Below are 60,948 nucleotides of genomic sequence, written 5' to 3' on the forward strand. Positions count from 1 at the left end.
CCAGCTTCCTCCCACACACTGGTGTTCTCTAACCACTGAGCTTTCCAGCTTTGCTCCAGATCCCCAGCATCCTGTCCCGTAGGCTGGTTAGCAGTCCCAGCTAAGAGTTGGGGAAATAAAATGGCAAGGCAAACCCCTGGAGGGCCTGCTGGGGAGCTCACTTCTTCAACAAAGATTCACCCCTGAGCATCCCAAGCCCTGAGGTCCCAGGAAAGCTTGAGGTCCAAGTGCACAGACGTGGCCTTACCCTTCACCAGGGTCCAGAGAAGGTGGAGCCTCCTTCCCTTTGGCATTGAAAGAGAGGGGTAGAGGCAAGAGGGTTGAGGAGGGGCAGGCAGCCCCCACACAGCAGCTACCAGGCTTCTCCCCTACCCATCATGCCACTCCGGGTCCCTGTGACTGTCCCCATGCACAGGACCCTGCCTTCAACCCTCAGAGTCCTCCTAACATCGTGGGGGCAAGCAGAGGGGGGAGACCAGATTCTCCCCAGCAGTTTGAAGAGTTTTGGCATTTCCAGGAGGGTACATGTAATATTTAAATGCCTTCCTCCCGTACGCCCGCACGCCTGCCTCGGCTTCCCAGGTGAATTTATAGGCACTGAAATGGTCTAATTTCCCACACAAGCCATGTCAAATATAATTTGGGTGCAAAGTTGGTAATTATACGTAACATCAGTCTGATGTTAAAAACACTGAAAAATTTAGCAAGAAGAGACGGCTGAAGAGACGTGAGTCTGAGGCCCAGCCAGAAAGAGGCAGGCCCAGGCCCCACCGAAGCCAGAGTCTTTAATTAATAATAGCATGTTTTCAGGGACTCAAGGACGCAGGTCCCCAACTGTCTGAAACTCCTTTGTCTACCAATTACCAGCCTCTGGGGGCGAGGGGGAGCCAGGGAGGAAGGGGGTGCTAATCTTGTTTAAGAAGTGAGCTTTAAGCCAAAGCTGAAGCCCACCTGTGGGGCAGATTCTTGCTGGCCAAGTGACCCCACTCTGTTCTTGTGTCCCCAAATACATGACCTAGGCCAGGGAGGAAAGTCTCCTATCTTCTCTACTTAGGACGAATGGTGAGAGGGGGATGAGTTTGGCCAAGCAGTTCAAAAGGTTTGCTGAGTCCAGAAACTGCTTAGGTGGGTCACAGTCTTATGACAGTGTCATTCTTGTCTCCAACTTCCTTAGTCCTCATGGAAGTCCTGTCCCTCCTCACACCATCCCTGGAAACTTCTAAGGGTTGTCTGTAAAGCCACAAGTCCCCGGGTCCCTGAGAGCCACCTGTCAGAACTGCTGAAAGCCATGGCCTAGCCACTCAGTGGCTGGGAATTCAGGCGCCACCACCCTGCAGGGCTATAGAAGCCACCTCCGCCGATGCCCTAAGGAATCTTCAGTATGGACTGAGGACAGAGTTTAGTTGGCAGAGTGCCTGTCTGGCATGCACACCGCCCATGGTTCAGTTACTAGGACGATATAAACTGGACACGGTGGCAAAAGCCTGTAGGCCCAGCACCGGGGTGGGTGATGGGAGCACCAGGTGAAGGGAGCACCGGGATGAAGGGAGTGGGAGAATCAGAAGTTCAAGACCACATTGACAATATAAAAATTTCAAGATGAGCCTGGGCTACCTGAGATCTTGTCTATTAAAAAAGAGGAGAGAAGGAGGGATAGTGAAAGGGGGAGGGAGGGAGGAAAGGAGAGAGGGAGAAGAGGAAGAGAAGGCAGAAAGGAAGAAAAGAGGGAACTCATTTCTATTTCCCAGACCAGGAAGCTACACTCAGAGGAGCACGCCCACAGCAAAGGAAGCTGGAGAGGGGGAAGGAAATGCAGGCCGAGCCCACATCTTCACGTACTTAACTGAGAAGAGATCAATTCCCTGGGTATAAGGGAGAATTTTATACTTCCAGGTGGCCCTAATGTTGGGTGCTGGGATCAATAAACTTACCCTACTAAAACTCTACCTCTTATGTGTCTCCACTGGTGATCCATATCCATGTTACCCAAGGTATACATTAGAGTCACCTGAGGTATACATCCTAGTCACCTGAGACATACACCCTAGTTGCCTGAGGTACACATCCTTTTAAGGTTACTTTAATTTTTAACTTGATATATATATATACATATATATATATATATATGCCTATGTGAGTTTATGCGTGCAGGTATCCATGGAGGTGAGAGGGCATCAGATCCCCAGAACCAAAAGTCATGGGCTGTTGTGGGCCACCTGATGAGGTTGCTGGGAACTTAACCGGGTCTTCTATAAGAATGCTAAGCCCTCCTAACCATGGAGCCATCTCTCTAGCCCTCTCTAAGGACCTAGATTGTGGGTATGAAGTCCTAAGTTCCACCCCCAATACCTCATGGCAGTGTGATAATGCATGCCCTTAGCCTCAGCCTTGGGAGACGAAGCTGGGAGGATCAGAAGTTTAGGTTTTGAGTTTGAGGCCATTCTGAAACACAGAGACTGCCCTTCAAAAACAGAAAGAAAAGGGGGAAAGGAAGGAAGCAAGCAAGGAAGGATGGAAGGTGGACATCGTGGCACATACCTTTAATCCTGGCACTCTGGAGGAAGAGGCAGACAGGTCTCTATGAGTTCAAGACCAGTCTGGTTTATGGATGGAGTTCCAGACCGGTCAAGGCTGCATAGCAAGATCTTGTCTCAAAAAGGCAGGGGGTGGGGTGGGAGAAAGCTGGAGAGATGGGGGGGAGCACTTTAGAGCACTGGCTGTTCTTTCAGAGGACCCAGGTTCAATTCCCAGAACCCACATGGTGGCTCACAACCATCTGTAACTGCAGTTTCAGGGTTTCTAACACCCTCTGTGGCCTGCTCAGAAACAAGGCTCACATGTGCTACACACGTACACGCAGGCAAATCAGACACATAAAAATAAATGAATATTATGAAGAATGTTTAAAGACAAGAGAAGAAAGTGTAGGTCCTGCCACTGTGGGTCTGCAGGGAATCTGTAATTCTAGCAAGTTCCATGTCAATTCTGATGCTGTGATCACAAGATGCCAGGTTTGTCTGAGTGTTTTAGGAATCAGAGGCAAGTGGCCAGGCCGCAGCCCAGACGTGCTGATGGACTTCCAGTGGGAGACCAGTGGTTTTCAGATATGGGTACTGGTACACTAAAGGTCATGGCAAAAGGGCTCAGTGGGTAAAGATGCTTTCCTCCCAAGCCTGGGAATATGAGCTCAATCCCTGGAACTCACATGAAGGTGAAAGGATGGATCCCACTCAAAAGACGTTCTCTGATCTCCACGTGTGTGCCTTAGTATGCGTGTACACACATACACACACACACACGATGATGATGATGATGGTGGTGGTGGTGGTGAGTCTGCAGAGTGCTTTGAAAGAATATCAACACTACCAAAACTAAGATGCATACATCCCTGGTCAGGTTCTTTTGGTGAGGTCTATATTTTAAGTACTCAACTGATCCTAAGGGAAAGAACTGGGAAACAGCTTTGAACTGTGTGTCCTAGACCCCATAGAACCCAGATTTCAATCCCTTCACCAGGGGGTTCAGAGACAGCAGATTCGGGGTAGAACCCGACAACTGGCATCCTTCTGTTTAAACATATATAATATTTATATATATATGAATGTTAAGCTGGGGGTGGGTGCAGGATCCTTTAATCCCAGCAAGTGAGAGGCATAGAAAGGCTGATCTTTGTGAATTCAAAGCAGCCTGGTCTGCAGCTCTACTAGTTCCAGGGCAGGTAGAACTACACAGAGAAACCCCATTTTGAGAAACCAAAAAAAAAAAAATGCATAAATAGTTAGATGGATAAATAAGTGAAAAATTAATATGCGTGTGCGTGTTTACCTGCGTGTATTGATTGATGTGCACCACATGTGTACCTGGTGCCCATGGAGACTCCACCCTCCAGGCAGCAGGGAGTGTCACTGGCTTTGGGGAGTTCCACAAGGGAAATTCATACACCAGAGGCAAAGCCGATGTGGCCCAGACCGCAGCCTCCAGCCACCTCCTCCATGCACAGTCTCTGTGTGCAGGTGAGGGCAGCCCTGCTAGGGGGACAAGCAAGAAAAGAGGAGCTCTGGCTTCTGAATAGGGCAGGGCGGAGCAAAGCCTGGGAAACCAGACAGGAGACTTCCACACAGCCCGTTCCTCTCCATGGCATCCTGGGCTACCCACCTGGGCAAGTCAAGACAGCCCTGGCCCTCTGTGGCTCCATATCCTGATCTCTAAAGTAAAGAAAGCCAGCTCACCACACCTCACCTTGTGTATGTGTGTGTGTGTGTGTGTGTGTGTGTGAGATTGTGTGTGGTTTTTATTTTTAGATTAAAGTCACTGCTCAAGGCAAAGAACTGCAGCAGATCAGAAGCACTCGGGGTAGAAAAGTCTCTTTTGGAAAAACCTCTATTCATCGTTCTGCGTGTGTGGCTCCAGACATTCGCTTTGCATGTGCAAACAAATGTCTGTGTACATTTTTATAAATGGGCTTGCGTGTCTTGTTGCAAGTTGCTTTTAGCATATCGCCATGTATCCTGTGCTCGCTGGGCTTGCCATAAATATCTGTCTCGTTCTTTTTGAAGTCTGCATAGTATTTCACAGTGTGGACGCACCACCGTTCACCCCATCCTTCTCCAGTTGATGGGCATTCAGGAGAGTTCCACTCCCCACCCCTCCACCATCGAAAATATAGCATTGAACACCCTTATATGGGAGCCTTTGAATACATCTTTGCATGTGTGTGTGTGTGTGTGTGTGTGTGTTCCTGTGGACGTATGCCCATGCATCTGGTTGCTTGGGCCCTTGTATGCATGTGAAGGCCAGAGGTCAGAGGTCAGAGGTTGACAAGAAGTATCTTCATCAATTGATCTCCCCCTAACTTCCCCCCACCCCCCCTCATCTGCCTGAAAGTCTATTAATTTTCTTTTTCTGGGTATTGAACTCAGAGCCTCACGCATGCTAAACACATGTTTCACTGGGCTACCCCTCTCCTGCCAGGCCACTGGAATTTTGATAGGCGTTAGATTGAATCAATGGATTTGGGGGTGGGGCAGTAGAGCGTTTATATGTTTTTGTGTGTGCACATGTGGAGGCCAGAGGTTGATATCAGGTATCATTGATCTCCCCCCATCTTTATTTTTTAACTTCATTCATTCATTCATTCATTCATTCAATGTGCACATGACCATGTCAAGGCACACACGTGGAGGTCAGAGGATAACTTCCAGGATCGGTTTTCTCCTTCCACCATGTGGGTCCTGGGATTTAACTGGGGTCCTCGGGCTTGGTAGCATGTCACCTTACCCACTGAGCCATTTCCATAGTCCTCCTTCGTAATCTTTCTTTTAAAGAAGGGTCTGTCATTTACCTGGAATGTATGGATTTGGCTAGGCTCACTGGCCAATGAACTCAGTGGATTCTCCTGACTCTCCCCACCCCCTGCTGCCCCTCCCAGCTCTGGGATTAAAGAGAGATATTGAGACCAGCATAGTGTGGTGCCCACCTTGAATCCCAGCACCCCAGAGACAGAAGCAGGGGGATCTCTGTGACACATGCACAAAGCTCTGGGGTCAATCCTTAATAACGAGTGGGGGGAGGCCTAGGTTTCTCTCTCCACCCATACCTCTCTCTCCACTGCTCCACTGCTCTGTTTTGCTGTGACCCTTAGTCCAATCCTAGTCAAACTTCAGTATTCGGGGAAGACTGTTCTCTTTTCTTCTTCTTATTCGTCCTTCTCGCCATGGTTGGCCCAAGCCCAGTTTTGTCTGCTGGGTGGTGGCATGGGAGCCACTTAAGGAGGGAGCCATTGCTTGACATGAGAGGAAGAAAACAATGAAGACATCTGTCAGAGCTTCATCCAGTCACCATGGATGTGAGTGACACTTTGCTGAGTCAGATGATGGCTCTTAGAGCCAGAAAGAGCAGTTCCTCGGGGTGTGTGTGTGTGTGTGTGTGTGTGTGTGTGTGTGTGTGCCATGCACGCTCGCACAAACAGTGAACGGCTGCAGGGAAGCACACTTTAAATCCCATCAGCACCGTCCATTGGGCTCTCCTGTCCAGCAACCAGGAGAGCAATCCATCAAACCCAGATTTGTGGCACTGCCAGTTTCTTTGGTATAAATACTTCTACCATGGCCAACATCAGCCTGGCAATGTGCAGTCTGAGCCACACTGGAGAACAGCTGCCCTCCAACACATCATTCCATGGGGTTCCTGTAGTTACACATCGAAGGCCAACATCCAGAGCGTGCGTGTGAATGATATAAATAGGGAAGTGTCTCAGTAGAACTCAGAAATGAGGGACCTGTTGGCTTAACATCCTGCTCACAGAGTTCTGTGAGCTTATCATTGATTCTCGAGTCCTGACATTAACGGCTTCAGATAACTTGGGGTGACTGAAAAGTCCTGCAGACTTTGCAGTGTGATAGAATGTTTTATATGGTGATTATCAGAGACGTTACATGATTGGGTAAGTCTGTCAAGATATATAGAACATATATAAATCTGGTGGTGGTGGTTTCTCTGTGTAGCTCCGACTGTTATGAAACTCTTTTTGTAGATTAGTCTGCCCTTGAGCCCACAGTGATAAGTGGGCCTCTAGCTTCCTAGTGCTGGGATTAAAGCCATGAGCAACAGCAGGGCGGGGGGGGGGAGGTATAAAGGGTAGGGGGTGAGAATAAGTTTCTTGTTTTGTTTTTGTTTTGTTTTTTTGTTTTTTTTTTTTGGCTTGGTTTGTTTTTTTCGAGACAGGGTTTCTCTATGTAGCCCTGGCTGTCCTGGAACTCACTCTGTAGACCAGGCTGGCCTCGAACTCAGAAATCTGCCTGCCTCTGTCTCTGCCTCCCAAGTGCTGGGATTAAAGGCGTGCACCACCACTGCCCGGCGAGAATAAATTCTTAACACTCATGTTGGGACTGCAGGACTGCCTGCTCATTACTGCCTATAATTCCAGCTCTAGAAGACCTGGAGCCCTCTATAGGCTTCAAAAACACTCATATACATGCAGCATACACAGAAAGAAGCATACATGAATAAAAATAAAATATATTTTTTTAAAGTTTGTATTTAAGTTGGGATGTGGGGGGTGAAGGGTAAGTGATTCTCTTTATCACTTTTCTGTTGCTGTGACAAAACACCACGAGCAAGGACATTTATAAAAAGAAAAAAAACATTTAATGGGGCTTACAGTTTTAGAGAGTTAGAGTCCATGGTGATGGAGCTAAGGCCTGGTAAGAGGAGGACCTGAGAACTCATATCTGGATCGTCAAGCAAGAGGTAGAGACGGCACACTGAGTGTTGAGGTTTGGTCTGCTGCTAAATCCTGGTGCTGGTTGCCCCAAGGACAAGAGAATCCTCATATACCGTAAGTAATGATGTGTGACCTTGCTCCTCAATTTAAAACTATTGGCTGAATAAAGATGCTGATATCCTATAGCTGGGCAGGAAAGAGGTAGGTGGGGTTTCAGTTTCTGGGCTTGGGGATGAGGAGAGACCACAAGGAAGAGAAAAGATAAGGCAGAGAGAGGAGAAGACACCATAGGGTTGGTGAGTCATGAAAACATGGCCATGAGGGCTGGCCAATTGGAGTTAAGATCTGCCCAGATGGAGCACGGCAAGTTATATCTCGGGGTTACTGACAGGGAAGTAGACACAATAGCATAGAAGGTAGATATCTGCCCAGCTCTACTGCATAAGGCTTACTATAAATATAAAAGTTTTGTGTCTTTTAACTGGGAACTGAATGGTCAAAGGTTAGATAAAAACCTCTAACTGTAGCCAGGTGTTGGTGGCGCACACCTTTAAACCCAGCACTCGGGAGGCAGAGGCAGGTGGATGTCTGAGTTCAAGGCCAGTTTCAGGGTAGCCAGGGCTACACAGAGAAACCCTGTCTCGAAAAAAACAAACAAAAAACAAAACAAACAAAACACAAAACCCTCTAATTGAGATTAAATATTTTCCATAACATGAGGAATGGTGGAAGTCTTGAGATCTCAAAGCCCACCCCTGGTGACAGATCTCTCTAATCCCTCCCAAACAGTTCTGCTAACTGGGGACCAAGTAATCTCATCCAAACCATCACACTGTCCTGACTCATATGTGGAAAATGGTCAAGCACTCAGGGACCATCTTCTGCTCTTATCTCTGAGCACAGAAAAAGACAATTCAGTCTACAGCAGATGTCAGGGATGCCCCTGACACGTGCCCTTCACCACTGCCTCTGATGTCTGGTTGTGTCTCTACCAAGTTCCTACAGGAGCTCATCAGCACCGAGCCAGGCCAGTGACTCATGCTGCAAGTAAAAACCCTAGAGTGTATCAGATTAACAGAGGCCAGGTCCCGTGGATCTATCCTAGCTGCAAGGGAAGCTGGAAAGCGAACTTCTGATTCCTACTTGGGGGAGAAGAATGTAAGTGAAACGTGCCTCAAATCTAAAAGTATCAGGTGCCACATGATTACGGAACTATGATGGCCACCAGTCTCTATCACTAGCATGTCACTACTAACACCAGGACCCGAGTTATCTCAACCGTACTCCGAAAGCCTGACCTTTGCCCTCCTGTAAGCGAGAGCACCATTACTATACTCTCTCACTCACGTGGAACAGGTTTCAGGGTGGGGTGGAATGGCTCTCAGAGATGCTTACTGCAAGATCAGGAGGATTGGTCACCCTCCCTGAGGAGTGTGGAAACTCAGTCACTATCAGAGAGAATCTAGGGTATAAAATGCTGAAGAAGTCAAGGAGAGAGAGGTCCCTGGGGTCTGCAGAACAAAGGGGCCTCGCAGAGCATTTGAACAGAGCTGAGGGGAGGGGGGAGAGAGAGAGAGAGAGAGAGATGGATACACGTATGCATGCCCATGTGTAGAGGTGAGGACAGAACAGAACCGTTTTATTGCTCCCCACTTTATTGCCTAGGAGTCAAGCTCTCTCACTGAAGCAGAATTGATGGTTTCAGCTGGGCCAGCTAATCAGCCAGCTCTCAGGACCCACCTGTCTCCAGCACTCAGTACTGGGTTAAAGACAATAGGGAGCCATGCTCAGCTTTTTATCTGGAAGCTGGGGGTTTGAACTCAGGTCTTTATACTTGCAGAACAAGTGCTCTTACCCATTGAGCCATCTCTAGAGCCCCTGCCCCCTCCAGAGATTTGAAACTTGGAGAAAGATTTAGACAAAGACAGCAGGTGTACTTTGACAGGTGGACCCATGTGGGTCAGGGCTTAGAGACAGAGAGTGTCCTTGCCATGGTAGGGAACTGGGCTAATGCAAAAATGAAGATGGTGTGTTCTTCAGAAGTCTTGGGAAAGGCTTGGAGCCCACGAAGTGCTTGCCTTGTAAGCCTGAGGACCAGAGGTCAAGCCATGAAAAAGTGGTAGTCCTGGTGCTAAGAAGGCAGAGACAGGAGGGTCCTTGGGCCTCGATGGCTGGCCAGGCTAGCGCAGTCAGGGAGCTCCAAGAAGGACCTTATCAAAGGAGGTAGACCACATTCCTGAGCACGTCGCCTGATCTGTCCTCTGTCCTCCACATGCTTGTGAACACACATGTACACTCAGACCCAGCACACACATGAGCACACACATGCATGTGTACACGAACACATATGTGTACATATGCACATAATAAAAAAGGGAAAATATGCTTTGTTTGAACAACATACATTCTGCACATAGCTACATCAACATGCCAGGATACCTATTTGAGACAGTACTGTGGGCATGTGCGACCACACCCAGTCTGCCCAGCGCCAGAGTGGAATCCAGGGCTTTGTGCGAGCTTGCCAAACGCTCGAATGACGAACTGAGTTGCATTTCCAGGGACTTTTTTTTTTTTTTTTTTTTTTTTAAGATTTAGACATCCTGACACCTGCTACAACACAGGGAGTCTTGGGGACAGTTTCCTAGGTGACATGTTTCAAACACAGAAGGTAGAGAGTGATTCTGTTGTCTTGAAGTGCCCAGAGCACTCGGGTTTCACAGAGACAGGAAGTAAAGCAGGGGCTGGAAGGGGCAAGGGGGAGCAAGCTGTGCCCTGGGCAGGGCTTCAGCGGGAGAAAAGTAAAAGGGTCTGGAGAAGCGCCTCGGGGACGAGCATCCTTGGTGCCACTGAGCTGTGTTCTTAGCAGCAGCAAGGAGGCAAGCTCACTGTTGTGTTTTTGCACATGAGCACTCAGGACTTGAAAAGCCTGCACCAAGCCAAACAGTGGCCGTCATGGTTGGGAGAGCCTGGGGGACCAGAGCAGGCAAGGGGACCTTTCACATTTGTGTTCCATGACTCTGCGTTGTTTTCGTTTTTTTGAGACAGGGGTTCTCTGTGTAGCCCTGGGTGCCACCACAGCCTGGCTGGATTGCCTTTTTTTTGGGGGGGCGGGGTTGTAAGCATTAACTGGTGAAGGGCTCTGTCTCTGTCTTCTTCTTCTTCCTCTTCCTCTTCCCTCTTCCCTCTTCCCTCTTCCCTCTTCCCTCTTCCCTCTTCCCTCTTCCCTCTTCCCTCTTCCCTCTCCCTCTCCCTCTCCCTCTCCCTCTCTGTGTGTTTCAAAGTGACCCCCAGAATTAGAGTAGGAAAGCGGGTATGAGGGAAGTCTGGGGGTGTGGCTATGGGCTCTGTCCTTCTGCCCCAGTGCTGAGAGTGGTGGATGAGAACGAGGATGAGTTAAAATCCTATACCACAAACTCCACTGAGGGCTGATGGGGCAGCTTGGGTTCAATCCCTAGCTGCATATAATTCTGTTGTGCTGGCGCATGCCTTAGATCCAAGCATTTAGAGTGTGAGTCTCTACCTTCCTACACTGTGACCCTTTAACACACTTCCTCATGCTGTGGTGGAAAGTTACTTCTGTTGTTACTTCATAACTGCAACTTTGCTACTGTTATGCATTGTAATGTATACATCTGATATTCAAGATATCTGATATGTGACCTCTAAAGGAGTTGCAACTCACAGGTTGAGAACCACTGACTTATAAGAAGTAGGAGGTTCGGGGGTCCAAGGTCATCCTCAACGACATAGCAAACAGGTCAATCTGGGCTACAGATCTGTCTCAATCAATCAACCAATAAACAAAATATAGAAGGAAGCTGGGGGTGGCCGTACACATCTATAATCCAAGCAGTTAGAAAGTAGAGGCAGAAAGATTGCTTCAAGTTCAAGGCCAACCGATCTACAGTGAGTTACAGGCTAGTCACAAGACCCTGTCTCAAAACAAAACAAAGCAAACAAACAAACAAAAAGCACTAAGGGCCCTGGGAATACAGATTGGATACTTGGTCCAACCTAAGGATCCAAGAGGAAAGCTGTGTCTAGAACCAGGCACTGAGCCTAGATTCTAAGGCCAACCAGCAAGGAACCTGCAATACCAGCAGGCAAGCAACTAGGGTGAGGCAGTCTGTACCCCAAGAGAGAGCCTGGATCCCCAAGAACCTCCTTAGCTACAGGCAGAGGCTAGGGCGGGAGGGTCCTGCCCTGCCCCGCCTCCTGGAGACGGTCTGTGGGGCACCTGTGCAATTGCACAAACTCCTTCCCAGCCATGGCTTTCCTTACCTGTTGGGGACTGGTGGTTTATCTTAAGCTCCTGATGCTACGCTGAGCCAGAGGTGGAAACTGGGTGGGGGTGGGGTGGGGGAAAGAACACCATGCTGTACCCTCTCCCCTTCCCCCAGCCACAACTTGGAAGGAAAGAGAAAACATCTCTCCCTGCACCAGCCCCCGACCCTAATCACATCTGGTTCCCATTGGCCCTGTTTGGTTCCAATTGACTCACTTCCTGCTACCACCTCTGGGAACCCCTATTCTCCAGCTGTGGGAGCAGCCCCCCTCCTTCAGCCTTTAGCAAGTTTTCTGCCCACTGGGGTCCCCAGTGACCTGACCTTGCTTCTTGGCCTCCACCACGAGCATATTTCATCTCATTGCCCTCAGACCTTTATGGTGGCTGCCCTCCCTGTTCTTGGGGTGCCCTGGGATTTCACGGCACCCACTACAACCTTCCAAGTCCCATCCAGACGTTCAGGAGCCCTGGTCTCTCTACTCCTTCGCTGGAGCTTCCACGTCCCCTCCCCGATTGATGTGTTGAACCCCTTCTGTCCTCTCCCTGATCCTGTATTAGAGCAGCCCTGAGGCCTGTCTACCTGGGGACATTCCAATTTGAAGTCCCAAAGCCGGGCTGGCAAGATGGCTCAGTGGGTAAGAGCACCCGACTGCTCTTCCGAAGGTCCAGAGTTCAAATTCCAGCAACCACATGGTGGCTCACAACCATCCGTAACGAGATCTGGCGCCCTCTTCTGGAGTGTCTGAAGACAGCTACAGTGTACTTACATATAATAAATAAATCTTTAAAAAAAAAAAAAAAAAAAAAGAAGTCCCAAAGCCACACTCACGGGCCTCAGGACCTCAGAAACAGAGCTGGGAAGGTGTGTGGATGGGGTCAGAGAGGGTCCAGGAAGAAATGGCAGTCTCAGAAGGCAGGAGGGAATCAGTCTTGGGAGAAGGAACCCAGTGCCCAGGCTGACCGAGAGAATCGATGGAGAGGAAGTCAGAGTTCTTCCTCTGTTCCTATCACTGGATATGGTGACAGTCCCCTGGAAGTTCTCTGCAGTGCAAGTTGATGCCCTCAGCCCTAGTCCCATGGTGTATGGGTGTGGTTACAGTGATAGATAGATTCAGACTGAGGCTCTCTGGGACACCTCAGATTTCTGAGCAACAGGGATAAGGGTGCCAAGGGGCTTCTGAACCCAGACCCTGGCTTTGCTACTTATCAGTTGTGTGATACATGTCCCACAGGGCAGTCAAACTGTGTCACCTCGTGCCGATCATGCTATACTCACCGTTGAAGCTCTGTTCCGAGTGACTGGAGTGGAGGTGCCCTCCATTCTTCGCAGCACTGTTCCTTGCTTCTCGGGGAAAGAGTTGAGGTGAAAAGCACTGTTTATTATTATTATTAATTATTATTAATACCATCACCCCCATCAAACAGAGTCAACGGTTAGGTCTCAACTCGGACTGTGGCTTGCTTAGGTAGAGAATTTGCCTAGCCAGCACTAAGCCCTGTGTTTTCTCCCCAGCTCCGGGTCAAGTGGGTGGAAGGACATATAATCCCATACCCTCTTAATAATCTCAGCACTCACGAGGCAGAGGCAGGGGATCAAAGTTCGGGGTCACTTTCATCTATGTAGGGAGCTTAAGGCCAGCCTGGGCTACACAAGACTCTATCTCAAAAACTAACAGACAAACAAATAAATAAATGAATCCTGATCCAAGACCACACATCAGGTGAAGCAGCAAAACCCAGCACAGGTCTGAACCGCACACCCCTCATGAGGCACATCTATCTCTCCCTGTTGTTCGGAGGCCAGAAGTGTCCTCGGGAACTGGGAGCTGACTCTACAGTCACACCCACCAAGCTCTGGACCAGAGTCTGCTCATGACCAGGGCTCATCTGTGTCTGTGTCTCCCACAAAGTCAGCATCACACACCTTGCCCCAGCTGCCAACCTGTCTATCCATCCCTGGCTGAGTGTCACCTCGGAACCACACGACAAAACCCCTTGAGCTTCAGACCCTTCATCTGTAGAATGGGAATGCAACCCGGAGCTGAATGCTCTCAGAGGAGTAAAGTGAACCCCGGGCCGTTTTCAACGTCCTTGGCACACATTCCAAGGGGTCGGGGGGACCTGGTGGTTCATCTTAGTAACATTTTTAACCCCAGTAGCATCCATTGTCTTCATTTCAGTGGGAACTGGTGTAAAAGTGACACATGAGCTGTGCCACACCCTTCTGTACTCTCAGGGGTCGCACCCCAGGTGCTCAGGAGCCACACATGACCCCCCACCCTGAGCAGTGCACCTCCTGACTGGAAGGTTCTATTCAGAGTGTGTGGGTCCCAGATCCCAGGCTGGCCCACAGTGAGAAAGTGTGAGATGAAGGGTTTCAGTCGCCCTGGCCTCGCGCCACCCCCCCCCCACCCCCGCCTGTCAGACCCGCCTTTTGCTGCACCATGGCCCCTACACCGCATTGCCTGACTGCCCTGCGAGCAATCCCGGCCCTCTGGGTGTCCAGCGACCAGGATTTAGGCTCTGTCTTCCTTCTGGGAAGGAAGAGCGGATGGGGAAGGACAGGCTGGGGCTGTAAGCAGCGGTGAGGCGAGCTGCTGCAGCGCCTGGCATGGGGACAGGGTTTGTTTGCACCTCTTTGAAGCTGAGAGATGAAAGCAGGGGCCCACATGGCCTGCCTTTGATTCTCTCCTCCCTGGGCCCCAAGCAGCTGTAGCAGGGCCAGCGCCCAGCCCTTCACTGCCCTGGGGGGACAGAAGGGGCCCGTGGCCCAGGATAGTTCTCCCCTGGGTGGCTGGGGGGTAAGTGGACAGACTCACCCAAAACGAAGGGAGAAGGTGTGGCGTCTAGACCTGTGCCATAATACCATTGGTGGCACATACTTCAGGTGGTGACCGAACACCCACCGTTACCAACCATTCCTGGAGAAGAAACACAGGAGGAGGGCGGCGATCGGCCACCGACCCCCACCCCACACACACACCCATGCCCACGCCCACACCCTCCCCCCACGCCTCTGTCCCTCAGCAAATTGTGTGCGCACTGCGCATGCCTGCAGTCGCCATAACTCTCCAACTCACTTTCTGAGACCCGGTCGCTCATTGAACCTGAACTTCCTGATTTGGCTAGACTGGCAAGCCCCAGGTGTCCTGCTCTCTCCACCTCCCCACTTCTGGGATTCCAGGCACTCTGCCATACCCGACTTTTTCCAAGACCACATGGGTCTTGGGGTGGGGGTGGGGTGTTGAACTCAGGTCCCCATGCTTGTTCGACTTCCGGAAGCATTACTCCAGTCCTAGCAAATCTTCATGAGGGCTTACCCTGCGCCAGGCACTGCCCTCGATTCCCCACCCCCACCCCCGTGTGAGTGACACAAGGCAGACAAGGAAATGTGTCAAGGGCTCGGCTCTGTCTGTCACACTGGAAGTGTTTAGCCATATCATCCACCACTGCCATTATTCCTTCTGAACCCACTGTCCACGGCCTCTCAGGAGAGGGAACCAGTTCCGGGAACAGCACCCCCAAGACCCCATCAGGGAGGTGAGGAGCAGTGGGCAGCCATGGCTACTGAGGGTGGTAACTGAGAGCAGACACTGTGCCCACGGCTCTTGGGTATAAGCAGCTGGAGACCATGGAATGCCCATAGAGCTCTGGGGCCAGCAAGGGTGAAAGGGTGTGCCTTGTTAGGAGCACAGCATCTGCAGACCAGAGCTCTACTCACCAGCCCAGGCTGGAACATAGTTCTGTCCGCACACTGGACGTGGGGAAGCAGGGCCCGTGCTGCCCAGCAGCTCCATGCCAGCTCTTCCTGCCTCTGGTGGAGAAGGCAGGACCCATAGCAAAGCAAAGGCTGGGGTCAGAAACAAAGTGGCTCAGAACAAGGCTCTCAGGCTTCCAAACAACCAGAAGGTGATACTGGCTCACTCTCTCTCCTCGCTGTCTCTGTACCCGTGTTGCTGTTCCCATGCCACAGGTGGGAAGACAAAGGCTCGAAGCCCCGAGGCACACTGACACTCACCCACGGCAGCACTCTGAGGAGAAAGCACAACAGGGATGTAAGCCAGGACTTGGTGACCCCGAAGTCTGTTCTCTCCACCCAACTCACCGCCAGGAAGCCCGGTCCTTCTCCTCCCTGTACTCAGGGTTAGCCCAGGAAGAAGAGCGGTAGCCTTGCAGATAGACCCTGCAGGTAGGGAACACACCCACTCCTTGACATCCCCCCAAGACAGATGCTTCTACCAGATGTGGCAAACGCACAGGGCTTCATACACCCCAGGATTTCTTCAGATGGAGCCCCAACACAAAATCATATTGCACAGCCCTCGACGACGACGCAGTGTCAAAGGCTAGACTGTCTCCTTTAGGCTGGAGGGATGGCTCAGAGGGTACGGGTACTTGCCTCCAAGGCTGATATCATGGCTCCTTGGGTCCCACCTGATGGAAAGAGAGACCTGACTCCTGCAAGATGGCCTCTGCTTCTGTGCCATGGCACACACATGTTCCCCTCCCTGCAACAGATAAATAAATAAATGTAATTTTTTAAAGATCGAATTTAAGCCGGGCAGTGGTTATGCATGCCTAAAATCCCAGCACTAAGGAAGCAGAGGCAGGCAGATTTCTGAGTTCAAGGCCAGCCTGGTCTACAGAGTGGGTTCCAGGAAAGCCAGGGCAACACAGAGAAACCCTGTCTCGAAAAACCTAAAAAAAAAAAAAAAAAAAAAAAAATTTCTTTTCCGGAGAAGGGGGCATATTTGTCCTGACTTCCCCGGAATATGCATGGCAATAGTATAATTTTACATTTTTCTTTTCATTTAAAAGTTATACCGGGGGCTGGTGAGATGGCTCAGTTGGTAAGAGCACCCGACTGCTCTTCCAAAGGTCCAGAGTTTAAATCCCAGCAACCACATGGTGGCTCACAACCATCCCTAACGAGATCTGACTCCCTCTTCTGGAGTGTGTGAAGACAGCTACAGTGTACTTACATATAATAAATAAATAAATCTTAAAAAAAAAAAAAGTTATACCGGGGCCTAGCAAACACAGAAGTGGATGATCACAGTCAGCTATTGGATGGACCACACGGCCCCCAATGGAGGAGCTAGAGAAATTACCCAAGGAGCTAAAGAGACCCGCAACCCTATAGGTGGAACAACAATATGAACTAACCAATACCCCGGAGCTCTTGTCTCTAGCTGCATATGTATCAAAAGATGGCCTAGTCGGCCATCACTGCAAAGAGAGGCCCATTGGACACACAAACTTTATATGCCCCAGTACAGGGGAACCCCAGGGCCAAAAAGGGGGAGTGGGTGGGTAGGGGATTGGGGGGGATGGGTATGGGGGACTTTTGGGATAGCATTGAAAATGTAAACGAGGAAAATACCTAATAAAAAAATAAATTAAAAAAAAAGTTATATACATTTGTGCCAGGTGTGGTGGCCCACACCTTTAATCCCAGAACTTGAGAGGCAGAGGCAGGCGGATCTATGTGATTGATGTTTGAAACCAGCTTGGTTTACAAAGTGAATTCCAGAACAGCCAGGGAAACCCTGTCCCAAAAAAAACAAAAAAGAAAATAAAGTTATATATTTGAGGTTTGTGTGTGTGTGTGTGTGTGTGTGTGTGTGTGTGTGTGTAGACCATTCAGATATAACTGACATATCAAACGAACCATTTCCTGGCTATATCTGCTTAGGTCATGTCTATGTAAGGGGAAGACACTAAGTGAATAACCACCCAGTATGTTGGTGGGTAAGACCCAGGTGTGAAAGCAAAAGCCAGCATCCTCCTGCCCAAATGAAGCACCAGATGGGAAGGGAGTTGGGATTCTGGCACCACCGACGATGGTGAGGACCAAGAACAGGTAAGCATGAGCTTGCAAGAGAGGCCCCACGTGGATGGCATCCCCATCCATCCAGGCCCCATGTTAGGAGCCTGGAGGCCATATTGCCGGCTCTCCTCCCTGGGCTGCATGGCCCCGCAGCTGGCTGGTGTAGAGCACACATGTTTTGACTGAAGCCCTCTCCCCCCACCTCTTGAACACGCTAACATTAAAGGGAGCGTAGCTTTGTAAAACTGAAACTATAAAACGCTTCTGAAACCCAGCCCGGGGGATTAAAGAAACCACATGAAAAGGGACTCGGGCCGACCTGGACGCTGACTTCCTGTTCAGAAGATCGCTCAACATGTGCCTCCCACCCGGGCTGGTGGTGTGGATAAGGAGGAGGAGGCAGGAGGATGGCCAGGGCCAGTAGAGGCATCCAGGAACCCCCACTAGTCCAAAGAATAGCTGAAAGGCTTGGCCCCGTGACCCCAGCAGGATCCTTCCAGGCCTCTGACTTCCAGAGACTGAGTAGGGTAGACATGGACTTTGGTCTGAGGAGCCTAGTCTGTAGTAACAGGCAGTTCAGGGGTCATGCTATAGCCAGGCCAGCTCCCCAGCTTCTGCCAGTCTCCTCTGCTGTCTCACTTGGTGTCCAGAGGCCTGGATGCTTGGCTGTGCAGGAAGTCCCTGGAGCCCCAGCTCACCCTCCTGTCCAGACAGGATGAGCCTCTCAGCCAGGGGCTGTGGAGATGGCTCAGGTCAGTAAAATGCTTGCATTATAAATGTGAGAGCCTGAGCTAGATAACCAGTCCCAGGTTTAAAAAAAAAAAAAAAAAAGAAGGCAGGGAACCTAAAGAGATGGCACAGTGGTTAAGAGCTCATTGATTGGTCTCCTAAAGGACCCAAGTTCAAGCCCTAGCACGCATAGCAGGTACCTTATAGCTTGCTGCTTTAACTCCACATCCAGTTTATCTGATGCCTCTGGCCTCCACTGACACCTGCATTCACGCATATATGTGTGCATGCTCGCACGTGTGTGTGTGTGTGTGTGTGTGTGTGTGTGTGTGTGTGTGTGTGTGTGAGAGAGAGAGAGAGAGAGAGAGAGAGAGAGAGAGAGAGAGTGTCATGAATCAGTCTCCACTAACCATAGGAGCTGACGGTAGATTCAAAAGTTATCTCTGGGGCTGGTGAGATGGCTCAGTGGGTAAGAGCACCCGACTGCTCTTCCGAAGGTCCAGAGTTCAAATCCCAGCAACCACATGGTGGCTCACAACCATCCGTAACGAGATCTGGCGCCCTCTTCTGGAGTGTCTGAAGACAGCTACAGTGTACTTACATATAATAAATAAATAAATCTTTAAAAAAAAAAAAAAAAAAAAAGTTATCTCTGCTATTTCTCAGCTGAGTCCACTCCAACCCACCCTATAGGGCCACTTAGGGGAAAGGGGTCAGCGAAAAATGCCAGGTGTGTGGGGAGCTCCCCAGGGGAACTGCCCACCAGTGCTTCTCACGTTATTGAGCAGGGCAGAGTTAGAGCAGTAGTCTGGGATGCTAGGTCCTGCTGGCACAGCCAGAGCCTGGGGCTGGCCTCACAAGCCTGCGGCTTGGGTTCTCTGTCTCGCTAAGTGGCCCCTCTCTGAGCCCAGGGGAGTTGGTCTTGGGAAAGACAAGCTAGCTGGTCAGGGGTCTTTTCAGACTCTGGTGCTCCAGTTGGGGGGGGGGGGCTCAGTCTGCCTCCTTCGTAGATTCTTGATTTAGTGGCCAAAGAAAGACACGTAAGCACTGCCAGTTTTGAGGATGCACGCCCTGGATACACTCTGGGCGGACACGCACTCACACCCCCTGTATTTCACACACACATAAATGCAGACACCCTTCTGGGACACACACCACAGGCCACTTGGCAGCCACCCCCAGCCCCCCAGCTTCTTTAGAGCCCTCCCTCTGTTACATAAACTCCCCGTGCCCTCCAGTGTCCCCCGCAATCACTTACCTAATATTAGGATATTAAAAAATATGGCAAGATTTTAAGAGACTTATTAAAATGCAATTAGCAGCATGTTCGACCTAAGCAGGGAGATTATTTTTAAAAATGACTTGATTGTGCGGAATACCACGCACCTTCCTGAGGCCGTAAACCTGCCAATCACACACACTCAGAAAGGAGATTTCCCTGCTGCCTTTGCCCTTCAGGATTTTCTCGCCCCCCGCCCCGCCCCCCGCCTCCCCGGGACTATGAAGGTGGTGCCCCCCCAACCCACAAACTCTGCCCATTTGCACGTAGTTACACTAAGACTATCTGAAAGACCCCATTGGGAGGAAGTCAATGGGTTAGTCAAGTCCAGAGATAAACTTGTCGAAGCTTAAGACAGCCAGAGAGTGGGCAAGACAGGGGAAACCCTACCCCACCTTATGGGGAACTGTTCTTTGATATGAAAAGGCTGAAGAGAAAGGCTGAAAGGAGAAGGAAGACTTCCTAGGGAGAGAGTTACCGCTGACCTCTTCTGAGGGTTGTACCCCAGAGGTTCCCCCACCCCTAAGCCCCCAACCCTTGTAGCAGCCCCAGGTCAGGCTGGAACAGTGTGTTATGCTGCCCCCTGCTGGCTGCTCTTTACACTGCAGCTCCACTTTTAACTGGAGACCCAGCTGCAGGCTCTGGGGTCCAGTGTCAGCCATTCTCCATTTAGAAGGGCCACGAGGACCGCCGCCCACGACTCCCCCCCCCTTTAACCAAGATCTCTCCCAGGCAGGACTCGGATCTACAGAGAAGCATGCACTGGTGTCGTGGGGAGCTCTGCTGTGAGTTCCCATGCAGCCCCGCCCTGGCTGGAGGAGTTTATCAAATGTGCTTTCTGCTTCCTGGCATTAGGCTCCCCTGGCACTTTTATTCCAGCCATAAAAAGGCTATTTCATTGAGAAATAAAGTCCCATCTCCCTGACGTGTAACTCCTTTCAGAGCTCTTACTCAACTGCCAGGCAAAATTTATGCTTCCTGGATGCTCTCTCTTGTGATTGCAACTGGAAATTGGGCAGAAAGCTGGAAGGCAGATCTCCTTCCTGGCCAATGGACCTGGGTTTGTTTCTTTGGTCTAAAGGAATTCTGAAGACTCAAGGTGTACTGGAAGGATTCCTTGGCCTAAGAATATGAAGACCTTGAGTTACTATTTTCCAGCTATTTATGTGACCTTGGATCAGGCTGTGAGCCTCAGTTTCTGCATCCATAAAATGGGAACAATCATTTCCTTCTTCCTCAAAGGGGTGGTTCTGCTTACAGTGGGCAGATGGCGGTGGCAAGACTTTGAAACAGAATGTCACCTTTATTTTAGAGGCAAAGGAGTTCTTTGACTCAGGGAGTACCAGTCTCTCCTCTCTCTCTCTCTCTCTCTCTCTCTCTCTCTCTCTCTCTCTCTCTCTCTCTCTCTCTCTCTCTTTCTCTCTCTAGCAGTTGTTTTCTTGTGTGCAATGGAGCACCTGAATCCATAGGAAGTCTTGTTAGAATGCAAACTATCAGGTCTCACTGACTGAATTTCTTGATCTGTCATCTGGGGTGTGGTCCAATTCGTTCAATAAGATAATGCAGTGGCCCAGCTAGCCTTTGGTAACTGAGGGACATTCCAAGTTTAAGAATTTGCATATCTAAACTGAGCAGGGTGGGACTTGGCTGTAATCTCTTCAACTGAGAGAAGGAAAAGTGAAGGATCAGAAATTCAAGGTCAGCCTCAGCTACACAGTGGGTTCCAGGGCAGCCTGGGCTACATGACACCCTGTCTCAAAACAAAACAAAAACAAAAACACCCTAGTGATTTGTGTTTCTAGTGAATGTAGGCATTGCTGGCTGGGGACCTCACTATGAGAACTGGAGTCTGACAGGCACAGTGCTGGGGTGTGGAATGGCTCACCCTGGGTCTCCAAAGAGGAAAAAGGAGGACTGGGGAGAGGAGATAGGCCTGAGACATGGTTCAGTTGGTAGGGTTCTTGCCTAGCATGCACGATGCCTCCGGTTCCATGTCCAGCCTTATATGAGTGACATATGGCAAGGCCATTCATGCCTGTAATCCCAGCACTCGGAAGATAGAGGATCGGGAGTTCGGTTACTCGGTAATCTGGAGAATTACTGAGTTGATAATAAGTGCAGTTCCAGTTTAAGTGAGATTCAAATACCCAACAGAGACTTGCAGTCGGCGCTAAAAGGGTATGCTGTGACAGGAAGCCATCACGGGAAGCAGAGGACATCTGAGAGTCCAGGGCCACAGGCTTGGTACTCACAGAGGCAAACCCAGGGATTTTCTGGCTGTGTTGACTGCTGCGCAGGACAGACAAGGGAGAAGTACAGTGTATGTATGCGTACTGGCTAAGACTCTGGGGAGGAGAAGATTAGAACCCAAGGGACCCAAATGATGTCTAATCACATTGAATAGCCTAGACTGGCTAAGACCCCCCAACCCCAACCCCAGAGAACCCCTTTCCAAGATGTCACGGCACACAGATGTGTCAGGCATAAACAGATGCCTGCTTGCAAGACCTGGGAGGTCTCGGCAAGAAAATTAGATGTCCCCAAGGCAGAGACGATGTTCACGAGTATGCCTGCCATAGCCCCAGAATTGGTCATGGGTACCATTCTGGCCCTGGTACATCAAGAGTAGGAGGGGCCACAAAGTCAGTGTTGTTAAGTCTTAAAAGAGAACAGGAGTTCTGCATGGAACCCCCGAGCGCTTTTTAATTAAAGAAGACTTCCCACTTTTGAGAGGGTGAGGAGAGTTAGCTGAGGGGAAAGAAATGGCTGCCTATTGTTTGTTCTGCCTGAGAAGAGCATCCAGAGCCCAGGCCTAGCCTCTTCCTGCCCTGGGAATTGCTGGACCATTCATAGCGATTATTTTATTTTATTTTATTTTATTTTGATACAGTCTTATTTGTTTGTTTTTTGGTTTTTCGAGACAGGGTTTCCCTGTATAGCCCTGGCTGTCCTGGAACTCATTTTGTAGACCAGACTGGCCTCGAACTCAGAAATCCGCCTGCCTCTGCCTCCCGAGTGCTGGGATTAAAGGCGTGCGTCACCATGCCCGGCTTGATACAGTCTTATTTACCTATGTCAAGCTGGTCTTGAATGTGCCATGTAGCTTAGAATGAGCTTGAACTTCCAAGTGTGCTGGAATTCCAGATGTGTACCACCGCTGTGCTGGGGATCAAAGCCCTGAGCCTTATGCTAGGCGAGTTCTCTGCCTGCTGAGCTCTTTCTATCATCAATGGGGCCTGATGACTTTACTAACTCCGTACCCTTTGTCTGGTGTCCAAGGATGCAGGTTGGTACAACACACTCAGGACTTGGGAAAGAGCCCAAGGTTCACAGAACTTCTGGGTTATGTGCTCATGCCCTGGTCTATGATGTCCCAAAGCTAGGTGGCCTTGAAGAAGTGGAGACGAAGAGGGGTGAGTGGCAGAGAAAGTGAAGACACAAGTGACTCCCGGAGGTGGCATTGTACCAAGGTGGAGACGAAAGACGGAAGGCATAGCCCCTCTCCTACCAGCCACATCTCATGCATCATTAGGACACAGGAACTGCACGGAACTGAGTGATGCAGGAGAGACCTGGAGTCGCTTTCCTTTTAGGAGAGCAGGCAAGTCCTGAACCAGCCAGCCCCTGTTCTCCAGGTTCTTGGTGCCCATGCTTGCCCCTCTGACCAACCATTTAGCCATGGCCCCCTTTGTAAAGTATCCATATACGGCCACTTGTCTCCTAAAGGCATACGTTGCCCCCTGAGGTCAGAGGGAAACTCAGCCTCCTTCAAGGCGTTCAAACCCTCCAGGGCTTCCACAACATCCTGCTTAAATGCTGTCTCCAGTGACCTTCTGTCTCCCTGGCACCCTTGTAATTTCTGTCACTCGGCCTAGATGACCTCACCTAGATATTTCTTTCCTTTTCCCAGTGGGAGGGATTATTTGACCTTATTTTTGAGACAGGGTTTCATTTTGCAGCTCCTGATGGCCTCTAGCGCCTTCTGTGTCAGTATCCGGAGCGCTGGGCTCACAGGCCTGTGACACCATACCTTACGCCTGACTCCTGGGCTCTTTCGGAGTTTGCCTTTGACCTTCTTTCACCTTGGTGCCTTCTGACATTCTCACTCAAAGCAACCCTTGACCCAGATGCTTGCTTGGTTCTCTTCAGAGCACTGGGAAACATCTGGAATTGTCTCGTGCGATTATTACATCTCCACTGCTAGAACACACACACACACTCACAAGAATAAAGGACTTGCCGGGCTTGATGGCTCACGCCTTTAATCCCAGCACTCGGGAGGCAGAAGCAGGCAGATTTCTGAGTTGGAGGCCAGCCTGGTCTACAACGACAGCCAGGGCTATACAGAGAAAGCCTGTCTCAAAAGACCAAAAAAAAAAAAAAAAAAAAAAAAAGAATAAAGGACTTTTCTCTGTCTAGAGGTAGAGGACCTCCTGAAGCTGGAACATACCTGATACAGAGGACCAGCTCCATGAACATCTGTCAAAGGATGTAGTCCTGAACACACATGGTGGCAGTGCAGGGTGGGGCCCTGCAGAATGATCATGAGCCTAGAGCATCAGGCTGGGCTCTGACCACTGATCTCACTGTCCTGTGAAAGTATGTCAACGTGGGCTCCCTGGACTCCTGTGAGTTCACATTCCCAGGGGAAGCCAAGACCACTCAGCCATGTGTCCGGGATGTGGGACCTGGGCTACCATCTGTGGGCTTCCCCCTCTAAGTGTCAGGCTTGCCCTGGCACGAGGGCCACCATCCCTGGGCAGCGGTTATCCACAGGAGATGCGCCTGGAGAGGGGGCTGGCCTTGGAGTCACGGTTCGGGTTCAAGAAGGGAAATCATGTGAGCTTTTAAAAAATTAAATGGAGTCAGTAATTTGATTTCAGAGAGAAGCTGAAAACCTTGTAATGGCAGAAGCAGCTCAATTCAGTGGTGAAAAGGGAAAGCCTTAAATGGGGCTATTAAGCCTCTGCCTAGGATGGATCTGCCCGGAGAAAGAGGAAGAAGGGGGGCACGCACGGGGAGAAGTCATCTTCGAGGTAGGGACCGTTTATCAGCCAAGACAACCCTGATTATTTATTTATTTATTTAGCTCGCATTCCGGGCTGGCTTTGCTGCCGGCCTCCTCTCCTTGGCTGCATTTCAAATCCCACTTCCAGCCACAGGTCGGCCTGGGGGTGGGGGGTGGGGAGGGCACCGCACTGCCCTCTCAAGGAAGCACTGAGTGGGATTCTGGCCCAGGTCACCATGCCTGGCCACAGCTGGGCTTGTGGGCCACAGAGTTTGGGAGCTCTGGGTCACTGCAGGTCAGTGGGTCTAGCCAAGCCAGAAGGGAACCAGCTGCTGCCATAGAAACCACCGGATGTGATGGACAGAAAGCAAAGCAGTGTCACTCTGTCCCCCTCTCCTGGGGTTCCTGGCACACTTGGGCAGGGCTCCACACTTTATGTGATCCTTGTTCACAAACCGCCCCACCACCACCATCAATAAACCCACTGTGGGGGAGTTAATATCATTGCCATTCATTGATGGGGAAACTAAGGCTCAGAAAGGCTAGTGCCCTGCTAAGGTTGTAGAACTAGAGTGAAGACCGGAGCCCTAGACACGGGTGGGCCCAGCTATAGGGCCAGCATCCTGCCCAGATGCCTTCCCAGATCTAACAGAGAAAGATGTAAAGCATAGCTGGACCAGCTCAAGGAAGCCGAGGGCTCCTGTCCTGTTCCAGCTGGCTTCCTGAAGGGAAATGTGAGCATATCAAACCACGTCCCTTTCCTCTGGTCCTCCCCTCCCTGGACTCTCCTAGGACTCAGCCCTGAAGTCTCCAGCACAGGGGCCTCTCAGAGCACCTCTCCGCACATCCTAAAGCTCAGGAGACTGATGGCTATCAGCTGTGGAGGCCAACCTGGATTCCACTGACCCCTGACCCCCAGGGAGGGTGTTTCCAGGCTCACCAGAGCCGGGAAACATGACTTCTGTAGGAACCAGAGGGCTGTGGGTATGTGAAGACAGGGGACTGGCTGTGTGTGCAGCCCCCAGATCATGCCAGCCCTCAGGCCACGAAGGTGCTGACTCTAGCTGTAGGGCTCCCTCAGAAGGGGCTGCAGGCCTCTCAGAAGTGGAAGCCAGAAGGCCCTTGGGAAGTGTTGTCTGGAGAGCTGCTGTGCCCACCCTGGGCCTCCCAGTGAGCTCTGGACTTGAGGTCCCCAGATAGGCCCTGGCATCTGGCTGCCTCCTTCTTGAGGTGGTGAATGTGGCATCCACCCCCAGCTCTTTCATTTCCTGGCTTGGTTCTGAGGTTGACAGGTCGAGGTAGTGCCTGGTCTCCTCTCCAGAGGGACCATGGTCATTCTGCAAAGGTTCCCCAGCCTTGACTATGGGTCTCTCCTGAGGTCGCTTGGGGTCAGGGTGGAAAATCAACCTCTCTTCAGCCAGGCTGCTCATGAAGGAGTTTATGAATGGCGGAAACTCCTCTCTGATGTGGACAGGCTCCCTCGGGATGGGCTCAGTGGACTCTGTTGAATTCACAGTCTCGCTTGACAATTCTCCCGGTGGGAAGGGACTTCCTGATGGCTGAACAGAGTCCTGACCAGCTCTCGTAGCTCTTGGAACTTCAGTTAGCTTAACAGATGGTTCAAAACTCAGGAGCATTGGGGGCCCATCAGATGGCCAGGAAGGCCACGGAGGAGAAGTTATTTCTGAAGACAAATGTGTGCTCAGGGAATTGGGAGCCAGGAAAACGGAATGTGAGGGGCCAGGGCCAACCTGGGAAACTTCAGTGTGTTCTGAGGAGAGTGTAGCCGGAGTCTGGGGATGTGGACTTAAGTCTGCTTTCTCTGGAGGAGTCTGAGGACCTTGGTGCTCCTGCATTGCACTGGAGGAAGGGGAAGCCATGGACACCCAGCTTCCTCCTGCAGGTCGGGTAATTTGCATAGATGCTCCTGCCAGTTCCTGCTGCAGAGAGAGAAAAGGCATTAGAAATAAAAGCCTACGGCCCTCCCTGGCCACACTGCAGACCTCAGCCCAGAAATGGATTTGGGTCCGGCTAGCCTCAGGCTGGGCTTCTAGCCCTGCCTCTGGGATTCCTGCTACCAGGCGCTCCTCAGTTCCTGACCTCTGTGTGTGGATACAGCTGCTGTCTTTACTGCTGCATTCTCAGATCACACCTCACGATACAGAAAGGCTGAGAACCAGAGAAGACAGGTGAAAGGGTCTGCCCTTAGGTGGGAGCACTCTAGGTCCCCCACATTCCCTGGGGAACATTCTGAGCTTAAGAAAGAAGTGTGACTAGTGGGGAGTGGCTGGAGAGGGCGGCAGTGCGATTGTCCTTGAATGGCCGGTAGAGTAAGAAAGGGCTTAGGCCAAGTTGGGGCTGTCCCTGCCTCATGGGGACCAGACCCTTGGCTGGGGAACATCACACAGAGGACACAACTGTGGATTTGCCTTGATGGACTCTTTAGCAGACTGGTGCACAAAATGCTGAGGGGGCTCCTCCAGGACAGCCATCCGTGGGGTCTGGAGCGGGGGAGAGGCAGCAGGTGGCGTTTCTGCCGGTGTAGTCTCCCATCCAGGGGACAGCGTGGGAAGGGTAGTCCCTGGTGTGACTGTTGAGAAAAGTGACTCTTCCCTTGGTCCTGTCAAAATGGAAAGCAGAGGTCAGCCTTCCCCCCTAACGAGGTGAAAGTCTTCCTGACGCCAGCCATGAAGGCCGTGAGCATCCATCCCCTTCCGAGAAGAGCGGAAGCTTGGCGGTCAGTGCCCACCACTGAGATAGGAGCTGTCTCACAGCTGACTCTCACGGGCCTTTACATTTAACCGGTATAGGCTAGGAATGTAGTTAAGTTGGCAGAGGGGTTGCCCAGCATGCAAGAGCCTTCATGGCATACACCTTCATTATGCCTGTAACCCCAGCAACTTGCAAAGTGTTGACCAAGCATCAAGAGTTCAAGGCCAACCTGGAATAGCAAGTTCAAGGCCAGTCCGGACTTGAGACTCCCTTTCGAAAACTAACAAACTTAGAATACATAAATCCACACTTCTGCAAAGACCAGCCTGGATGCTACCCAATGGTTTCAGCACAGAGCCCTCTCCTACTTTGAGGTATAATACACTGATTGGCCCAACCCAGGAATCAACCAGAACTGGGTAATTTTTCCCTGTCCACTCATTCTCAGGTTAGTCATCCCAAATACTGTTGATGTTCTAGACCAGACCATGTTGTCCGGTGGGGTGGGGCATCTTGTACATTTTAAGATGACCAGCAGCATCCCTGGCCTCTGGGTACCAGATGCTGGTAGCATTCCCTGGATCTGCTATGTAGCAACTCCTAATCTGTAGGCCTAGGCTATAGTCATTCAACATTCTTGGTTCAGGCTGTAGGTTGGTTAAAATGGTGAGATTTTTGTAGCCATTTTGTTGTGTTGTTGTTTGTGACCGGATTTCCATATGTAGCCCAGGCTGTTCTTGACCTCACCATCCTTCCTCCTGTCTCGGACCCCAAAGCTGAGGTCACAGGCATGGGGCATCACGCCCAGCTCTTAGTGAACACTTTCTGTAATCAGCGTCACGTGGAAAAATGAACAGATATGGCATTGTGATCTACCTCCTTACAAGAAACCTCTCAGTCGCATCTCTAGAGAAGTCAGCCTGTCTCTTCTGGGGAAGTCTGATGGCTCCTGCTGCTTCCACCCATACCATATCACCCTCACCCTGGGCCCTGGGAGTCCAGACCCTCACTGGTTTATACACCTTACCTGACCCCATGGACACTTCCCTCCAGGTTCTCTCATTTGCATATTTAAAAGTTTTATTTCCGGGAAGCACACATGGTACATTTTATACGTCTCCACGAGCGATCAGAGGACAACTTGCCTGAGTCACTTCTTCCCTTCTGCTTTGTGGGTGTGGGGATTCGAACTCGAGCTGTCAGGCTAGGCAGCAAGCACCTTTACCTGCTGAGCCATTTTCCTAGCATTCACCTCAACTTCAGAAGGTGAAGATGACTATAGCCACACACACACACACACACACACTACCATCGACTTTCTTTTCTAGGGTTGGGCACCCCACTTACTCAATTGCTCTCAAGAGCTGCCTCTGAAACACTTAAGTTGCTCTTAAACACTGGTTTGGTTTTGGTTTTGGTTTTGTCAGGGAAAGAGGGAGACTTAAAAAAAAAAAATCAGCGGGGCATGGTGGTGCACGCCTTTAATCCCAGCACTCAGGAGGCAGAGGCAGGTGGATTTCTGAGTTCAAGGCCAGCCTGGTCTACAAAGTGAGTTCCAGGACAGCCAGGGCTATACAGAGAGACCCTGTCTCGAAAAACCAAAAAAAAAAAAAAAAAATCTGTAACCTGGGCCTGAAGAGACAGCCTGGTAGTTAAGAGCATTTGCTGCTCTTTCAGAGGACCTGGGTTCAGTTCCCAGCACCCAGGTGGTATGTCACAACCACCTGTAGTTTGTAAGTTCCAGCGGATCTGGTGACCTCTTTAACTTTGAGGGTACCAGGCACAAACATGGTACATAGACACATGTGCAGACAAAATAAACATTCACACAAAGGAGGAGTCAGAGGCGGAAGAAGAGGAGGAAGAGAAGAAGAAGAAGAAGAAGAAGAAGAAGAAGAAGAAGAAGAAGAAGAAGAAGAAGAAGAGGAAGAGGAAGAGGAAGAGGAAGAGGAAGAGGAAGAGGAAGAGGAAGAGGAAGAGGAAGAGGAAGAGGAAGAGGAAGAAATCTAAAAGGATAACCACAGGCACTTGGACAGTCCATCCATATTGTAACTCACAAATCACATATTGACAAAAGAAAAGCATTCTGTGAAAATCCCTGGTGAGCCGGGCGTGGTGGCGCACGCCTTTAATCCCAGCACTCGGGAGGCAGAGGCAGGCGGATTTCTGAGTTCGAGGCCAGCCTGGTCTACAAAGTGAGTTCCAGGACAGCCAGGGCTACACAGAGAAACCCTGTCTCGAAAAACAAAACAAAAAAAAAAAAAAAAAAAAAAAAAAGAAAATCCCTGGTGAAAATTGGGTCTAACAAGCACTCACTAAGTAGTTACTAAAGGCAAGATGGAGAAAGCTGGAGAAGAAAAACTACAGGAGACACAGCAGCTCCTGATCTCTAGGCTTCCAGACTGCAGGGGAAGTCAGGAACTCGGCGCAGAGACTATAAAAAGAACAGAAAGCCCTAGAAACTGCAGGGGAGGTTCAGAGGAGGTGCGCTGGGGACCAAGGAGGAGAGAGATTCATTCCGGCTGCTGATATGAAATTAATAAAACCAGAAAGGGAACATTCTTTCCCAGTGTAAATCTTCCCAGGGAGGAAAAAAAATCTTCCTAAAATGTTTTTATTGCTGTTGCTATTTTGGTATTTTATTCATTATCTCCCTGTGAAGATCCTACCTACCCTTTAGAGGCCAGGACAAAGTCCATCTCACGCTTGGCACCTCCCACTGAGACCACCTGCCCTCCCAGAGATTCCCTAGAAGTCTCTTATCTCCGCTCACAGGCTGCTGGAGAGACACCCCCCCCCCCCATCTGGTGGCCTCTGAGCGCTGACTGCATACTGGCCGGGTAGCGTTCCAACCCTCCCTTTCAAAATCAATATCAGTGCCGCAGGAATCTGTTAAAACAAAAGCGCCGAAACATGCAAAAACTTTTGAGAAATATTTCCATTTTTAGCAGACGGGTTAGAACGTGATCCGTCCTAACGCCCCTCCCTGCCCCCCCAACCCATCCTGGCTTTGTCTTTGTTTCTAATTCCGAGTTTGGGGCTAGATGTGGTAGGCAGTCCCCCTTTTAATCTTTAAATATAGTTCTGAATATAATTACATTTTTATGCAGCACCGAGACATCATATCCTGGTAACAGGGCATTCTTGCACTATTAACATCTGAGTTCAATCTCCTTTCCGTCTGTCTTCTATTGAGGACAGTTAGGAAGTCTGAGATGAAAGTGATTGACATCATTTGTGAATTATGTGTATTTCCTTGTGCTGGATTCGAATGGGTTTTGCTCCTGGTGGTTTTGCACGTGTGAATACCAGGTTTTCTGGTAGCGCAGCTTTCACCAAAAACCCCCTGCTTCAAGACAGGGTCGCAGCATCTCGTGTGGCATTCGCACACACAGTGTTTACCTGGCATCCCCATGGATGCAGGATGCACTGCAAAGCTTTGGGCTAAGACGTCTGAGGCACTGACTGACCTGAGGAACTGAAGCCCACACAGAGATGGCAGGACACACCAAAATGGAAATGGGGCATATAGGTACAGACCAGGCCTTCACCTGAGCCTCCACTTTCCAGAGCAGTGTTTGTGACAGACTCTGAGACCCTTATGTTCCAGATTGGGGGAAAAGTGACTGAAGTGGGAACTAGGTAGGGATGTAGCTCAGTGGGAAGAGTGTTTGCCCAAATATACATGAAGCTCCCGGTTGGATCCCCAGTACTTCATAAACTAGATGTGGTGGCACATGCCCGTAATCCCAGTACTTGTGGGCTAGAGGCAGAAGGACCAGAAATTCTATGTGACCTTTGACTAGGTGGTGAGTTCACGGACAGCCTGGACCAAGTGAGTCTCTGATTATCTCACAAAACAAAATCAAAACCTCTGGTACCATTCAGAGAAGTGGCAGACACATGCCTGCCAACCCAGTACCAGAGTGGCAGAGGAAGTTTAAGACCAACCAAAGCTCCACATAAGACTCTGTCTCAGAATAAAAGTAAATGACTAGAGGAGAGGCCAGTGGGTAAAGTGGTTGCCACACAGAATATAAGGAGCGGAGTTTAGATCGCCAGATCCCTTGTTAGAAAGAAAAAGCTGCGGTATGAAGAGATGGCTCCAGCACCTACACGGCAGCTCCCAACTATCTGTAGCTCCAGTTCCAGGCCATCAGAAATCCTCTTCAGGTTTCATGCACACCAGGTACACATATGTACCTAGACGTGTGTGTATGCAAGCAAAACAAACAAACAAACAAAAGCTGGGTGGTGGTGGCGCATGCCTTTTATCCCATCACTCTGGAGACAGAGGCAGGCAAATCTCTGAGTTTCCAGGCCAGCCTAGTCTACAGAATGAGTTCCAGATGGCCAGGGATACACAGAGAAACCTGTCTCAAAAACATAAGCGGGCAGTGGTGGTACACACTTTTAATCCCAGCACTTGGGAGGCAGAGGCAGGCAGATTTCTGAGTTTGAGGCTAGCCTGGTCTACAGAGTGAGTTCCAGGACAGCCAGGGCTACACAGAGAAACCCCATCTCTGAAAAACAAAACAAACAAACAAGCAAAACCCCACACATATAAATGTTTTTAAAAGCCCCATGCTGTAGCACGTCCCGTCTTCCACCCACAGCCGGGTGGGTACCTGTTCCCCATTCGGTACCCAGGCCTCTCTTTATCCCAGCTAGCTCCAGCAGCATGCCTGACAGAATCACTAAGCTGCCTGCATCTCCCATCCAGAGAATGAAAATCTATCATAGGAGAACAAACCCAGGGCAGGAAATGCGACCTTGTGTGGCACGTGCCTGTAACCAGCAGGCACACTTTCAGGGTTCCTTACTTACCCACACACTGGAAAAAGTTCTCTACTGTCCAGTGTACTGGGGAGTCCATCTCTGCAAAGTCCAGGCTCAGGTCTACCCTGTAGAAAGCTTGTGTCCCCGGGGATTCTCTGGCCTCTTGGCATGGCTGTAGGGCAGCAAGACACGGGTTACATGTGACAAGATTGTACCCATGCCCTATGGCTGTCCTCATTGGGGCCACCTCCAAAACCAAGCTGAACCTCTAGGGTATGAATTGAGAGGCCACCTCCCAGCCAGCCCCCAAAGACCCGCTCTCTGCATTTCTGACTTCTGGCTCTAACTGTAGCCCAAGCAGGCGGCCTCAGAGGGAATAGCATGAAGGCGTCCTCAGGACACTGACCTGGTCCTGAAGCAGCCTCGTTGCCGGTATGCTGACAATCACAAAGTCTCTGTCCTCAGCCACCATGAAGGTGTCAGTCTGCTGTACCTGAAGGAACCTGGGGCTCAGAGACTCTTCAACGAGGGATCCTCTTTTGACCAGACCCAGTCTCTGCTTGGGTATGTGAACCGAGATCTCCGATCCTGGCTGGGAAGACACTGGAAGGACACGTGACCTGGAAAACGGGTTACAGACACCAGGGCCTACCAGCCCCACACATTCCTCAATTGATTTAGACACTGAGACTTGGTCCCAAGACCATGCTTGCATGGACAAACAAGAGAAGGGAGAAAAAGGTCACCCTGCCTGGCTCCCAGAGGATGCTGTCATTTGGGAAGGTCAGTGGAAAAAAGCAGGAGGGCCTTTCTCTCTGAGACTGTATTCCATGAGCCTGCCTGGTGCTCCTTCCATTATAAGCCGTTGTCAGGAAGCACAGCTCATCAGCTGTTTACACACTAGTGAGAATTTTGTCGTGTCAGCCCTCTCACGGGGACATTCTGAGCCAGCTCTGCAGTTGCTAAATGAAAGCATTTGTCTCCAAATAAAGATATTTCAAATAATACCAACAGGGCAGGAGATGTATAAGGACTTGGCAAGGACATTCTCCCAAGGCCCCCCAAACTCCCCAGAGTTCTCATTCTGAAACTTATTTCATGATAAAATTCTAATCAAACCTGCAGGGTTCCTCATCTCTCATCTACCCACACGGGACAAAGCTCTTGGTCTGTCTAACTTTGCATAGTGAGATTTTTAGAATTTAAATCCCCTAGAGGCCAGCAGAGTACTTCCAGAGTCCTGGTCTCTTGGCAGTGCAGAAGGGAGGGTATCACCTCTAACTAAGCCGTGCAGAATAAGACCACAGATCCTTTCCTATCTTTGTCCTCAGCATCCCTAGAACCTGCCTGGAGCCCGAGAAGTTCCCAGATCCCAGGTTGGTAAGATAGATCGGTCCATAGTCACACTCTACATACCAGTCAGCCTGCTCTAGCATCCCCCTCAAACTCCTCCCAGCACCGGGATTGGGGATAAGAAAAGGGGAGGCAGACTGGGGTAGGGGGGCAAGGTGGTTAGCAGAGGAGAGAAAACAGAAGTGACAGACAGTGCCTAAGTCAGAGAGGTGGGCATTAGGGGCACCCCTGGGTCTTACCCACTGGGCACGCAGCCTCGAAGGAGTAGGCATAGGAACCGCTCACCAGCCACAATGGCAGCAGCTCCAGGGAGGTGTTCCACACCTGGGGAAGCAGGAAGGTCCCCCTGTGGCCACTGTTCCTTCCAGAGGCCCATTCCCTCCGTAAGTGCCCTGCCTATCCACCCTACCTTCCACCTCATCTCTGAACAAAGCCCCAAGAGTCAGACTCCAGGCCAGGGCCTGTTGCTCCAGTGCAACCAGGAAATATTATTTAGCCAGGATATTTTTAGCAGGAAGCAAGCTCGGAGCAAGTGTCATGTGAGCCGTCTCCTCTTCCACGGCAACTTTGGGCTATTTAAAGAGATGGTAATTACGCTCCTGCCACCATGATCAGGACTCGCTGAATACATGATTGCCGGAGCCCCTCATCTGCCGAGCGGTGCACTTTACGCTAATGGGGCCCAATTTTCAAAGCCGCCTGCCTAAATCTGTCCAGCCTCACAGGTGGACACGTGAATTGTCACTTCAGCATGACAAACTGTTCCTTGGGGTGCCAGGCTACAGAGCCCTCCCTCAAGCCTGGCATGACCTGCCTGCCATCCACCACTGACCTCCTGCCTTTGAAGAAGTTCTTGTCTTGGGCTTTGGATGGTGACCATGGTGGCACCAATATCCACCTCTAATCCCATCAAGCTGGCGTCCTCCAGAGAAGCCACCAGCTCCCCTCGAAGGGACAGCAGCCATGGTGTCTGAAGAGATAAGGCAAAGTCACAATCCAGTTGACCAGGGAGACATGGTCACTCTGGGCCAAGGAACGTGGGTACTTGGAGGATACTCAAGAGGATAATGGCACGGGGCAGTGGTGGCACACACCTTTGATCCCAGCACTTGGGAGGCAGAGGCAGGCGGATTTCTGAGTTCGAGGCCAGCCTGGTCTACAGAGTAAGTTCCAGGACAGCCAGGGCTATACAGAGAAACCCTGTCTTGAAAAAAAAAAAAAAAAGGAGGATAATGAGGTCATGGAGAGATCAGTAGGCCAAGGGGTATGGTGGCAGCTACTTAGAGACTCTGATACCCTTATATTTCAGGGGAGCAGACCTCTTATAGGGATGCTTAGAACACAAATGAACATGCTATGCTCCAAAGAGCAGGGTCAGCCTCTCAGCCTATGTACTGTCTAGGCCAGCATGGTGGGCACCCTATTGTCCTGGGTTCTCATTGCCACCCTGTAGTAGGAAGATAGCAATTGGTGTTTTGAATAAAGATGGGTGTCTGGTAATGAAAGAGGTGCAAGGAGGAAGGACACTGCAGCCCAGGGCAGTCCAGCGAAGACTTTGGAATGAATGGCATGCAGAGACTCAAAGTGGTTGGAGGGGAAGAGGGGCTGGCTCCTCCCAGGTGGCTATGGGAACACCTAAGACTGGGAGGAAGAGCCAGTGCCCGGTGCCTCAGTGATTCGCACCCATATCCCAAATGCTTGAGGGGCTTCCCATGAGTTAAAAAACAGTTTGGGCTATATAGTAAAACCTTGTCTCGCCAGGTATGATGGCGCAAGCCTTTAATCCCAGCACTCGGGAGGCAGAGGCAGGCGGATTTCTGAGTTCGAGGCCAGCCTGGTCTACAAAGTGAGTTCCAGGACAGCCAGGGCTACACAGAGAAACCCTGTCTCAAAAAACAAAAAACAAAAACAAAAACAAAAAAACCCAAAACAACAACAACAAAAAAAAAACCTTGTCTCAAACAACAAAAACTTGGGGTGGAGCATAGCTCCGGTGGAAGAATGGATGGTTGCCTAGCACTCCCTGGGTTTGATTCCCCTGAGCTGTTAAAAAAAACAAAACAAAACAAAACAATCATGGTGGTACACACCCATCAGTGGGTAAGGGACCTCCTCGCTGCCAAGCCTTATGAGCTGAGTTTAGCCACCTAGGCATGTGTAGAAGGAGAGACCCGATTCCCTCTCTGACACTCAGCAGATAGAGACAGGAAGACCACAAGTTCAAGGTCATCCTCAGCTACTTAGTGAATTCAAGGCCAGCCTGGACTACATGAGACCCTACCTTTAAAAAAAGAAAAGTAGAGCCAGGTGTGCTGGCACCAGCACTCAGGAGGCAGAGGCAGGTGGATTTCTGAGTTCGAGGCCAGCCTGGTCTACAAAATGAGTTCCAAGACAGCCAGGGCTATACAGAGAAACCCTGTCTCGAAAAACCAAAAGAAAGAAAGAAAGAAAGAAAGAAAGAAAGAAAGAAAGAAAGAAAGAAAGAAAGAAAGAAAGAAAGAAAGAAAGGAAGGAAGGAAGGAAGGAAGGAAGGAAGGAAGGAGGAGAGAGAGAGAGAGAGAGAGAGAGAGAGAGAGAGAAAGAGAGAAAAGAAGAAAAAAAGAGAGGGAGAGGTTTGAGCGTTGTAGCACACACCTTTGAAGCATTTAGGAAGCAGAGGCAAATGGACCTCTGTACAATCTGTTCTACATAGAGAATTTCAGGCCAGTCAGGGCTACCTAGTGAAAATTCTGTCTCAAAACCAAAGAGGGGGAAGAGAGAGAAGGGGAATCAGAGAGAGGGAAATAGAGACAACAGCTGTGCACTACAGGAATGGGTATCCTTGCAAAGGGGCAGTGCCTGCCACTGGGGACCTTACAGAGAGAATCTTAGCACAGCAGGACCCAGAGACTTCCTACCCCAGCAGAATTCCCCCAGGTTTTTTCAGACAGCTTCAGACTTATGCATGGAGGATAGGGGAAGCAAGTTTTGCCAAAACCCAGACCCATGAAGGTCACTACTGTCCATGGACACTCTCCACAAAGGGGCCATGGAAGTGACACCCTCCTGCCTCAGAGCCTAGCAGAACCCTTCAGAACAGTGAACCCTTACCACACCTACCTGTCCAGCATCAGTCCTTGGAGGCCAGGGCCTAGAGACCTGCAGAACAGAGAGGAAGGAACAGCTGTGCGCTGTGGGCAAAAGTGAGTGAGCCTTTGCCTGGGCAATTGGCTCAGCAGGGATCCAGAGAGAGAGAGCTGGGCTGCCCTGATTGTTTGCTCATTAAGACAAGAAAATCATTTATGTTCTGGGACTCAAGTGTCAACAGACCCAGGGAAATGTCACCTCAGCTGCTGCCCTGAGCCAGGCCATCAGGGCAGCTGGAGCACAGAGCACAGCTGGCAAGGTGGAGGGTGTGTGTGTGTGCTGCACGGCCCTGCTGTTCAAGATGTCGGGTGGGTCCCAGGCCTCTTTCAGGTCCTCCTGCCTCATCATACCCCAAGGCCCCCACTTCTTCCCCATTCCCTACAGACTCCAATAAACAAAAGATACAAGAGTGTGCTTGCCCTTGGCGCCATGCTTCGAATGCCCAATCATGTCCATTTTCCCCCAATGAAGAACTTTCGGGGCTGGTGAGATGGCTCAGTGGGTAAGAGCACCCAACTGCTCTTCCGATGGTCCAGAGTTCAAATCCCAGCAACCACATGGTGGCTCACAACCATCCGTAACGAGATCTGGAGCCCTCTTCTGGAGTGTCTGAAGACAGCTACAGTGTACTTACATATAATAAATAAATAAATCTTTAAAAAAAAAAAAAAAAAAGAACTTTCAATGCTAAAATAAGGATGGTCTCGGGCAATCCTAGACAGCTGGTCTCTCCCTGCACCTGAGCCTCGAGGTGTGGCCAAGGGACCTGCCTGAGCCCAGCTGTCCTCCTATCTCCTTTTCCTTTACTACATTATTTATGTATTTATTATGTCAGCATGGGGGGGGGCACACACCTGCCACAGTGTGCGTGTGCAGGGGTCCACGGACCACTGAAGGGAGTCAGCTGTTTCTTTCCACTGTGTGGGTCCGGGACACAGAACTCGAGTTGTCAGGCGTGGGTGGGAGTGCCTTTAGCCACAGAGCAGCTCACAGCTCACCTCTTCCCCTTCCACTGCCTCCACCCACTCCCACTCCCTTTATCTTTGCTGCAAGCATGGGTAGGGCACTTGAGACAAGAGACAGAACCAAGGCTAACAGAGAGCGACTCCCTCCCCTCCACCTGTGAAAGTTAAGAACACTGGGTCCAAAAAGACTAATGAGCCATCACAACTCTCCCACCTAAGGCCACACCCCTTTCCACCACGTGTACAGAATCCATTCTTTCAGACCTGGAGACAGGTAGAGTGGACAGGGTTGGGGATACCAGCCCCCCATCCTCTCAGCCTGGTCAGTACCTTAGCTGTGCTGCCCCTGGCTTCAGAGACACCCGCCTGCCCCTACCATTGCCCACGGTGCTCAGCACAACCCCCAAGGAGCCTGTAATTTCCTCACCTTTGTGGGTACTGACTTCACTCTGGGAGCAGAGAGGAAGGAATGGGAACGACATCTGAGGTTTGGTGAGATGGTAAAGGGATTCCACATTTCCCAGGGCAGCCACCAAAGCCTCTCTCCTGTCTCTACACCTCGGGGCTAGTGCAACAAGGCAGCCCTAGAGGCTGGGCTTTTCCACGGAGGGAACAATTTTGTGTAAAGAAACAAAAGGAAGTGGGATCAAGCGCACAGTCTAAACCCACCATGTCCTTTAAGTGGCCACAGGCAGACTATATTTAGGGCCAGCAGACACTCAGCAGGACCTCGAGTAGTCTTCTCTGGGAGCAATCGCTAATCACTGCATTGAGTTTACAGGTGCCCCTGGGCACACTTAACCCAGGGCAATGAATAGTTATTGCGCAGCCTCCCGCTCGGGGCTTGTGGGCACACTTAAGCAAGCTCGCAGATCGCTGTGTGCAGGGCATGGCTCGGGTACACCCTTGGGCACCCTGTGCCATCAGCAGGGAGAGGCAGAGTATTAAATATCTATGTGCTCTGTGCCCACAGCTGCATTTAGCCAAGGGCAAGGCTGGTGTAACGGCTTTAATTAAAACTTAATGCAAGTTCAAGGTGCAGCCATGGAAGCGGCTGCAGAAGCCACCAGGAATGAATCAGTCAATTCGATGAGGTGGTGAGGTTCTATGACGGGGGAGGGGAAACGGAGGAGCCTGGGGCACCTGAGACCCATTGCTCCGGTGCAGCGGATTCTCTGCGACTCTACTCAGGGGCATGAGGTTATTGTAGGCTCCAACATCTACATTGTGGAAGGACGCTAAGGATCTGGGCAGGTCAAAAGGGACAAAGTGGGTGCTTGGCTGGCTACCAGATCTGCTTTCCTCCGGGAAATGTCATATGACACGGGCAACCTTGTCCCCCTAGCAGCTGCTCCTGGAATTACAGGCCAGTGTAAAGAGACGTGACCAGCCCCAGACTGTCAAACCCACGCCCCATGACTATTAAGATGAGGCCCGTGACTCTAAGGAACAGCAATGCCCTGCCTGACAAGACAACAACGGGACCTAAACATCATTCTACTTCAGGCACTGCTCCTTAAAATTGAGCAGCAGAGGAGTCCAGAGGCAAGATGCAGGGAGCAAGCACAGAGGTGGGATCCCAGCCTCTGCACTCTCACCTCAAAGCCCAGAACAAAGATAGGAGTGGAACTGTATGCCCCTCCCCAGGCAAGGCTAACGTCCATTCAGATCTGATCATTTGGCACCAGCGCAGAGCCCGGCATTTGGCACGTGTATCCGGATGCTTCTTAAATGAAGTTGATTGTCATTAGCTGGTCTTTCCCTCCAACCTCCCCTCCTCTCCTTCTTTCTCATGACATCAGGCAAAACTGGGCTTTTGGGGTTTGGGGATGTTTGGGTTATTTATTTATTGTGTAGGCAGATATATATGTGCGTGCCATGGTTCGTGTGTGACGGTCGATCAGAGGACAACTCATTTCTCTCCTTTTTTGCCGGTTGCAAGAATCAAGCTCAGGCTTGGTGGCAAGCACCTTCTTCAGCCACTTGCTGGACGGCTCCTGCTCTGTAGCCCAGACTGAGTTCAAACTTACAATCCTCTCGCTTCAACCCCCTGCACGTGGGATTCCAGAAGTGCACCATCAAACCCTGATCTAAACTCACCATTCTGTTTGGTCACACGGTATTTACAAAATGAAAGTTAAAATTTCTGGATGCTGGATGTGGTTCCTTGGGTAGTGTTCCCTCAGCACGAGGCCATACGTTAATCCCCACTATCACATAAACCAGGTGTGGTGTCACACTGCTGATCCTCGCACATGGGAGATGCAGGCAAGAGAATCAGAAGTTCCAGGTCCTGCTACATGGTGAGTTTGAGGCCAGCCTGAGATACGTGAGACCCTTGTAGCAAAATAAGTGAACACCTGCTCACTGTTCAATGAATAAAGTGAACAGTCTTCCCTTGCTGAGGGGTCCAGGACCCCGCACATGCTAGGCACGCACTCTACCACTGAGTTACTTTCCCAGCACACAGTCAGTTTTTTATGACGTAATTTTACATTCAACTATGGATTTCCTGTCTCTCTTCAAAAGGCTGAAAACTCTAATAAGGCTGGGCCAAGCTTAAACAGCGGCTCGTTGAAGGGCTTGTTCTAGCTCACCAGGGGCCCTTATACTTCAGGCTCATAGAGCCATTCTGCCACTACCTGCTATGAGACCTCGGCAACTCCCACTTCTTTGCCTACTTGTCCACTCCATAAAATGGGGCTGTAGACAGCACCTCCTGCCTACTGTGAGATGTTGGCATTAGCAAAGCAGGGCAGGGGCATGGTTGAGTGGTGGAGCATTTGCCCGATAGATGCCAAGTCCTGACTTCCATCCTTAGCACCGAAAAGATAAACAACAAGGTTTATCATTTCCATGCCTGACACAAAGTTTATCATTTCCATGCGACTTCCATGGCTGACACAGCAGGGTAGGTGGGAAGAGAAGCTGCTCTGAGGAAATGAACGCTTGGGTCCATCCCTTCCCCCTCTCTGTGTCTGCCACATGCATTTCTGCTGTGGGTTTGCAACCCTCCCCTGCCCCCAGTCTAGTCTCTCTTTTCCAAGGCTACAGAGAAACCTGAGCTCAGGGATGCCACCAGGCAATGACAACACACAGCTGGAATATGCCACAGGCCTGTGCTCTCTCCAGTTGGGATGTTATATCTGAAATCCTTTGCTCCTGACTGCTGGGGATGGAACCTGGGACTGTAAGCACCCCCACCCCCACCCCCAGTCCTGATGTCTATAAATCATGACATGACCTAGGTTAAAAAAAGAGACCTCAAAGCTGAGGAAATTGTTGTCTGCATAAAGCACTTGCCTCAAAAATCTAAAGACCTTGGGGCTTGAGAAATGGCTCAGCTGTTAAGACCACTGGCTGTTTTTTTGTTTGTTTGTTTTGGATTTTTTGAGACAGGGTTTCTCTGTACAGCCCTGGGTGTCCTGGAACTTACTCTGTAGACCAGGCTGGCCTCGAACTCAGAAATCCACCTGCCTCTGCCTCCCAAGTGCTGGGATTAAAGGCATGCGCCACCACTGCCTGGCTACTGGCTACTCTTCTAGAAGTCTTGAGTTCAATTCCCAGCAACCACATAGTGGCTCACAACCATCTGTAATGGGATCCCACACCCTTTTCTGGTGTGTCTGAAGACAGCATGCTCATATGAACTCAATAAATAAATCTTTTTCTAAAAAAAAAGTATGGGGGCTGGCGAGATGGCTGAGTGGGTAAGAGCACTGACTGCTCTTCCGAAGGTCCTGAGTTCAAATCCCAGCAACCACATGGTGGCTCACAACCACTCATAATGAGATCTGACACTCTCTTCTGGTATGTTTGAAGTCAGCTACAGTGTACTTATGTATAATAATAAATAAATCTAAAAAAAAATATGAACCTGAATTTGGATCGCCAGAACCCACATAAGCCAGATGTAGTAGCTGAAGTCTGTAATCTCATCATTCCTTCAGCAAGAGAGGAAGGAGGTAGAGTTGAGAGGCTCCACAGAAGTTTGAAGGCAGCCAGCCTGACACATGGAGCTGCAAATGATAGACCCTGTCTTCAACAAAGTGAAAGGCGAGACCTGATACCTGAGGTTGTCCTCTGACTCCCACTGTCCTTGGGACTCACACGAGAAACTCACACATATGAACACATACACATATACCCATACACACACGCACACGCACACACACACAGGGGAGGTAGGGAAGAGGGGAAGGAGAGAGAGAGGACCAAGCCAGCAACATCCCTTATTCCAAAGAGAAAAACACAAATATTGGTTTGATGCTTGTTGGATGACATGAAGAACACAGCCTCAGAGACTTCATTACTCACCCCGTCCCTCATCCTGACAAAGGCCTCATTGGTCACAGTGGAAGGCGGCTGCCAGCCAACACTATGGAGACCCAGAGAGAATGGTCCTATCCCCTGTCTTTAGTTGTCTGCTTTGCTAGGCTATGTCTCAAGGCTCACGAACCACAACCATCGACCTGGGCCTTTGAAGGGAAGCCAACCCAGGATGCCCCCCTACCACCTGGGGTGCCCTTCTGGGCCTTCCCAGGCTGTTACCTGGATGAATGAGGGATGACAACGGACGCTCTGTTCACCTAGCCTTGCCACCATCATGGGACACCTCATTATGTAGCGATCGCTCTGCTTCAACCTTTTCGCCCCTTTTTGAAACATTCTGATTTCCAACCTGTAATTTGCTTTCTGGAAGTCAGGCAGAATTCACACACACAAATAAGAGAAGAAAATGCAGTTAATAAGCCACAATTATAGGTCGGCCTCTATTCGCAGTGGGTATGATTAATGCAGGCCTGTCTCGTGGAAGAGCTAAGAATCAAGTGGAAGGCTCTTGTGGACTGGGAACCTTGGCAGATTCTGGCCTGTGACAGTGCAGTCCCCAACAGGGGAAGCTCCTGGGGCTGGGGGGACTGCTATACCTTTCAGGAAGATCAACCTTAAAGAGACAGCACAGCAGCCTGTGTCCCATCATCCCTGACTGGTCCCATCAACCATACTGGTTGGTGGCCTGTTTCCTTTGACTCCCATTTGACTCCCATTCATTGACTCCCTTGGACCCATTTTACAGCTGAGGCAGTTGAGGCACAGCAACTAAGCAAGCAGCCATGGCCATTTCTACAATAGAGTTTCAGCATGTCGTTCTAGCCTGGTCTACAGATTGAGTTCTAAGACAGCCAGGTCTCTGTGACATAGAAAAACCTAGGGAAGTCGGGGTGGGGTAGGGCAGAACTAGAAGCAGTAGTGTATACCTTTAGTCCCAGCATTTGGGAGACAGAGGCAGGCAGATGTCTGTGAGTTTGAAGCCAGCCTTATGTGCCCAGCTAATAAACCCAGGCCAGCTATGGGTTTATAGTGAGACCCTGTGTTAAAGCAACAAAAGAAGCTGGCTATGTAACTGTGTATGTGCATTTGCCTAGCCATACACGAGGCACTGACTTCTGGCCCCAACACGGCAAATAAGTCGTTTCTCAAACCCACCTCTTTTTGTACAAAGCAACCAGAGTACAGTGCTCGGAAGATGAAGCCTCCCTCATGAGCAGGATGCAAGAGGTAACCACATTTGGTAAGAAGAGAGTCCAGGTGGTTGGGGGCCCTCTTAGAGCCTAGGACAGAAACAGACAGAACAGTGGGAGAACAGTGGAGGTGAGGTTGGGAGTTTCCAACACTCAGACATAAGCCCAAGGCTGCGCTACCCTGGAACGTCAGAGAACGGTAAAGATAGAATCTCGGAAAGTGGACGCCAACAGAAGCCAACACACAGACTGTCCAGCCTGGGTTGCAGAAGTTGTCTCCTAGCTCCTCTCCTACTTCCTTCTGCCCACTGTAGTCTACTTCCCCATCCCCACCCAGCAACCCACGGAGTCCCACTCGCGCCTGCGCCAGATCGCTCCACTCTGCACTCAGGGAGACCCCTGTGAGGTGCACAAAGCCTCTGACGGCCCTCCCTCTGCCTTAGCCACACTGGTCTTCCTGCTACTTCTAACACTTCGTCGTGGGTGCACTCGGGGCCTTTCCACTGGCTGAGTCTTCTGTCTCTTCCACCTGCGTGGCTCAGTCCACCACTCTCAAGTCTTTAAATAAAGCCCCCTTGTCAACGAGGTCTCTGCCAGCAGAGCCTCCATCCATCACTCCTCTCCAAACCGCACCCCGCTCCCAGGATGCCTTTCGACATCACACATTACCGACTCGCCAGCTGAAAAAAAATATGACAATGACTATAGCAATGGTCTTGTTGCCCTCCACTCAAATGCCAGCCCCGTGGCGCCAAGAGTATTTATCTGTTTTGTTCTTTGCCGTATTCCTAGAGCCTTAAGTAAGCTGCGTCTGGCACATCGAGAAGGCTCTCAAGTAAACATTCATTGGATGAGGAATATCACCGAGCAGAGGGATTACAGGTAGTTTTCATTATCGTCTTTAGATTTCTTCTGTTTCCATAATTATCTCGTGTTGCTTTTGAGGTAATTTTTTTTTCCCCTTAAAGTCTCAGCTGATGGGAGGCTAACACGCCCTTGCAGGAGACAGCTTTCGAAGCCTGGATGTTGGGGGGGGGGGTTCTCTCTGGTGACATAGCAGTTGCTACTTTCCTTTTGAGAGGTTGCAGCCTTCACAGCTATCTTTAGCAGCAGATCAAGGCCGAGCCTGTGGCTCTGAAAGGCAGCTCACTGGGGAAATAAAGTGTCTAAGCCTGGATGTGCAAATTGACCTGGGTCGCTTTGGTTTCCCATTCACGTCTGCACTTTGTAAATATTTGCCCGCATCCCACTGCTCGCACCTGCTTTCTGTCCCTTCAACTTTATGGGAGGCAGCAGGCAGCATCGCAGGCAACATCGTTTCTGCATCCCCACCTGGTGCTGCTGCCGAGCAAAAGAAACAGTTTCCCTCCGAAAGCCACAGGTGTCTCTGACAGCGCCTAAAACTAATGGCCTGTGGCTGGCTGCTGTGACTAATTCCCTGATTATCGACTTTATGATTTTACACTTAAAACTTCTTTATAATAACACACAGAAATGTTTAATGGGCTCTATCCAGAGCCATAAAAATTACTTATTGAACAAGCGTTTTAAAACTATTAATCTATTGTTTTCCATTAATAATGGCTTTCCAAAGAACAGGCGACAGCTTAATGTATCCTCTGCGTTTTTCTCCTGGAAAAGTGGCCTTTTAATACACAGATGCTGTTCCAACTCCTGAGAGGCATCACCGCCTGGCTGACCATCCGAGGGCCAATTCAGGATTCAGGACACACCAGTCCCAGACAGCACTTTCGTATTCCCAGACAAAGCCAGGCGTGGTGGCTCACACCTGTAATTCCAGCTCTGGGAGGCTAAGACAGGAAGGAGGACTGCCATGAGTTTGGGGTCAGCCTGGATTGCACAGAGCTCTAGGGTAGCCTGGGCCACAGTGTATGAACCTTCCTTCAAAAATAAGGGAATAAGGGGAGGGAAAAGAAAAAGTAAAAACACTTTGAGATGGGAAGTTCCCCCCTCAATTTCTCCATTCTTGTACAAAAGAGGAAAATTGTGGGTGTCTGACTTGCAGCCTCTGTGACCAAATTCCAACAGGTCATGCTACTAGTTCCTTCTAGAAGTTTCCCACTTTGCACTGGGTAAGCTCATGGTTCAAAGTTTTCTGAAAGTGATAACTTTCTCAGCCCTCTTTCTGGCTGCTTTAGGCATGAGATTGTGGTTCCCGTGGGTAAGACGTGTGCTCTTCCAGAGCACCTGGGTTTGGTTCCTAGCATGCACGTGGTGGCTCACAAACATCTGTAATCCCAGTTCCAGAAGATGGACACCGTCTTCTGGCTCCCACTAGCAATGCATGCACATGGTATACAGACATATGCAGGCAAAACATATGGGTATACACATGCAATAAAGGTTTAAACAGGAAAAAGGAAGGAATTGTGGGCCAGCAAAATGGCTCGATGGGCTAAAGCTACTTGCCACTAAGCCTGATGACTCAAGTTCAAATTCAGATCCACTTAGTTAAAAGGAAGAAATAGTCCTGCAAGTTATCCTCTGATGGCACTGGGTTTTTTTGTTTGGTTGGTTTTTTGTTTTTTCCTTCGGAGACAGGGTTTCTCTGTATAACCCTGGCTGTCCTGGAAGTCACTTTGTAGACCAGGCTGGCCTCGAACTCAGAAATCTGCCTGCCTCTGCCTCCCAAGTGCTGGAATTAAAGGCTTGTGCCACCACCACCAGGCTGCAGCACTGTTTTGTAAACCCGTGCGCTTAAATGAGCGTGCACGCATGCGCGCGTTTAGGGATCTACTAGCACCTTACAGACACTTCAATCAGGGTGAGCAAGTACCTATTAGGAGTCTCCTAAACATGAACTAGAGAGTCAGTCCTTAGTCCTGGAGACACATAGCAACTATCTGCATGGAGCCATGGTCTGTGCCTGCTCCCCAACTGCCTGCAGGTGACGCTGGTGACAAGCGTGTGAACAAGGGTAGGAGACCATTTTAAGTAGGTACCAGAAGAGGAAATGGGCTGAGAGCGCAACCAGGACGGAACTGTCTTGGGGAAGGTCAGGGCAGCCCTGGGAAGAAAACAACAGCATGAAGCTTTCAGGGAAGGCCGCCCTTGTGCCCTGGGGTGAGGGACGAATTGGGGATGTCCCTTAGCAAAGGCTCCAGCCAGTCAATAGCTGAGAATTAGAAAACCCAGGTTTGAGAAGATGGCTTACCCGGCAGGCTCAGGACCCCAGCCAGCCACTGCCTCAAACCCTGCACGTGACTCCTCGGGATCTGCAGGGTCATGTAGTCTGAGAAACACTCGACCTTTTCTGTGAGACAAAAAGATACTTCTGAGGAGGCAGAGAGGACACAAGAGAGAGAGGGGGGAAGGGAAGAAGGAAGACTGGGCAGGCCTCCTTTCAATCCTGCTGCAGTAGACCAGCTAGGAAACGGGTCACCATTGCGTCTAAGCGGTGTGGTATGGAAAGACTGGGAACGAAGTGATTTACTTGTGAGTGTAGACAACGCTGTCAGGACATCTGGGTCTAAATCCCCACTCAGCATGTGCGCGCGCCTGCGCGCGCGCGCGCGCGCGCGCGCGCGCGCGTGTGTGTGTGTGTGTGTGTGTGTGTGTGTGTGTGTGTGTGTGTGTGTGCCTGTTGCTTAGTCTGTTTCTTCCTGGAATTGATCAAATGATGATGATGATAACCATGAGAATATGGGTAATGATGACGTTAGACAAGAGTAATGGTAGTGATTACAGACACCAATGGCGACCCCGACCTATGCTTTCTCCCAGTGTCTGATTTTAGTCTTCATCCTTGTGCCAGGATGAACTGTAAGTGCCAGTAACACCCTTCCTGCAGTCTGAGAGTTCCTCTAGTGAACCTGATGGCCCCAACCCTGTTCTTATGCCCCGGTCACATCTCCTATCTCCAAGATGAGTGAATAATGAAAAACCTGGAGGCTGGGGACAGTAGATGAGCTAACTCCCACTGAACAAGCATGAGAACCTGAGTTCAAGTCCCCAGCACCTATGAAAGGACCATGGATGGCGGCCATACGTACACTCCCACCCCTGTGCTGATGATGGGTACAGAGACAGGGAGACCACAGAGGTTTGCTGGCCACCAGCTTAGCTCCAGGTTCCATGAGCAAGCCTGTCTCAAGGGATAGGGTGGAGATGGAGGGAGAAGGACAATTGACACCCTCCTCTGGCCTCTACACGTGTGAAGGGAGGGGCACATATACCCAGACCGGTGCATATTATCATACATGTACACACACACAATAAATTAATTTGTAAAAAGTGGGAGCTGGTGAGATGGCTCAGCAAGGAACAGTCCTTGCCACCCAAACATATTAACCTGTCAGCCCGAGTTAGATTCCCAGAACCCATAGGCCTTAGGTTTCCATTGCTGTGATAAACGGCCTGACCAAAGGAAGCTTGAGGGGTGGGGAGGGTTTATTTCAGCCCACAGGTAGCATCCATCATAAAGAGAAGACAAAGCAGGAGCCGCATGCAGGAGCCCAAACAGGGGCCATGGAGGGCGCTGCTTACCAGCTTGCTCCCCATGGCTTGCTCAGCCTGCTTTCTTATACCGCTCAGGACCACCGCCCAGGGGATGACACTGCCCACAGTAGACTGTTCCCTCCTATGTCAATCAAGAATCAAGCCAGGCGTGGTGGCGCACGCCTTTAATCCCAGCACTCGGGAGGCAGAGGCAGGCGGATTTCTGAGTTCGAGGCCAGCCTGGTCTACAAAGTGAGTTCCAGGACAGCCAGGGCTATACAGAGAAACCCTGTCTCAAAAAACCAAAAAAAAAAAAAAGAATCAAGAAAGTGCCAGGTGTTGTAATGCCTTTAATCCTAGTACTCAGGAGGCAGAGGCAGATGAATCTCTGTGAGTTCCGGACCAGCCAGGATTATAGAATGAGACCCTGTCTCAAAAACAAACAACAACAACCCAAGTAAAAACCCTACACAACTTTGTGGCTGGAGAGATGGCTCAGCAGTTAGGAGCACTGATTGCTCTTCCAAAGGTCCTGAGTTCAAATCCCAGCAACACCTGGTGTCTCACAATCATCTGTAACGGGATCCGATGCCCTCTTCTGGTGTGTCTGAAGGCAGCTACAGTGTGCTCAGATATAGAAAATAAATAAAAATTCTTTGTTTATTATTTTATGTATATGAGTACATTGTTGCTGTACAGATGGTTGTGAACATCATGTGGTTGCTGGGAATAGAACTCTGGACCTCTGCTCGCTCTGGCCCCACTCATTCTAGCCCAAAGATTTATTTATTTATTAGGTAAGTACACTGTAGCTGTCTTCAATGTACTCATATACATAAAATAATAAAAAAAGAATTTTTACTTATTTTATATATATGAGTGCACTGTAGCTGCCTTCAGACACACCAGAAGAGGGCATCAGATCTCATTACGGATGGTTGTGAGCCACCATGCGGTTGCTGGGATTTGAACTCAGGACCTCTGGAAGAGCAGTCAGTGCCCTTCACCGCTGAGCCACCTCTCCAGCCCATAAAAATTCTTTAAAAAAATAAAAGGGAGGGAGTTGGGTGGAAGATCACAACACAGGGCTTGACCCAGAATAAACGTTCAGCAAACAAACCTGTGTTACTCTTGTTGTATCTTTTGTGTGGTGAGTGACTGACAATGGAGACCCCAGGACTCAACTGGCTTGAGGAAGTCTGGGCTCTACTAGTCTTTCCCAGGAGATTGAAGACAAGTCCTCACTCCTCTGCACTCTAATGTAAAAATGAGTTAGTGGCCCTGGTACAGTGGTGCACACCTTTAATCCCAGCACTTGGGAGTCAAGAGGCCAGCAGATCTCCTCAAGTTCAAAGCTAGCCTGTCTATATAACAAGTTCCAGGCCAGACAAAGCTGTATATTGAGACCCTGTACCAAAAAACAAACAAGCCAGGCAGTGGCACACACCTTTGATCCCAGTACTCAGAAGGCAGAGGCAGGCAGATATCTGAGGCCAACCTGTTCTGCATCAGAGAGAGGTTTTTATCTCTGAGGCCAACCTGTTCTGCATCAGAGAGAGGTTTTTTTTTTTTTGGTTTTTCGAGACAGGGTTTCTCTGTATAGCCCTGGCTGTCCTGGAACTCACTCTGTAGACCAGGCTGGCCTCAAACTCAGAGTGCTGGGATTAAAGGCGTGCACCACCACGCCCGGCTGAGAGAGTTCTAAGAGGACAGCAGGGGCAACAGAAAAACCTTGTCTTGAAAAAAACAAAAATCAAACAAACAACAAAGGTCTGGCAATGGTGGCGCACACCTTTAATCCCAGCACTCAGGAGGCAGAGGCAGGCGGATTTCTGAGTTCGAGGCCAGCCTGGCCTACAGAGTGAGTTCCAGGACAGCCGGGGCTACACAGAGAAACGGTGTCTCAAAACAAACAAAGAAGGTGAAAACAGCAAACTGTGTTGCCGCCAAGCCTCCCTGCCAGGCCTGGTGCAGAGCCTGCACCAGTTACTTCAAAACAAGTGCTGCCGCCCATGTGAGGAAGCCCGGTCCTGCCTCTGGCACCAGCTGCCCTGAGAACCCCAGCACTTGGGCGGCCATCCAGGCCTGTGTACTGGCTACAGATGCCTTCTGCCTTCCATGTAAGCATGGCAAGTTGTGGGTCTGAGGAGAGGGGACCGCCCAAAGCCTGTTGTGAACCAGAAAAGCATGATTGATTTACCTGTCAGAGCTCCATGCGCTGGGCGAGGCCTGTCCTTGTTTGACCTGACAGGGAGGATCCATGGGAACACAGCAGGCTGAACGCAAGCCAGACAGATGGCCCTGCAAGGAAGAGCGAAGGGCATGGAGCAGGTGCCTAGCCCAGCAGGGCTGCCTTGGCTGTCTTCATACAGCCGGGCAATTATATCTCATTTTTGGTTCTGTTTTCTTTTCATTTTTTCTTGCTTTTATTGTTGTTTTGTTATGTTGTGTTTTAAGACAGTGTGCTATTCTTAACCTCACTATACAGCCCAGGCTGGCCTCTAACTTGGAATCCCTCCTGCCTTTGCCTACCAAATACCCAGATTACAGGTATGCAACATCTCCGTTACAGCTCATCTAGTCAATTATATTTATGTATATATGGATTTTATTAGTTTTTTATTTTTTTTATTTTTGCTCTGCTATGGGGTCAAATCCAGGGCATCAGAATGCTAAGCAAGCACTCTACAGCTAAATTACACCCTAGCCCCAGAGATATATTGTTTGCATGCCTACCATGGGCAGTAGCCAAGACTTGGACCAAGCAGCAAAGACAAAGAAATGAATAGCGGAATCTTCCATAGCAAGCAAGCACCAAAGAAGAAACAGGGATGTGAGGCAGGGACTGGAGCTGGGGATGCTGAGGGAGGATATTTACCGGGACATCAATGTAAAAAAAGGGGTTTTCGAAAAGGCAACATTGTGATACAGATTTTACAATGAATCCACGTTAAGGATTAAGTCATTATTGATGAGGGAGCCCTGCAGATTTACAGCCAGTTTAAAGGAGAGAGAGAAAAGAGAAAAGAAAAAAAGGAGGAGGAGGAGAAGAACAAGAAGAAGAGGAAGAGGAGGAGGAGGAGGAGGAGGAGGAAGAAGAAGAAGAAGAAGAAGAAGAAGAAGAAGAAGAAGAAGAAGAAGAAGAAGAAGAAGAAGAAGAAGAAAAGAAGAAGAAGAAGGTGGTTTTGTTCTAGATTCCAGGATGTTGGGATGAATTTGCTAACAGACTGACAGACTGACAGATTGCCACAGAGGGAGGCAAAAGTTCTGAATGAGCATCCCTGTCACACACACCAACCCTTTGACAAGAATCCTTCCCACACCTCAGGGTTCTCCACAGCTTAAAGTACCACACAGTGTTAGACAGACGGCTCCATCATTAAGTACACGATATTCAGGGAAAGCCAGCCTAGGTGATGTGCACCCCTAATCCCAGCACCGGGGGAGCAGAGTCCTGTGGTTCCTAGGGGCTCCCTGGCTAGCTCATCTGTCTGGATTGCTGAGCTCCAGGCTCAGTGAGAGATCCTGTCTAAAAAAAAAAAAAAAGTAAGATGGAGCCAGCACGGTGGTCACATCTTCAATCTCACAGCTGGGATTCAGAAGCAGGTGGACCTCTGTGAGTTCAAGACCAGCCTGGTCTACATAGTGAGTTCCAGGACAGCTGGGGCTACATAGTGAGACCCTATGTCAAAACACCAGCAATAATAATAACAATAATAATATTAATGTGAAGGCATTGACGAGATGGATCAAAAAAACGTAATAAAAAATAAGGTGGAGAGGGGGCTGGAGAGATGGTTCAGAGATTAAGAGCACTAGCTGTGGAAACAGGTCCTGAATTCAATTCCCAGCAACCACATGGTGGCTCACAGCCATCTATAGTGAGATCTGGTGCCCTCTTCTGGCCTGCAGGCATACATGCAGACAGAATGCTGTATGCATAATAAGTAAATAAGTCTAAAAAAATAATAAGGTGGGGCTGGTGAGATGGCTCAGTGGGTAAGAGCACCCGACTGCTCTTCCGAAGGTCCAGAGTTCAAATCCCAGCAACCACATGGTGGCTCACAACCACCTGAAATGAGATCTGACGCCCTCTTCTGGTGTGTCTGAAGACAGCTACAGTGTACTTACAAATAATAAATAAATCTTTAAAAAATAATAATAATAATAATAAGGTGGAGATCAATAAAGAATGACACTTTTGTCTACCTCTAACCTGTACACAGACACACGAGCACGCATGCCCCCCCATTCTTGTACATGTGTGCCTCCCTTGACAAGGTGAATACACACAAACATGTAAACACACATATAACACATAAATAGTAAATACAAATAATAAGGTATCACAAACTAGGCTGAGACACAGAGAGAAAATGTCTGCACTAAGCAAGCCATTTCCATTGGACATGGGCAATAATTGTCAAAATCTTAGGGACTGTAAGGTGGCTCACTGGGGAAAGGAGCTTGCCACCAAGACTGGTAACCGGAGTTGGATCCCTGGAACCCACATGGTGGAAGGAGAAAACTGACTCTACAAAATTGCCCTCTGACCCACACGTATGTCGTAGCACATAGGTATGTGGGCATGCACATAAAAATAAATAAATGTTAAATGTAAATAACTCTCGTTGCCTATTGCAAAGTTCCCGTGTCAGATAAAACATTGCTGAGCTGTGGTATTTGAGCAGAGATGAGGTGTCAAAGAATTCTGAGCTTCGATCCAGGGAGGTGCATTCCAGCCAAAGAGGCAACAGGTTTTGGACCACAGGTGCGTGGAACGAGTTTGACAAATTTGAAGAATTACATAAAAATGTCAGTGCAGATGGACAGAGGGACAAAGGGCCAAACACTAGGCAGATGGTTGGGTAGGTCACGCCAGAGCCAGAGAGACTGGGGTTTGGCCATAAAGTAGACCAGAAGTTCTGGAGAACCCTAAGTGGGGAAGGCAGGTGATCCTTCATGGTTCATGGTTTCTCTCTGTAGCCCCAGCTGTCCTGCAACTTATTATGTAGGCCAGGCTGGCCTTGAACTCAGAAATTCACTTGCCTCTGCCTCCCGAGCGCTGGAATCAATGGCGTGCGCCACCATAGTCACATGACAGGGGAAGAGATGCTCACTGGCTAAGAGCACTTGTAGCTCTTGCAGCAAACCTAGGTTCAATCCCCAGAACCCACATGGTGGCTCACAACCATCTGTCGCTCCAGTTTCTGGGACCTGACTCCCACTTCTGTCCTCCGTGGGCACAGCACACATGGGATACACTTACATGGAACTCTGGATGTGGTGACTCACGCCTATAATCCTAGCACTGAAGAGGCTGAGGCAGGAAAATTACTATGAGTTCTAGACCACACTGGGGCTACAGACTAAGATCTCAAAAAAAAAAAAATTAATTCTCAGCCTTTTGACTAAGATCAAGTGCATGTATACATACATACATGTATACATACCTACACACGTACATGCATACAATGCCAAGTTGGGCCTGGCTTACACAAGTAAATACCAGACCAATTAGAGTTACATAGCAAGACTCCACCTTACAATAAATAAATAAGCAGCAACAAAGCAATCCACGAGGAGGAGGAGGTTAGGTGTGTGCTTACGGGCAGAGAGCTTGCTTAGCACTCAAAAGGTCCCAGGTTTTAGGGGTTCAGTGTGCCCTGCTCTTGCAGAGGACCTCAGTTCCTAACACCCACCTTGGGTTCCTTGCAAACATCTACAACTCCAGCTCCAGAGACCCTGAAATCTTCTTTTGGCTTCCGTGGAGTCCAGTGTTCACATGTACATATCCTACATGGATACACACACACACACACACACACACACACGGCGTGGTGGTACTTACCTGTATTCCAGGCACTGGGGAGGCAGAAGCAGGCAGATCTCTGTGAGTTCTGCAGTACTGGGGATAGCTCTCAGGACTCTGTACATTCTGGATAAGCACTCTACCAAGCAAAGCCACATCCCTGGTCTCCAGAATGTCCAGAATGGGCTTTCAGACCAGCCAGAGCGACATAGTGAGACCTGTCCTTTTGTTTGTTTGTTTGATTGATTGATTGATTGATTGATTTAAAGATTTATTTATTTATTATATGTAAGTACACTGTAGCTTCCTTCAGACACACCAGAAGTGGGCATCAGATCTGATTACGGATGACTGTAAACCACCATGTGGTTTCTGGGACTTGTACTCAGGACCTCCAGAAGAGCAGTCAGTGCTCCCAACCACTGAGCCATCTCTCCAGCCCAGAGACCTGTCTTTTAAAGGTAAATCTTTTTGGGGGGTGGGTGGGGGTGGGGGTGGGAGGTGAGACAGGGTTTCTCCGTGAAGCCCTGGCTGTCCTGGAACTCACTCTGTAGACCAGGCTGGCCTCGAACTCAGAAATCTCCCTGCCTCTGCCTCCCAAATGCTGAGATTAAAGGTGTACACCACCACTGCCCGGCTACATTTTTTTTTTTTTTTTTGGTTTTTCGAGACAGGGTTTCTCTGTATAGCCCTGGCTGTCCTGGAACTCACTTGGTAGACCAGGCTGGCCTCGAACTCAGAAATCCGCCTGCCTCTGCTTCCCAAGTGCTGGGATCAAAGGTGTGCGCCACCACTGCCCGGCCATTTTTTTTTTTTAAAGTCTCGTTTTGAAGGACTACACGAAGAGTCTAAACTCTACAGAAAGGCAACCTCCTTAAGTGACATTTGGGAAACAGCCCTGGAGTCAGAAGCTCTGGTGACTGACACCACCTGGGAAAGCAGGCAGGAGCCAGGCCACTGAGGAAGCGCCAGCTCCCAGAAGCTAGGGAATGAGTCAACGCATTACTTTCAGAAGCCAGCACCATCTAAGGCTGATCCCTCTGCAATCTCATTCCAGCAGCATCTCGGGCACAGTGCCCAAAAAAGGTATGCACGAGGCTGACCACAGAGCAGGGCTGTTTCCTCAGACTGGAAAGCACCCAAACGGCCATCATGATGGCCAGGGCTGGGATCTGCTCACCGTAGGAGATGGGAGAGCACAATAAAAAGCAACAACACGTGAGGGACGTTTTGCTAAGTGAAAGAAGCCAGACATGATGGAGCGCCTCTTCTGTGACTGTGTTTATAGACAAGTCAAAAATAGACATAGTCTTTGCATTTGGAGGTGTGGATAGCCACTCCTCTGGGGTGGGAAGTGGAAGTCACTGGGGTGGGCTGGGGCATGGCTGGGGCATGTCAGGGGGCGGGGTAGCAGCCATGGGTGTTTGCTTTAGAATTGCTTTAGAGTGTAAAGAAAGGTTTGAAAGGTTCCTGAATGGACACGCATAGTTACTAAGTTTCTTCAGGAAAAACAAATCAAAACCAAACCGAAAAAGAAACAAGCAAAAAAAAAAAAAAAAAAAAAAAAAAAATCCCAGAATGTTCTCTGGTGCACTCAGAATAGAGTCTGTCCCTCTTGGATTATCTGTGAGCTTCAGAACTCCGAGCGCCATGAAAATTGTACTTATGCAGAAAAATGTGAGTCAGGGGTTGGGGTTATAGCTCAGTTGGTAGAGCTCTTAGATAGCGTGCTGAGAAGCCTGGCCTTGAAGCCCCACCCCACCCCACCCCCACACACTTTGAAGCACCAAGCGTGCTCATGAAGGCAGGTAATGCCAGCTCTTGGGCGATGGTGGCAACCGACTCAGAAGTTAAAAAGCATTCTCCTCTACGTGACGAGTTTCAGGACAACCTGGGCTACATGAGAAAATATCCTTTATAAAAAAGCAAGCCATAGCCGGGTAGAATATGGTTTGTTGCTGACCTGTGGCCATGGTTTCATTTTGCATCCATTAAGGGAATGCATTCCAGCTTTCTGCACGGCCTGCATATGTATCTGCTCTGGGGACTTCTCTTTTGAACCCAAGACAACATTTAATAAAAATCTCTGAAATGTGTTCATACTTCAATTTAGTTCTTTCAATGTTGGTTAGTAAATCATGGGACCTCACACATTTGAGGCCAGTACACATCTACTTTACATTCCCAGAGAGAGACTTTTTTTTTTTTTTTAAGTAGAGAGCTTTAGATGTGGTACAATGTGTGGCTACACGGTCTATACAAAGCATCAGGTTTGATCCCCAGTGGAAAATGTATATAAATTCCTATTCACATGTGTGTGGAAGTATACACATATGTATATGCAAATGTTTGAGGTTATATTTTAAGTAATCCATCCAGGTATGCTGCATATAGCTCTAATCCCAGCACTTCAGAGGCTTAAGCAGCAAGAATCTGAGCTTTAGCGCAGGAAGCACCACGGGGAGAAACTCTTGTCTCAAAAGCAAAGCCAAGGGCTGGTGAGATGGCTCAGTGGGTAAGAGCACCCGACTGCTCTTCCGAAGGTCCAGAGTTCAAATCCCAGCAACCACATGGTGGCTCACAACCATCCGTAACGAGATCTGGCGCCCTCTTCTGGAGTGTCTGAAGACAGCTACAGTATACTTACATATAATAAATAAATAAATCCTTAAAAAAAAAAAAGCAAAGCCAAGGGCTGGTGGGATGGCTCAGCGGGTAAGAGCACCCGACTGCTCTTCTGAAGGTCCTGAGTTCAAATCCCAGCAACCACATGGTGGCTCACAACCATCTGTAAGGAGATCTGACTCCCTCTTCTGGAGTGTCTGAAGACAGCTACAGTGTACTTACATATAATCAATAAATCTTAAAAAAAAAAAAAAAAAAAAGCAAAACCAAGGGAGTGAAGAGCTGGCTCAGTGGTTATGAGAGCATGCCGTCGTGGCAGAGAACCAGGGTTCAGTCCCAGTTACCCACGTGACAGCAATTCCAGGAAATCTGTTGCACGGTGCGTACTGCGTTCATTTGCTGCTCTTACAGACATGCGGGCAAAACATTTACTAAAACCAAATGAATATTTAAGAAAAAAAAAAACACAAGATAAGAAAGGACACTAAGTTTCCATCTAAGGCTACTGTCACTGGGTCTTCCAGTTCTCTTGGATATCAAATGAGTTGACAACCAAGGTTAAGGTGCCAATCAGATCAACTGCCAAGGCAAAAAAAAAAAAAAAAAATTACCTAGACCGGTGAGTCTCAACCTTCCTAACACTTCAGTCCTTTAATATGTTCCTCGTGCTGTGGTAACCCCAACCATAAAATCATTTTCGTTAATACTTCATAACTCTAATTTTGGTACTGTTGTGAATTGTAAATATCTGTTTTCCGATGATCTCAGGCAACACCTGGGAAAGGGTCGTTCAACCCCCAACGGCAGGCTGGCTTGGACACTTTCCCTAGCCTGTAATCTGAGCCGGGCCTGCAGTTCTGCCAGATTCAACTACCTACTCTTCGCCTACCCACTGCATACAAAACGCATAATAAAGCCAGACATGGCGGCACAGCCCTGAAATCTCAGCACTCTGGAAACAGCCAAGGGCATCTGGAGCTTGAGGCCAGCCTGAGCTACGTACCGAGCCCCTATCTCAAACTACAAGCAAGTGAGAGTGGGACCCTCTTTCTAAAAACAACCTGGTGACATCATCCCTGTCCCAGGTTCTGCTGCCTCGCAAGGTGCGAAACTAGCTGGCGTCTCCCCCTGGCTCCCAGCAGGGGGCAGCACTATCGCCATATAATTTGCAAAGCAGATACATTTGTTTCCGGTGAAGTTAAAGATTCTCCAAGGGCAAGGTATATCTGCTGCTAGAGGCCAAGAGACCTGGGAAAGGAGATGCAAGCTGCTGGGGTTGCTGTGGTGCTGTCCTCTACCATCCGTGCTGTTATACAGGAGAGTATTATCACACCAGCTTTGCTAGAGCCAGGGCAGCTTGCACCCCTTCAGTCTCCTTGCGCACTCTCTCCGATCTCCTCCTCCAGCTCCCACTGGGAGTGAGATCCCAGCTTGGCTTTCACAGCCCCTGAACTTCCCCTTCGCAGCCTGGGGATAGACCTGACCCTTCCCTTCGTGTCCTAAAGCTGAGCCCCCGCACTGAACACTTATGAGAAGTAGGTGCTTCCTGGCACTGAACCCAGACCTCCTCCTGCTTGCCCACCCCACCCAGCTTCTCCATCGCCCTTATTGTCCACAGATCTACAAATGTCACAAAGCGCACATAAGGCCTGCAGTAAGGAAGCCAGAGCCAACTGCCAGCTGTCATTGTCCTTCAGGCTGGCCTCAGAGACCCCACCTCCTGCCCTGAGCCGGTTTGTTCTGTTTTCCAGTGGAGGTTGAGCCCTGGTCTTGAGCATGCTAGACAAGAGCTATGCCCGACAAAGAATACTGTGGGGCCTGGGTAAGGTGGGAGTGACTCTGACCAGACCTCCCACTGAAGACTGGGTCGTCTGGTGCCTTCTTTTCATCCCTGTGGACCAAGGAGCCACAGACCCGACCAGGCTTCACCCACTGCCTTCTCTCTAGACAGGAAGCTTCTAGATGCTAAAAGGAAACATTTGGTTTCTGCTCCAAAAGGCTTAAGGGAAGCTCAGGGTTCCCCTGGTTTCTCAGTTTCCATGAAGACCAAATAAGACCCTCTTGGAAGGCCTGGCTAAGGCCACTTACCAGACAACTGCCACAGACCCCCACATCCTCAGCTGGGTGACTCTCTCCTCCCCTGGAGGGGTTTATCTAGTGGCACTCCCAGCTCAGAAGTAAAGGGCCAGCCTGCCCCCTTCCCTTGGTTGCCAAGAGTCACTCAGGCGCCAGCCAGGTGCCAGAATGCACAGATGTGTGTCAACACCTCTCCATTGCTTTGTGCCCCCTAGGGTGACATTACTTTATTCCTTGAGACCTCAAAAAAGGGGGGTGCTGTTGTTTGTTGCTATAGCAAACACCATGATCAAAAGCAATTTAGGAGGAAAAGGGTTTATTACATCTTACATTAGAGCCCATCACTGAAGGAGCACAGAGCAGGAACATGCAGGAACCTGGAGGCAGGAACGGAGCAGGACTACACAGAAACCCTGCTTGCATTTGTGAGTGACTGTGTGTGTGTGTGTGTGTGTGTGTGTGTGTGTGTGTGTGTGTCACAGTGCTCTTTCAAGAGTCAGTTCTCTCTGCCATGTGTGTCCCAGCAATTTAAGAGGCATCAGGGTTTTATACACTTGTTTTTTTGTTTGTTTGTTTAGCAAATCTTTTTTTTAAATATTTTACTTTTATTTATTATATGTAAGCACACTGTAGGTGTCTTCAGACTCTTCAGACACTCCAGAAGAGGGCATCAGATTTTTGTTACGGATGGTTGTGAGTCACCATGTGGTTGCTGGGATTTGAACTCAGGACCTTTGGAAGAGCAGTCCGGCACTCTTAACCACTGAGCCATCTCGCCAACCCACACTTGTTTTTTTTTTTTTTTTAATGTATAGGAGTACACTGTAGCTGTACAGATGGTTGTGAGCCACCATGTGGTTGCTGGGATTTGAACTCAGGTCCTTCAGAAGAGCAGTCAGTGCTTTTAACTGCTGGGCCATCTCTTCAGCCCCTGGTTTTATACACTTTATAACTGAACCATTTAACTTGTTCTTTCCCCTGTTACAAAATGTTTCAAAACACACTGAGAGGGATACAAAGTGAACTTTTGGCTCTATCTTCTAGAATCTTCTTTCTTTCTTAGTGTTTACAAACACTAAACCTTTCTTTTACACCATTTTCTGAGCTCAGCTCTCCATTGATAACTTACTGTTTAATCCCGGGTTTATCCTGAGTCATCCGAGGAGACGTGGATGGAAACTTGACCTCAGGCAATTTTTTTTTTGGGGGGGGGGACCTTTGGAAGAGCAGTCGGTGCTCTTAACCACTGAGCCATCTCACCAGCCCAGGGCCTTACCTTTCTAACACATAAACCTCGTTCCTCCTACACCACCACACACACCCCTATGGAAATAGCCACATGCCTTAACACATGTCTTTTTTTATTTGTTTTTTTTTTTTGTTGTTGTTGTTGTTGTTTTGTTTTGCTTTATTTTGTTGTGTTTCAAGACAGGGTTTCCCTGTGTAACCCTGGCTGTCCTGGAACTCACCCTCTAGACCAGGCTGGCCTCAAACTCAGAAATTCACCTGCCTTTGCCTACCAAGTGCTGACATTAAAGGCACATGTCTTTAAACACAACTACACACACACACACACACACACATACACACACACACACACACTTCTGGAATATTCTTGGAGAAGGTATCTTCATTGGGATCTTTCACAAATGAACTCGAATTTCATTTTTCCATTTGGGAAACATCACATTTTCAAACTTGCCTCTCCTCAATAACAATTAAGACCTGGCTAAGTCACAGCCCCCGGGTGGCTCGCACCACGGGTTTATATATGAACAGCCCCTCTCTTGCAAAAGAGAAATCGCATCCAAACCAGGGGCTCCGCTATCCATAAAGCTGGTTTTCCAAAAGCACCACCACCCACACACTCAAGGGTCCCCTTCAACACTGGGAGGTCAGAGATGAATAAGAAAACATTAACTCCAATTTCTGCACTTCCTGAGCATTCTCAAGTTCACCCAGCTCTGTAAAAAGCAACATTGTTACCACTAGGCTTGCCAAATGTCCACCTGGTTACTCAGTTCCAAAATATACAAAGTAGCTCATTGCACTCAGTGTAACAGGCCCCAGACCTTAGCACCACTGACCCCAAGATGGAAGGACCATTCAGGCTTTAAAACTCAGCAGGTAGACAGCACCACTAAACAAAGGCCTAATCCATCCAAGTCCGCATAGTTCTGGGAAAGTCTCAAAATGTACTAACCTTGCCTTCTCGTTTCTGGCTATGTTCTTATTAACTAAAGGGTGTCAACTCAAAACATGGTTTTTGTGCATAAAAGCTAGCCTATGTTGTCACTGGCTGGTTAATAAAGACTTTCTATTGACTTATACCCATATTGGAGCAGTCTTCTTGGTGGAGCCCCCACACCACCAGCCTGGGCTCCAGGAAATGGCTGTTTCTACTTGTGATGTGGAAATGTAATATTTCTCACCCTACTGTCTATACTGGGGTTTAAAATCACTGCTAGACAAGCACTCTACCAACAGAGCTGCATGCCCACCCTGAGCCAGTTTTTGTTTTGAGAGCTGCCATTGATCCAGAAGTTTCTCCGAGTTAGACAGTGTTCTGAGCCATTGGCATGGAGCCTACCTTCAAAGGCACATATCTGTATAAGTTCAGGAGTTCTTGATCCAGAATGGAGTAAGACACATTCTTACCTTCACTTACATCTAATTGAAAGTTAGCATTTGATTCCGTTATGAACAATATGAACTGTTGTGTCTGGCCAGTAGAGCAAACAGGTTTCAGGCTGGGGGAGGGGAGACTACATCAAACAATATTATGAACAAGCCACTATATTATTTTGCCCCCAAGAGAAGACGAGAAGTCCCTGGTAATATCTTTCATTTTTCCATTTATTTATTTATGTATTTATTTATTTAGGTTTTTTGAGACAGGGTTTCTCTGTATAGCCCTGGCTGTCCTGGAACTCACTCTGTATACCAGGCTGGCCTTGAATTCGCCTGCCTCTGCCTCCCAAGTGCTGAGATTAAAGGTATGTGCCGCCACTGCCCGGCCCCATTTATTGTGTTGTGTGTGTGTGTGTGTGTGTGTGTGTGATAAACTTATATTCAGAAAAAGCAAATCCATACGAATGCGGTTTTGATCCTATAAGCTCTGCATGCCTGCCATTCTGTGTATGTGTGTGTGTGCCTGTCTCTGT

General features: G+C 49.5%; 1 protein-coding gene across 1 annotated transcript; it reads right to left on the reverse strand.

Moving 5' to 3' along the window:
* Positions 1-24,420: 24,420 nt before the first annotated feature.
* Ciroz (ciliated left-right organizer protein containing ZP-N domains) lies at positions 24,421-57,822 on the reverse strand. Its single transcript, XM_029475860.2, has 12 exons — positions 57,797-57,822; positions 49,472-49,572; positions 45,989-46,087; positions 42,779-42,903; positions 41,843-41,986; positions 36,300-36,338; positions 34,033-34,170; positions 33,440-33,524; positions 32,254-32,450; positions 31,896-32,019; positions 26,786-26,976; positions 24,421-26,296 (listed from the first exon to the last, which is right to left on the reverse strand). The coding sequence occupies exons 1-12, from the start codon at positions 57,820-57,822 to the stop codon at positions 25,205-25,207; spliced, it is 2,361 nt and encodes a 786-aa protein (XP_029331720.1). The 3' UTR covers positions 24,421-25,204.
* Between the last annotated feature and the right edge of the window lie 3,126 nt (positions 57,823-60,948).

This window comes from Mus caroli, unplaced genomic scaffold, assembly GCF_978045245.1.
Source record: "Mus caroli unplaced genomic scaffold, Mus_caroli_1 scaffold_6, whole genome shotgun sequence".
Classification (NCBI taxonomy): domain Eukaryota; kingdom Metazoa; phylum Chordata; class Mammalia; order Rodentia; family Muridae; genus Mus; species Mus caroli.

Coding starts and splice junctions, on each gene's coding strand:
- Ciroz (XM_029475860.2), bottom strand. CDS start 57,822: ATGTGGGGGTCTGTGGCAGTTGTCTG. Junction 42,904..45,988: donor TGGGGTCCTGAGCCTGCCGG/GTAAGCCATCTT, acceptor TTTCTGTCCTAG/GCTCTAAGAGGGCCCCCAAC. Junction 36,339..41,842: donor GTCATCCCTCATTCATCCAG/GTAACAGCCTGG, acceptor TCTGTTCTGCAG/GTCTCTAGGCCCTGGCCTCC.